Raw genomic sequence first — 72,089 nt, 5'->3', positions numbered from 1 at the left:
AGTGTCTGTGTAGTGACAATAGAGTTTTTCTCTGGCTTCCAATCATATGACCGCATTTATGCACCATCACAAATATACAAAAGCATATATTAACAAGACATTATATTATTGTACATGAGTTTTTTCTGAGTATTATCAGGTTGTATGAGGTGCAATCTGGCTGTCTCCTTGTGTGAAATAATTGATTTTCAGTATATTACTATCTTTTATCTGAGGTCGCTTAAATGATTAAAAGGAGCTTGCACAACAGAGGAGGTAGGTCAAGGGAGAAAGTCAAATCAATATCATAAAACTACATAAAAATACTAAGTCTTATAGAGAACTACTCTTTCTTAAGATTGATGAGTATCCTAAAACCGTAATAGGTATTAGAAGCAACTATCTCGGTGTCATCCCCAGTGCACAGAAAAGATTAATACTATATCTGACATCATTTCCGGTTCCTTGGAAAAGTTTGTTCATGAAGAACCTTTCAACATTTATGAACACAGTTTATTTGTTATTTGCAGCAAATGGTTTCTTCTGCTCATTTTAACAGCTTTACAACATTTTGCAAGTATCTTCAAAAATACCCTTGACAATTTCATATAGAAATGAGGTCTGGCAGTACAAAAAAGCTAGGATACACTCTATTTATAGAATGTGACACTGAAAAGGCATGGCAAGGGTAGCTGTGAGATTGCATGACTGTGCAGACTATTTAAATTTCTAAAAAGAGGAAGGAAACAAAGAATTGCTTATTGACTAATCCTATAAAAACCATATTCCCCAAGTTTCCTCAAGTATGGGCGGTAGAGTTTATGGGGCCAATAATCTCCTATTATTACTGCTGCTGTCATTAGGAATCCTCCATGCAACCTGTTTTTAAAAAAATTCTGAAAATGTGTCCAATTCTATCTATTCCAATGAAGAGCAAAGTATTGTATATAACCCATTCTGGTAAGAGATTACAGACCAAATTCCTTCTATTCACTCTTTCTTCAGATTAATCAGTAAGCATTTAAATATATATTAATGGCTTAAATTTACATATTTATATGAATAGAAACATATATGTCTGAGTGTATTTGTAAATACATACATAAATATGTCTTAAATATAATATATGCAGAGATATGACCTAACAATACATATATGCATACATGGAGGAACATGTGGGTCTAGAATATATGCACATATATGCATACTTATTTATTAATGTACAAGTATGTCTTAAATATAGATTTTAGATATCCATACATATACAGGTGTGTCTTTCATATAAATATAAATGTATATACACATATATAGGTATACTTAAAAGTGTATTCATGTATATGTGTATATATATAAATATATATACATATTTATCATTCATGCCTAATGATACACATGTGTGTTACATGAGCATATAGATATAAACATATATAAATAGAAATATGGAAAGTATATGTAGAGTTATAGATACTGTTTCATATTAAGTGTGTGTTTAATATGGGTGCATTCATATATATGTATATATATATCATAAGAATACATGTGTGTATGTGTATGTGTCTGTATCTTAAATGCATATGTATGTGAATAAATATATTCAATCCTGTCTTAAATGTATATATCCTATGTATATATTAATAAAGTGTTGTGAGAATACGAGAACCGTTATGTGCAAGTTTATTGATATATTATCATTGGAAAGTAAAAGGAGATTCCTAAATGTTTATAGCAACCATGTGTGAAGAACCAACTGAACCTCATTGGGGAAGATTTTTAGCATCAATATTCTTTTTTGAAAATTATTTAAAAGTATTTGTATTTTTAATAGTATTAGCATTGTAGAAAAATGAGAGAATATTGTTTTCTCATGCATCTACTGTCCTACGTATGCATAATCTTTATCCAAATAAGTACCCAACCAATGAGTGTTCCATCTACTTCAGTAAAAGAACTGATACAGTCATATACTTTGTTGCTTACAATACAGTTGACATGTGGCATTGCAATCTTAATGGATTTTGACACAATTTTCTGAGACTACTTTACAGTGGGTAGTGGTCCAATAGCATCCAAGAACACATATCCACCATTGGATACTGAGAATTTTCGCAGTCTAGAGACTCAACTTAGATACTTCTTCACCTTACTTTTCTTTCTTGGACCCATGAAAGCCACTGATAATCTACATAATTCTTATTTCCAATTCATGTAATTTTAATTATATAGTATTTAACCTCTTCAAAATGGATCCCTTCATGAAGGCATAGTATAGATTCTAAGAAAATATATTCAAGCTTCTCCTGTAGACTTTCATAATTCACACTTTAACTGGAGGTCCCAATTACATCTGCAAATACATTATCAGTACTTTTTGTATCAGAGAAAACTGTTATTAGCCATTAAATAACTCTCTAGGAATTAATAAGTTGACTTGGGAACTTAATTTAAACAATGTTGTTTAATTTTCTACAACAAACCATATATACTACATAGAATTTATTTTAATTGTCTTATAATCAGATCTTGCATTCTATACCAATTGAATTTTTAAATGGGATGGAATGTACATAAAAATTAATTAGTGTATTTTGGTCTTTATTACAGAATTCAGAAGGTGTCTAAGATGCAAAAATAAGTATGTGATGCTTTCAAGTATAAAACCCCTCATAATCTCATATATCTGAATTATTCTTTCCCAACAAGAGGCACTATTTGAAAGGATTATAAAGTATAAGACTATTGGAGGAAATGAGTCATTGGAGATGGGCCTTGAGTTCACAAAAGCCCAAATCAAGCCCAGAATCTTTCTTTTTCTGCTGTTTATATCCCTGAATATATAACTTGCCGCTCCTTTTACAGCACCATGTCTGCATGCATGCCACAGTGCTTCCCAACCTGATGATAATAGATTAAACTTCTGAAACTATACGGTAGCCCAAGTTAAATGTTTTTCATTACAAGAGTTGCCATGGTCATGATGTCTCTTGACAATAGTAGAACATTAAGACATAGTGAGAGTCAAATAGCTCTATATATTATAATTACCATGTCTATATAATTACATTATGTTTGAGAATTTAAACACCATCTGTACCTGGCTCCCAGCGTTAGATTATTCACAGCCCACAAAAAGTAAAAGGAGAGATTCAACTTCAGAAATTTGTCCTCTGATCTCCATGTGGATGATATAACATCCACTCTCAATAAACAAGTCCATGTATTCTCATATGCACATGTGGGCATGCAGGTATGTTCATATTCTCCTCTCTCTCTCTCTCTCTCTCTCTCTCTCTCTCTCTCTCTCTCTCTCCCAGATGAGTCATACTTTTTTATCCTAGTTCCAGAAAAAAAGAAACAGGAAGAAGCCAAGTCTCACTGACCAGCCAATCGATTGCTCCAGGCAATCAAGATAGACCCTGTCTCAACAAATAATGTAGCCAGCTCTTGTGCAACAACACTGAAGCTGGATTCTGTATGAAAAGATCTCTACACATATGCACAATACATCACCACACAAGCATGAAAGTACACCCAAATTCTATATTCATGAGCACCTGTGTGCACAGTGTTAAAACAGGTAAAGTATGCAACATATTATCACCAAGAATAATGAATTCTATAGTCTTCTAAAACCATAGCACTCTGTCCTCACATATCATACTTGCTGGAATAAAGTTATACCAATGATTCCACATTTGGATGTGGTTGGTTGAAAGTTATTCTGTATTTTAGGCATGGCCCTTTGCTAATGCATACATTTTACATATCCTAGTTCTAGGACATAGACAGCCATTGATAATGAGACCTATTTACAGAATCAGTTAGGTTTCTTTTATTCTTCCAGTTTCTGGGACTTCTAATTTCTGTCATTCAATGAGGCGGAAAAAATAGTGATGGTTTTCCCCATCGTACTTGACTTAGATATTGAATGTTTCCAAAGAAAATACAGCTAAAAAGAAACAAAACAACACAAAACAATAATAAACAATCCAAACAAAATGCCCACAAAAGGCAAATCCACAAAATTATGAAGCAGTTATCCATCAGACCTCAGTGAAATACAAGTTTATGGAAACATAAAAACATATAAAATTTAAAAAAGTGTGTAGGAAATACCAATCAAAGTGGAGCTAAAAGACACACTATATAATAGAAAAGTGGACAAACACATGAGCAAATAGTTGGTATGAAAATCATGAGTCAGCATTTCACTGGAGACAGAAGAGATTATGTCAGAGACTAAACCACATTTTATTCCAAAAAAAATCATAATTAAGTCTTTGGGAAATGAAAATTATCACAAAAGTGGGTATAACACTGATCAATCTGAAAAGAGGTAAGCACAAAATTGTCTCTACGACCTGCCACCAATCTCATCCTAAAATATACCAATGAGATATTTACATTATTCATAGACACAAATCTCTAACCCATTAAAAACATTTAACATAAAAATCCTGAGGTAAACTTGTATATATAAACACATACATCACCCTGACTTAATATGGTACTTCTTGTTTAAACATGCTGGAGCATATGATGCTTTCTTTTAGCATTTTGATATAATCCCTATGTCTTTCTGACCCTTTGGGTGACCTACAGCCAACATAAAAATTCTGAGTCCTTCTCTAATATTGTGGGCACAGCAGTAAATACTGAAGAAAAGAATGCCAAGCAGACCAGCAGTGAGGTGGGGTTCGCACTTGTGGAGCTGCCTCTATTTACTTCTGTGTGTCCCAAGACAACAGGTTTCCTGACTGGTCCTCCAACCCCTGGGACTTTCAGGTAAGGATTGTGAGGTATGATTTATTTTGTATATCCTGAACTCTTGGAAATAACCCCCAAAACCTCATGGGTTCACCAATTTAGACTTTGGTATAATTATTATTTAAACTGTTATATGTTGCCAGTATGTGTGTCCTGTTTCCTAAAATAAATTATCACAAAATGCTATAATGTCAGAATACAAAAATAGATTCTTTTGTGAACTGAAGATATGATTGATAATGAGAGGAAGTACCCTACAGAAGGATTACATTTAACCATAAAATTGATTTGTATTAGTGAAAATTGTCATGTAAATCCTACAATCCATTAAGAATACAATAAAATAAAGTGAAGATTTTAGAATTAGAGGAGGTTTAGCATGACACTCTGATGCATCTATATTAAAGAGAAAGAAGTAGTAAACTCATAAGGATTACTGTTTTTTACAAATAGGCACTTATTCCAAATAGTTGAACTTAACAAAGGGATGGAAAATGGTTGAGTGTGTGCTGTTCTTGAAAAGACCTGAGGTCCATGTTTCCTTCCCACTACCCACATTGAGTAGCTAATACAACCTCCTATAAATCTATCTCCAGGAATTTGACACCCTATATTGACTTCCAAGGATGAAGAGTGAGCATATGGTCACACAAACACACACATACACACCACACACACACACACACACACACACACACACACTACAAGTAAAATGATATTTTAAAAATTTATATTGCCATTAGATACAATGTTATTCTTCAAGCATATGTAAGAACATTAGTGAGAAAATGAATGAATAGAGCATATTAGGTCCTGGGATGGCAATTTTGATCTGTTTTCTGTTGTTGTAAGACAAGGTTGTCTACATGATGTTTGATTTGTATATTACCATTTTTTATCTAATTTGCACCTTCCAAGATGGATAAAAAAAATGGAGTTCAAGATGCATATGTCTGTAGCTGTTAAATGTACTTTTTTTTCTTATTTGTATTTATTGTATGAAAGCTGCATATATGTCCAAATGCCAGAAAAGGGCATCAGACCTGCTGATAGATGGTTGAGAGCCAACATGTGGTTGCTGGGAACTGAATTCAGCACCTCTGGAAGAGCAGCAGCCACTGCTTTAAACACTGAGTCATGTCTGCAGGCAATGTCTGTATTTCAAATAATGAATTTGTGTTTTTTAAATTCAAAAAACTAACATTCATTCACCATTTAAGTATGTAGACATCAACTATCGTAGTATATTCATAAGATTTTGCATACTGTAATGTATTCAGCCCCTGCAATGACTATTAGCTTAGTATTAATTCAAATGGGTTCAAAGTATGATAAGTACAGTTTGCTTTTTTTAATATATAAATCTGTCTGTTCTAGGTAACTGAAATAGGATAATCTATACACTTTGGACAGAAATACTTGTGAAATTGTTTCCCACTTCTTGGTTTTATTTTATTCTCTTTTAAATATAAGTTAATTGATTAGGTAATTAAATTATCTAGTTACCTATCGGTCTCTGTGTGAGCAGTAAACATGGGAGACCAATAGAGAGTGTATTAACCCCTGGAGCTTGTACTAAGACTAACTCTGAGCTACCTGACATGAGTACTGAAAACTGAACTTAGTTTCTAGTAATGTTAACACATTACTTTTAACGGTACAGCTGTGTGTGTGTGTGTATGTGTGTGTGTGTGTGTGTGTGAGAGAGAGAGAGAGAGAGAGAGAGAGAGAGAGAGAGAGAGAGGCACAGGCACAGACACAGACACAGACACTGACACAGAGAGAGCATATTGATTTAATAAATGCATGTGCATATACTGCTACAACTGTTAAGACACAATGCAGAATGCATGAGATCAGATTTTGGATTTCAGTTGTATGATGTTGTGATATAAATACAAACTTATTTAAGGGAGATGAGTAGACATCTGACCTGGGTTTGTTGTTGAAATATTCACATACAGGTAAAAAGGGAGGTACAGCAGTGGAGTATTAAGTTAAATAAATTCAAATATAAAGGGTAAAAGTGAAACATATATATATTCAGTATCCAACTAGAGTAGTCTTTTCTCTATCCCAAATTTTACTATAAATTGTATTATACTCAACTTTATATTTTTCTAGTCACGATTTGTCAACACTTTATGATATTCAGTTCTTCTGAGAAATTTTACCACAATATAACACTAAAGTGTATGACCAAGGGTGTCCAGGTGATCATTGGTCAGGGCTTTTGTTCTAACAATTCTAATATTTTTATTGATTATATGGGAATTTCAAATATTGTGCCAGATCATATCCAATTTTGAGTCCTCCTATTTTTACTTGCCTACCTTTGAAACCCCCTCCTCTGTTGAAGAAATCAGAGAAGAAGGAGGAGGAAGAGAGGGCTGACAGGGGGGGGGGGGAGTAAGGGAATGATGGAGGGGAAGGAAGAGGGAGAGAAAGAAGGAATTCCAGTTTGTGTCTTAAAGGTGATTTTGACATGAATTCTAAATATCTAATGTGTACAATTTAATAGAACATTCCATTTTGTACATCTAGTATGACCAGAAACTTCTATTCCATAATCTTTGTGGTGGTTATATATCATGGAAAGTAAATTTTAATGGTCCTTAATAAAACAAAAATGTCACACATACACTCTCTCTCTCACACACACACACACACACACACACACACACACACACAATAATCCAAGAACAAATGTTTAGATAAATTTTATTCCTAATAACAATCAACTCTTTATTCATGTCACAATTATCCAAATACACCTAGATAATATTAATATTATGCATATTATTTTTTATTGCAACTCGTCTTGAAATGCCCTGAAAAAGGAATTAATACTGTTTTGTTTATCATGGCTTTATCTGGTTAGTTAGTTTGTAATGTGAAGCCAGTGAACTGTATTGCTTGTGCTAAGGTTTGAAATGCTAGAAGATCAATAGAGCTTTTCCAAACTATGGATATATTGAGGGGCAGAAGAATATACAAGGATTCAAAAATATTCATGTAAAAAGAATATAAAATGGAAGTTTAAATAAAAATTAAAATCTGTACAATAAGAACTTCAAGACTCTGAAGAAAGAAATTGAAGAAGATCTCAGAAGAATGAAAGATCTCCCATGCACATGGATTGGCAGGATTAATAGAGTCAAAATGGCCATTTTACCAAAAGCGATCTACAGATTCAATGCAATCCCCATCAAAATAACAATCCATTTCATCAAAGAGTTAGACAGAACAATTTGAAAATTCATCTGGAATAACAAAAAACCCAGGATAGCTAAAACTATCCTCAACAATAAAAGGACTTCAGGGGAAATCACTATCCCTGAACTCAAGCAGTATTACAGAGCAATAGTGACAAAAACTGCATGGTATTGGTACAGAGACAGACAGATAGACCAGTGGAACAGAATTGAAGACCCATAAATGAACCCACACACCTATGGGCACTTGATTTTTGACAAAGGAGCCAAAACTATCAAAAGGAAAAAGATAGCATTTTCAGCAAATGGTGCTGATTCCACTGGAGGTCAAAATGTAGAAGAATGCAGATCGATCCATGCTTATCACCCTGTACAAAGCTTAAGTCCAAGTGGATCAAGCACCTCCACATCAAACCAGATACAGTCAAACTAATAGAAGAAAAACTAGGGCAGCATCTGGAACACATGGGCACTGGAAAAAATTTCCTGAACAAAACACCAATGGCTTATGCTCTAAGATCAAGAATCGACAAATGGGATCTCATAAAACTGCAAAGCTTCTGTAAGGCAAAGGACACTGTCGTTAGGACAAAACAGCAACCAACAGATTGGGAAAAGATCTTTACCAATCCTACAACAGATAGAGGCCTTATATCCAAAATATACAAAGAACTCAAGAAGTTAGACCGCAGGGAGACAAATAACCCTGTTAAAAAATGGGGTTCAGAGCTAAGCAAAGAATTCACAGCTGAGGAATGCAGAATGGCTGAGAAACACCTAAAGAAATGTTCAACATCTTTAGTCATGAGGGAAATGCAAATCAAAACAACCCTGAGATTTCACCTCACACCAGTGAGAATGGCTAAGATCAAAAACTCAGGTGACAGCAGATGCTGGCGAGGATGCGGAGAAAGACGAACACTCCTCCATTGTTGGTGGGATTGCAGACTGGTACAACCATTCTGGAAATCAGTCTGGAGGTTCCGCAAAAATTGGACATTGAACTGCCTGAGGATCCAGCTATACCTCTCTTGGGCATATACCCAAAAGATGCCCCAACATATAAATAAGTCACGTGCTCCACTATGTTCATCGCAGCCTTATTTATAATAGCCAGAAACTGGAAAGAACCCAGATGCCCTTCAACAGAGGAATGTATACAGAAATTTGGTACATCTACACAATGGAATATTACTGAGCTATCAAAAACAATGGCTTTATGAAATTCGTGGGCAAATGGTTAAACTGGAAAATATCATCCTTAGTGAGAAACACACATGGTATGCACTCATTGATAAGTGGCTATTAGCCCAAATGCTTGAATTACCCTATATGCCTAGAACATATGAAACTCAAGTCAGATGATCAAAATGTGAATGCTTCACTCCTTCTTTAAAAGGGGAACAAGAATACCCTTGGCAGGGAATAGAGAATCAAAGATTAAAACAGAAACAGAAGGAACACCCATTCAGAGCCTGCCCCACATGTGGCCCATACATATACAGCCACCCAATTAGACAAGATAGATGAAGCAAAGAAGTGCAGGCAGACAGGAGCCAGATGTAGATCTCTCCTGAGAGACACAGCAAGAATACAACAAATACAGAGGCGAATGCCAGGAGCAAACCACTGAACTGAGAACAGCACCCCTGTTGAAGGAATCAGAGAAAGAACCGGAAGAGCTTGAAGGGGCTTGAGACCCCATATGAACAACAATGCCAAGCAACCAGAGCTTCCAGGGACTAAGCCACTACCTAAAGACTATACATGGACTGACCCTGGACTCTGACCCCATAGGTAGCAATGAATATCCTAGTAAGAGCACCAGTGGAAGGGGAAGCCCTGAGTACTGCTAAGACTGAAAGTGATTGTTGGGTGGAGGGCGGCTATGGGGGGAGGATGGGAAGGGGAAGACACATAAAGAAGGGGACGGGGAGGGATTAGGGGGATGTTGGCCGGTAAACCTGGAAAGGGAATAACACTCGAAATGTAAATAAGAAATACTCAAGTTAAAGAAATAAAATAAATAAATAAAAATAAAATAAACAACTCAGGCTTTCTCTTTCTCATATGCCATTCTTTCCCATATTCAACCTTTCTTTTTGTGTTTCCTTACTTTCCAAGTTGAAATAAATTTTTTTTCAGAGAAAAAATACTTATTAAAACATGAGGACTTTACTATATGTCACTATCATTTTTAAGTATGATCATGTGTAGCCTATGTTGGAGCATGTATTCTCACAATGAGTGGAGCATATTACCATCACAAGAAATAGAGTTTAGTAATTTTCTGAGGTAAATGGACCATGCCAATATACAGAAGAACTTGCAAGGTTGAGCAGACTCAAACACCGGCGAATCTCAGAATTTAGAATAGCTGGCATGGAGCAGCATTCTGCCAAATTTCCTGATATAGAACATGCAACTATGTCACCCCATTTTAATGACCATGATGATTGGTCATGTAGCATAGAAACCCAGAGTTCACTATGCTAATAAAGTATGTGCATACTCCCTGTGTGTTCAGCTAATGAGCTTCCCTTTCAGGGCATACCTTCCTAAAAAGGTATTTAATCACTGGTTCACATTCTGAGAGGTGAGTTCATTCATGTTGGCTGTAAAATTAATTAGTTTGGACACTCAATTGCCTCTAGAATGGGGGAGGCTTTTGTCATCATAAAGAGCCTTGCCTAAATCTTCTGGAGAAGGCCTTTTCTATTCTAATGCCTCCTTGCACTCAGCACTCATTTGGAAGCAAACCAAGTCCTGCTCCTTCCCTGGGCTCAGCTATCCCTTTCCTGCCTGGCACATAGAAGTCCTAAGGGAATCAGATACTCGGACCACTTACCAACTGCCAACAGTACCTCAGCGGCATCTAAGTAAACAGGAGATGAGAAACCAAAGCATCCCTCTCACACTTTGTTGTTTCTGACCTGAAACATGAAGTGTTACTCCTATTATGGACTTCATTCTGTATCATCTGAGTGTCTTGTGGGCCATACTTGGGCACCCCAGTCGCAAGGTTAACACACAGCTGGCCAAAATTTCATGATTAAATAAGCATATTAACCCACAGTGAGTTATTTATTAGAGCTTATGATGAATGGGATATACGTTGCCCATACTGAATATAACATGTGAATTATATGACAAGAGATTGCACAGAAATGTCTTTTTTGGGGGGGGTTCTTTTTTTTTCCGGAGCTGGGGACCGAACCCAGGGCCTTGCGCTTCCTAGGCAAGCGCTCTACCACTGAGCTAAATCCCCAACCCCTGCACAAAAATTTCTTGACGAATGGATTATGTTTATCCATGAGGGATAAAACTTTCCAGCACTGCTATAAAGCTGAGTCCCTGTGCAAACAGAGGCTTCTACAGAGATTACAGAAATATGTCCTATGCTGTTTCATCAGATGTGGTTTATATGAAGAGGGTTAGTTTGCACAAGTCAACATTTTTATACAATTTTAATATGCAGTTTAGTGACTGCAGAAAAAAACAAGGCATCAGAGAAATCTTACCTAGAAGGAGCTAATGTATGGTACATACCTGACTATGTGGCTGCAGAAAAAAAAAAAGCATCAGAGAAATCTTGCCTAGAAGGAGCTAAATTGTGGTACATACCTGACTAATGTACTCTTTGTTTGAAGATAGACACAATCTTATTATTTGTTTTGTTCATTTGTTTTTCTTTGTTTTATGTACTGTTGATTGGACATAGAAACTTGCACATGATTGACATTTCACATGTCACTTGTTAAATTGATCAATCACATCTACATCCCCTTTTGTTTTTTTGTTTGTTTTTTTGGTTTTGTTTTTTACTTATTTTGAAACAGACATTCACAAACTTGCCTAGTGTATACTATTGAACTCATTTCATGACTGAACTTGAACCTCTTCTCTTCTCAAAATCCAGAGAAGCTGCTTCAGTATGCCCTGGCAAATCACTTGAGATTGAGTTGATATTAAGCATTCATGAAAACTTACTCTTCATCAAAGATTCTCTATCATTACACAATGTACAGGAACAAAATTAATTTAGTGAGAATTGTCATCAGAAATCAAACTAGCCCCAGACAAATTTAATCACTTTTTTTTAAATACAAAGCAATTCTAAACTTAAAAATAAGAATTATATATACATATATTCTTTATATAAATAAAATATATGTACAAATATCCTATATATGTTATATATGCATATATTTTAACTATCTAGATACCTAGATAATATGAAATATTACCTATCATTACATAATATAAAATGAAAACATACTATATGATCCATGAATGTGTTATGAAAAATATATAAAAATGTACAAAATATGCATATGTGTATGATTAGATATGATCATATATATTTATATGCTTAGCTACACACAGATATATGTATATCCATAAATGATCAAAAAATGATTGCAATGATTCATTGGAATGAGGATTGAATAATTCCTTCTAAACTATCTTTTCTGTCCTCTCTGTATGTCTGTTCTTATTACAAAATGATAATTATATAAATTATGTCTGATTAAAATAGTTCAACACTCACAGCACTCAAATTAATTAAAAAAGACCCAAAGACCACTTCAGTAACCATCAAATGCCCGGCCATTCAAAACAAAAGCAAAAACCCTTAAATTTTAAATGTCCATACACAGTGTCAGCTCTTTTCAATACATTGAATTTGGAAATAATCTATTTTGATGATGAGAGTAAGCTACAGGGTGGGTAAAAAGTGCAACTACGTGCTCCCAGACTGTGGAAATACTCAATGATTGTACAAGTTTCTTCTTTGAACACAAATTATTTGATGGTTCATTAAATTGCATAGAACAATTGACTATCAAGAAATTCAGAAAGTTATGTAATCACTTAGGAAAATGGTCTTTATGACCTTTCTCCATGATTGTTGTCACCCTAAAATTGAACAACATGAACTGGATGGGTCCTCTCAGACTCAAGTGCTTGTTCTATTACAATTAAGAAAATCAAGTACTTAGAGCTCATATCACCTAAAATACATATTCAGTAATAAATGTTTCATGCATTTGTTTTCTTGGTCTTCACAATTATTTCCCAAGCTTAATTATTTTGTATATTGCAGAGATCAGTGGCATTGTCTTTTGAGGTGTTTAGTAGCACACAGCACTTTTTTTTATTTCTAACAAGCACAATGCCTTTTTTCTCTACCAATATGACTTTTTTATCAGTTATATATTTATAGAAAGATAACCCCTGGCTTTAAATAGATATGTACATACAAATATGAACAAACTTAAAAAACTACAAACCCTCGGCTAACAAGGGGGCCTCTGGGAACCCCCTACCCAAGGGAATGGCATAAATCTGCTTTTTAAAAATTAATTTTGGCGATCGTTGCAAAAAGCCTGAAGTTAGGTGGCTTACCCACTCTTGAGTTCTGTATCTCCAAAATTAGGGCTACATGCTTTTTCTTTTAGCTAGTGTAACAGGATAAAGGGGGGTGGGAGGGTTGACCCTGCAATGGGTTAAGAAATAAGATACATTTCATAAAGTCATTGTTTTTGATAGCTCAGTAATATTCCATTGTGTAGATGTACCACATTTTCTGTATCCATTCCTCTGTTGAAGGGCATCTGGGTTCTTTCCAGCTTCTGGCTATTATAAATAAGGCTGCGATGAACATAGTGGAGCACGTGTCTTTTTTATATGTTGGGGCATCTTTTGGGTATATGCCCAAGAGAGGTATAGCTGGATCCTCAGGCAGTTCAATGTCCAATTTTTGCGGAACCTCCAGACTGATTTCCAGAATGGTTGTACCAGTCTGCAATCCCACCAACAATGGAGGAGTGTTCGTCTTTCTCCGCATCCTCACCAGCATCTGCTGTCACCTGAGTTTTTGATCTTAGCCATTCTTACTGGTGTGAGGTGAAATCTCAGGGTTGTTTTGATTTGCATTTCCCTTATGACTAAAGATGTTGAACATTTCTTTAGGTGTTTCTCAGCCATTCTGCATTCCTCAGCTGTGAATTCTTTGCTTAGCTCTGAACCCCATTTTTTAACAGGGTTATTTTTCTTCCTGTGGTCTAACTTCTTGAGTTCTTTTATATTTTTGATATAAGGCCTCTATCTGTTGTAGGATTGGTATAGATATTTTCCCAATTTGTTGGTTGCTGTTTTGTCCTAACCACAGTGTCCTTTGCCTTACAGAAGCTTTGCAGTTTTTTGAGATCCCATTTGTCGATTCTTGATCTTAGAGCATAAGCCATTGGTGTTTTGTTCAGGAAATTTTTTCCAGTGCCCATGTGTTCCAGATGCTGCCCTAGTTTTTCTTCTATTAGTTTGACTGTATCTGGTTTGATGTGGAGGTGCTTGATCCACTTGGACTTAAGCTTTGTACAGGGTGATAAGCATGGATCGATCTGCATTCTTCTGCATGTTGACCTCCAGTTGAACCAGCACCATTTGCTGAAAATGCTGTCTTTTTTCCATTTGATGGTTTTGGCTCCTTTGTCAAAAATCAAGTGCCCATAGGTGTGTGGGTTCATTTCTGGGTCTTCAATTCCGTTCCATTGGTCTATATGTCCGTCTCTGTACCAATACCGTGCAGTTTTTATCACTATTGCTCTGTAATACTGCTTGAGTTCAGGGATAGTGATTCCCCCTGAAGTCCTTTTATTGTTGAGGATAGTTTTAGCTATCCTGGGTTTTTTGTTATTCCAGATGAATTTGCAAATTGTTCTGTCTAACTCTTTGAAGAATTGGATTGGTATTTTGATGGGGATTGCATTGAATCTGTAGATCGCTTTTGGTAAAATGGCCATTTTTACTCTATTAATCCTGCCAATCCATGAGCATGGGAGATCTTTCCATCTTCTGAGGACTTCTTCAATTTCTTTTTTCAGAGTCTTGAAGTTCTTATTGTACAAACCTTTTACTTGCTTGGTTAAAGTCACACCGAGGTACTTTATATTATTCGGGCCTATTATGAAGGGTGTCGTTTCCCTAATTTCTTTCTCGGCTTGTTTCTCTTTTGTGTAGAGGAAGGCTACTGCTCTGAGAGCAGATGGTAAGATAAAGGCATACAGACCCCAGAGAAGTCCCCAGTTCCCACACCTCAGAAACACACTGTCTGGACAGAGTCTTTGCTCTAGCCAACTCCTATTTCTTTGGTATTATCAGAAAACAAGATTCCATTCCTGGATGTTGGGGAAGGGGGAGAAGAGGTCATGAGCTTCCTCTAAGTACTGAGTGAACAATTTAAAATGTTTCCCTTTTTAAAGTATTTTAACATAAATCAAACTCCATCCTGTGCTGTACACAGCCCTTTTGACTCCCTGATATTGACTGAAGAAGGAAGAGAAGTGGTTTCATCGTTGGAAGGGCCACCTCACTTTCTTCCAACGTTTAGGTTTGGCTTCTCCCTTGGATACTGAACTGTTGGGCCTGGAGGTTGAAGTAGTCCCAGGGCCAGGGTGAGGTGCGGCAAAGAAGTTCCCATTGGACATCGGCCCTGGAGGTACTTGAAAGATCCGGCTCAAGAAATCCTGCAGGTCAGCAGGAGGGGACTCTGGAGTGGCTGTTTGTCCGCCGCTGGTGCCTGGTAACCGAGAACCAAATGAGGTGTGGTAAGGAACTTGGTGGGTGTCTGGGGAGATGCCCACACGCTGGCATCCAGACCACTCTGTGATGTCATACACCTTCCCATCCATCAGTGCAAAGTAGGTGATCTTGAGGCCCAACATGCTTGACTCTGCCCAGAAGTCTCCTTCCTCAGCAGGATGCAACCTGTTACACTCAGCACAGTATCTGGCACTCTTGGGTTCCCGGTCCATTTCAAACCTCCTATGCTTCCCTTGGCACCGGCTGCACATCATCGTATTCATTGGCTCCTTGAAATCATCTTGTAGCTTCGAAAGAAACTCATTCACCGAGCGGCTGAGCTCATTCTCTGCCATCCGTTTCATCTCATATTCCTTCCGCCTCTCTGGATTGCTGACAATGTCCCAAGCTGCCCGCAAAACTTTAAAGGCCTCCTCAGCCCGGGGATGGTGATTTTTATCAGGATGGACCATCACCGCTAGCTGCCTATAGGCTTTCTTTAGTTCAATATCGGATGCTGTAGCTTCAACCCCCAGCACATGAAAAGGGTTTAGTTCATCTTCAGGAACCCCAGCCATGGTCAAGAGTCGGGCGACTTCCTCTTCAGGCTGGCAGTATCGCCCGCTATTTACATGGGCAGTGCCCTGTCTCTGAGTCCTCTGCTTGACCCAGGGCAGCTCTAGCCAGCCCCACTGAATTACTCTCACCAGCTGCTGCCATGGTCTGCTATCTTTCAACAGAGTCAAGAAATGATGCAAGGCTGGATAATCCAGCCACGAGAACAGCCAAGCGGCCTTATCCCTCCAGCCTAGCCGGTCGCCTAGTCCCACCAAAAACCTCCAGCCCAACTGCAGACACCCCAAAAAGAGGCTAGAGCCAGGAGGAGGAAAGCGCCCACTACCCTAAGCAAACGGATGAACAGCCCTGCCACACTGAAGAAGCTCTGACTTAGAAACTGGAACATCACTCGGGCCCAGCCCCCCAATCTCCTGGCCCAGACCCCCACCCAGATTCGGAAAAGGTCCAGGTCACTGCCTTTCAACTTCCTGCATGCGTAAATGAAATAGCCACATACTCTCCCACCAATACCAGCAGTTCAATCAGCCACCAGAAGCCTCCCTGTCCAAGCAGACATATTTCCTCTACTCCCTACAGTCCCAGGCCTCTGCGCTTATCTGTATGACTTCATTTTCGGGCCAGCCGATGACGGCCTGGGGCCTTGGGATCTCTGCTTCCACTGTCCGGAACATCCTCCTTGGTCAGAAAACGGTGCCTCTGCCTTCGGGACGGGGGTTTCTTTCCACTGGACACACGTGAAAAATCACTGGGAAATTTAAGAGGTTCCTCATCATCGTATTCTTCTTCTAACTCTTCATCTTCCCCCAAGGCTGGAGAGGTGCACTGGTGGCAAAAGCTGCTAGAAGAGCCGTCTCCTTTCTCAGAACAAGTCCCTTCAGGGACCCCAGGGCTTCCCTGGCAGTTACAAGCAGACGGAATGGGAAGAAAAGAAGGACTCCCATCCTCCTGGTACCCAGTCTCATTCTCTGTTGAGAGTTCCTGGTCCACTCCTGACTCTTCCGAACATGTCCCACTCTCATCAGGGTAGCCTCCTTCTCTAGATGGTCCTGGACCCCTTAGAGGACCATGGCTTGGATCCGACCAGTGGGCTGGGTTTGGAGGTTGTGTGTACTTAGGGTCGGAGTGCTCTTTGAGGCAGCGTGTACCAGTAGGAGCAGTCTCTTTCGAGTCCCTGAGTCCTGAGAATGAAAGTATTTCGGGGTCCACAGAGGATCCTGATGTAGTGAGGGAGGAACCACCACTCTGGTGGACTCCACACAACCCTCTTTCTCCCGGGTGCTTCTGGGCCATGACCCCGGGGCTTCCTGAGGATTTTAGATCACTGCCATCATTGCCGAAGAGCGGCGGTAACTCCTTCCCCCCCCTCAAGCAGCTGCGCCTGAGGCCAGGGGGAGCTACAAGAGCAGCTCCCCTGGCTCCCCCAATATGACTTTGTTATTCTACTTGTTGGTGTTGTTCATTTGCTTGTTTGCTCCTTTTACTTGTTTTGTATTTTTACACAATATAAAATAAAACATGATATAGGCATGTGTTACAAAAAAGTTAAAATGTACAAAATATGCATTTGTGTATGATTATATGTGATTATAAATATTTATATAGTTAGCTACACATATATGTTTATACACACAAACACACATATAATATCTATCTATATATCTACATCTATCTCTCTCTAATATATACGTATTTTGAGAAAAGTTAAAGAACCTTATGTACATAATAAAGAGAGAGAGAGAACAAAAGGAGGGAAAGGAGGGAAGGAAAGAGGGAGGGGAAGATATCAGTGGGGGCTATTTCATTTTCAATTTGACTATATTTGAATTTAGTTATACCTGTGAGGAATTTTTCTTAACTTAATCATTGGAAATGGAAAAACTTTCTTTTAATCTAGGTCTTTTGAACTGATTCTTCTGCCTCAAACTTGTGGTGATATTGCAAAAAAGAGCCAATGTGCTCAGCTCTATTCTGTTCTGTTTCTTGCCACATTTAATGAGTGTACAACATAAATAACAAAAATAACAGTAAAACAACAACAACAACAACAGCAACAAAACACAGGCAGTGAAAATTTTCATTTTGTTGGAGATGCAGTTGCTGAAAAATAGCAACCATTGCAGCATTCCTAACTTCTTCCTCAAAATAAAGTATGTCCATGAAACAAATAACAATTAAAATGGTAAGGACTATATCTTAGTATAAAATAAAAGCCTCAGCCATGATAATGAATAAAACAATTTGTCTACTAAAAAGATCCAAGCTGGATTTCATTATGAGATATGCAGCTTTGCATTTATTATGCTGAAAAAAATCACTCCAAAATTAGAGGGAGTACTTTCTCTTATAGTACTACAGAAATCTCAGATAGTCTCATTCAGATAAAAACTAGGCAACTGTAGGGCTGTGTTCGGACCTGTACAGGTAGTTCAGTAGCCTCATCATTTGCTGACGAATAACAACCATTGCAGAGTTCCTAACTTTTCTTCATCAAAATAATAAATGTACATGAAAGAAATAACAATTAACATGGCAGCGAGGAGGTATTAGTATAAGTCTTAGATGACTCTATTGGCTAGAAAGGCCAGCTTGGGTACATTGAGTTTTCCCCACATGACAGTACACTTGCTTCCTTTTCCATTTTTAGGTATTCATGCTTTAGAATGGACCAAGGTAGAAAATCCAAAATAATCAACTCTGGAATGGAACTTCATATACAATGACCCATTAAAACATTTAGAGATTAGTGTATGAATATGACTATCAAATGGCGATAGAGTACTCACCATATGAAGTCTAATAACTCTAATAAAGGCATTACTTAATAGGACATTTTCAAAGTGAGTTAATAATAATACCAATTATGCTTTCTACAAAAATTTCATTTCAAAACTTAATTTAAATAGTATACCATTGAATGAGGATTTCTAGGGAGGTTTTCCTGAGAGGAGGAAATGGGGAAAAAAATGGTTGGTTAGCTCGAAGTGCATAATATGGAAGAAGAAACAACTTCTAATGATCTCTAGCACAATTGTGAACTTAGAGGTGGCTAATTCAATTATGGATTTCAAAGTATCTTATACAGATGATATGAACTATTCTCAGCATAAGAGAATGATAGCTGGTTAAATTGATTTGTATACCAATAATCCACAGTATATGTCTGTATTGAATATTATATATAATTTTAAGTACAAATGATTATACATGATAATACATTCATCAGAAAGAAGTTAAAGAAAGTTGGATCCTTGCAGTCAGAAACTCCAAAAAAAAACAAAGCAAGATTTAGAAAAACAAATGTCATTCTGGAATACATAATAAAATGTTGTCTTGAAAAAGCTCCAATCTCTAAGGAGATTGTCGGTTAATGGATGCTATGGAGAAGAAAGTCGTTACTTCAGTTTTGTAGCCATTGATATAAAGCTCATGCTTTAGTAAATAATCTGATACCAGGGCTGAAGCAAAAATCATAATTCATCTCAGTAGGTCACAAAGTCAAACATAAATTAAGCTGGCACTTATTGGAAAACAAAAAAAGGTTCATCAGCAAGTATTAGGCAATAAAAAACAATAATGGGTGAATGTGGTCAATATATATTAAATAGGTATTTAATTTTCAAAATACAATTATTGTGTAGAGGGCCACAATACATTCGCCACCACTAGATGGCGCTGTCTTCCACCGCGCCCCACGTGGTAGGTCAGGATAGACTCCGCCATTGCAAGATGGCGCCAACCTTCGCCGCGCCAGCCGGCCCCCCCTTTCTGGAAGTTAACTGTGCGCATGTACAAGAGTGCCTTCGTGCCAGGTCTTTGCCCACTCAGGGGCGTGCCTTATGAGATCATGGGTAACAACCTATCAGGTGTGGGTGCGCCGCACGAGGGTTTTATAAGTGCCCCATGTTGGCGCGGCGTGGCTTTTCCTCTTCTAAGATTAATAAAGTGGTCACAGTAAGGATTTCTAATGTCCACGTGCTCCTTGCCAGCGGGAGGTCGCGTGCGGGACATTTGGTGCCGAAACCCGGGACACAGAAAGCTAATTTTAGAGAGCCCATAAAGTGATATCATTAAGAATGGCTAACAGCCTTATATTATATAATTTTGTTGCTTCTTCAGTGTAAGAAGTTAGAACTTAAATCTTTCAATGTATATAGAAAATTTTTACTACAAACTTTGCTCTCAATATGAGCTTTAATATTTGGGGAGTAGCTATTACACTACTCCAGATAAGAATATTTAAAGCTAATTTTAAGCTTCTAAAGATATGTTAATTGGCTAAGTACCTCACCTTACCAGAGGACTTAGGTCTTTGTTATGCACATTGGAGATAAAGCTTCAGCTGTGTTAGTACAGAGTTGTAGACTAGAGTCATGGAAGTATTTTAAATAGAAACCTGGTAAAATATATCTTATTCCAAACAACAGTTAATTGGTTACTACTAAATACTGATATTTGGCCTATTACATATACAAATTTTTCAGACAAAATTGATAATTTTACTCTTTACATGCTTTTGTACTTCCTACATATTTGTGCATACAACCCATAGGAAATGTGCATAGTAGATTTATAGGTGGTTCATCTAATGAAAAGGCTACATATATGATTAGATCACTTGTCTATTCTCTTGAGTTTCTATTGCTTCAACACAGATTATTAAATTCCATGCTTTAGCCGCTGTTTTTAATATGTTAAAAAATCAAGCTTTCAATTCATATACTGATAGCCAATGTGTGGCTTGTGGTTTACAATTGATTTCAATTACTTAATGCTTTATTAGAGACAAGATTTCTACATGAAATCAGTGAGTGATTTCAGTATAAATGTCTGACAACTCACTGTCCCTTCAGTGCTCTGGCTCAGACAACTAAACAAAACCATAGACCCAGCTCTTTAAAAATGGTAATAGAGTTGATAACACACCCTCATGAAAAGAGGAAGATTTCATTTGTTTACTTTCAACTCCCAGCTTCACCCTGCCAGCTCAGGGATTTCTAGTAAGACTGAATCTGGACAATATTTACAAGATTTGACATTTCTAATTAATGCTTATGTTTAGATAAATAAAGTTTGTGAGGTGCTAGAAAAATGGCTAAGTGGTTAAGAGCACTTATAGGACATTTAAGAACTCAAACTAGATTGCCTGGGCTCTTTAACAAGGGAGGACAAGATACCAGACAGATTATAGGCCTTACATAAGAACAATTAGTAAAAAAATCTCATTCTTTATATATCCAATACAATTATGCTGGAGACAATATTTTGGTATACAAGTTAATTTATAAATACAAGTGCTCAGTGTCCTCAACTTAATCCTCGAGGACTTACCTTAATAAATATTATCTTTACTATATCTTAATAAATAAAAAGGGGGAGTTATCCCTGTATGCTAAATAATGCTCCTTTTATTTCAATTTTAAAATTTGGATGCCAAAGTTTATGGCACCCTGCAACTAGGCATACTTCTGCCTAGGTGAAATAGAGAGATCCACTTATTGACATGTTCCTGTCCAGATATTTTATGTGGGGAAGAGAGAATGTTTGTGTTTTTTCTACAGGATGCTACAAGAGTGTGCCAGCTGCCTGGGTGGTTGCTGAGACTTGCTGATCCTGGTTATTCAGCTCTCCTGGTTAGGGTCCCTGGAGTCATTCCTCTGCCCTGAGAGGAAGATAGAAGATGCCCCTTCATCCTTTGTCATCACAGAGATTTTGCCGTTGCTCCAGTCAGTGTTACCGCTGCGTGTGTTCCCGTCCCACTGTGGCCTACGCTCAGACTCTGTACACTGCTGCTTCCTGGAGAAGACTGGACTCCAGCTGTTGCCCCTGTCCCTTCATTTCCCTGGTGACTCTTGCTGACTTAACTGGTAACTGGTGTTGTCATTTTACAGACTGTAGCTTCACAGAAAGCTACCTGTGTAAAGCTACAGTGACTGGAGACCTCTGTCCTGGTTATACAGATCTCAGAAATGGTTCCATTGTCTGCTGGTAGTTCCAGAGAAGAATGACTGATCCTAAACTGTCCTGGAAAAGACCTTGACACTTTTGCTGCTATTGTAGCAGCCATTACTGCTGCAGACATTGTGTCAGCAGTGTCTGGAGTTATCCTCCCCCAATCTATTGTTAGACAAGTACAGTGGGTGAACTTTCTGGAGTAGTTACTAACAATTGGGAATTCAAAATTTTATTATAAGAACAGCTTGACCACGGCCCTTGGTGGTAACAGCTGAGGAGGACCATATGAGGTGCTCACTACTTATCGGGAATGGCTCTGTTTGATACAGCCCTATGCTGTGGATCAGTATTCATACCATGGTTGGTTTACAAACTCAGATCTCAACAGTAACGTGACAAGGCCGTTATCACTCAAACACTTGTGGCCATTGTACAAAGGGCCTCACATGGAATTTGGTTATCTTGTTCAGGATTTACTCTGTATCTGAGTTCCCTGCTCCTGCACCCCATGGATCTGTGTGTCCATTACACTGGGAGGAGAGGGACTCTCTCTGTATCTGAGTTCTCTGCTCCTGCACCCCATGGATCTGTGGATCCATTACACTGGGATTGAGAGAGACTCAGTGTTCCTTTGATCAGCCCTTGCACATCGCTGAGGTTTCCTCATTACACGCGATAGGGTGATCATGTCTGCTATAAAATTATATAAATTATAAGGGTGAGATGTAGAGGGCCACAATACATTCGCCACCACTAGATGGCGATGTCTTCCACTGCGCCCCACGTGGTAGGTCAGGATAGACTCTGCCATTGCAAGATGGTGCCAACCTTCGCCGCGCCAGCCGGCCCCCCCTTTCTGGAAGTTAACTGTGCGCATGTGCAAGAGTGCCTTCGTGCCAGGTCTTTGCCCACTCAGGGGCGTGCCTTATGAGATCATGGGTAACAACCAATCAGGTGTGGGTGCGCCGCACGAGGGTTTTATAAGCGCCCCATGTTGGCGCGGCGTGGCTTTTCCTCTTCTAAGATTAATAAAGTGGTCACAGTAAGGATTTCTAATGTCCGCGTGCTCCTTACCGGCGGGAGGTCACGCGCGGGACATTATTGGATATTTTATTTATTTACATTTCTCTTTTTATTTTTTATTTATTTACATTTCAACCATTTTTCAGCTCTGTTTCTTTTTCTTAACCCACCCCCTTCCAATCTCTCTCCCCCTGCTTCTGTGAGGGTGCTCCCACACATATCCACTCACTCCCAACTCACTGGCCTAGCCTTCCCGTATACACCGGATCATTAAGCCTTCACAAGATCAATGCCCTTTGCTCCCATTGATTCCAGATGAGCCCATCTTTACTACATATGCTCCTGGAGCCATGGGTCTCCTCTGGATTGTGGTTTAGTACTTGAGAGATCTGGTGGATATGACTGGCTGTTGATTTGTTCTTCACATGTAGTCACAATCTCCTTCAGGTCCTTCAGTTCCTAACTGCTCCATTGGTGTCTCCATTATCAGTCTGATAGTTGTCTACAAGCTTCCATATATGTATTCAGGCTCTGGCAGAGCTTCTCAAGAGAGAGCTACATCAGGCTCCTGTCAGCAAGCACTTTTCTTTTTTTTTTATTAATGAGTATTTCTTATATACATTTCAAGTGTTATTCCCTTTCCAGGTTTCCGGGCAAACATTCCCCTAATCCCTCCCCCTCCCCTTCTTTATGGGTGTTCTCCTCCCCATCCTCCCCCCATTGCCACCCTCCCGCCAACAATCTAATTCACTGGGGGTTCAGTCTTAGCAAGCACTTCTTGACACTAGCCATAATGTCTGGGTTTGGTGACTGCAGATAGCATGGATCCTGAGGTGGGGCAGTCTCTGGATGACCTTTCCTTTAGTCTCTGCTCCAGTTTTTATCCCCATATTTCCTTTAGATGGAACAATTCTGGGTTAAAATTTTAGACATGAATGGATAGCCCGGGGGCCTTTTATAATTTCTGGACAAGGTCTCTATATGTTTTTGCTTCCCGTTGTTTAGTATTTCATCTAATTTCATGTCCATGGGGTCCTGGGACACTTTTGTTTTCCTAACATCTTGAACTTTCTGGTGGCTAACCTCAGTTCCCCATACCTTATTCCTACACATGTCTGTTCAATTTCCTGACCCTTTTTATATCAACCCTGTCTCCTCCCATGAAAAAGCCTTTCCACTTTTTTCTGCCCCTTCATCTCTTCCTCTCAATCCCTACCACCTTCTACCACTCAAAACTATTTTGTTTTCCCTACAAAAAGGCCTGAAGCATTCACACTTTAGTCTTCCTTTTTCTTGAACTTCATATTGTGTCTAAGTTGCTTCATAGGAATTCTGAGCTTCTTTTTTGCCTACTATACTCTCATCAGGGAATACATACCATGTGTGTTCTTTTGTTAATGGGTTACATCTCGCATCATAATATTTTCTAGTTCCATCCATATGCCTATGAATTTCATGATGTTATTATTTATGGTTGAGTAGTAGTTCATTGTGTACATGTATACCATTTTCTGTATCTATTCCTCTGTTGCAGGAAATCTAACTTGTGTCTAGCTTCTGGCTATTAAAATTAAGGAAGCTATGAACATAATGGAGAATGTGTCTTTGTTTTATCTTCGAGCATCTTTTAAGTTTTTGCTCAAGAGTGGTATAGCTGGGCCATCAGGTAGCACTATATCCAATTTTCTGAGGAACCACTAGACTGATTCCCACAGAGGTTGTACCAGCTTGCAATCCCATCAACAATGGAGAAATATTCATCTTTCCATATCCTCACCATCATCTGTTCTCACCTGAGTGTTGGATCTTAGCCATTCTGGCTGGTATGAATTGGAATCTCTGGGTCAATTGATTTGCATTTCCTTAAAGACAAGAGATGTAGAGTACTTCTTTAGGTGCTTCATTCATTTTTCCTCAGTTGAGATTTTATTGTTTTGGCCCCAAGGGGTAGCTTCTTGAGTTCTTTGGACATATTATATATTAGTCCATATTGGATGGAGGATGGGGGAAGATCTTTTCCCAATCTTGAGTTACTGTTTTATCCTACTAACAGTGTCCTTTACCTAAAAGAACTTTTTAATTTTTATGAGGTAATAATTGTCAGTTCTTGATCTTAGAGCACTAGCACTTAATGCTCTGTTCAGGAAATTATCCCCTGTGTTCAAGGGTCTTCCCCACTTTCACTTCTATTAGACTCAGTGTGGCTGGTTTTATTTGGAGATTTTGGTTCACTTAGACTTGAGCTTTGTAAAGGGAGACAAGAATGGATCAAACTGCATTCTTCTATAAGCTGACCACCGGTGGAACCAGATCATTTGTGGAAAATCCCGTCTACTTTTCTACTGGATGCTTTCAATAATTTTGTCAAGGGTCAAGTGAGCACAGGTGTGAGGGGTTCATTTATAGACCTTCAATGCTATTCTACTGATCTACCTCTATGTCTCTGTACCAATACCAGACATTTTTTTTTTATCTGTGTTATGCAGCATGAGGTCAGGGATGGTGATTCCCACCTGAAGTTCTTTTATTGTTGAGGATAGTTCCAACTATCCTGTTTTGTTTTTTTTGTTGTTGTTGTTATTCCAAATGAATTTGCAAATTGTTCTCTCTACCTCTGTGAAGAATTGAGTTGGAATTTTTATGGGGATTGTATTGAATCTGTAGATTGCTTTTGCTAAGATGTTCATTTTTTACTTTATTAATCCGGCCAATCCATGGACACGGGAGATCTTTCAATCTTCTGAGACATTCTTCAATTTCTTTCTTCTGAGACTTGAAGTTCTTGTCATACAGATCATTCATTTGCTTAGTTAGAATAAAACTTAATATTTTATATTATTTGTGACTATTGTTAAGGGTATTTTTTCTGTAATTTCTTTCTCAGTCCATTTATCCGTTCAGTAGAGAAAGGGTACTGGTTTGTTTGAGTTCATTTTATATCCAGGCACATCACTGAAGTTGTTTATCATGTGAAGTTCCCAGCTGGAATTTTTGGGGCTATGTAAGTATACTATCATATCTTCTGTACATAGTGATAGCTTTTATTTTGTGGATTAGTTTAGAGAGTATTGGCTTAGGTCTTCACTGAAGGTCTGATAGAATTCTGCACTAAACCCACCTGGTCCTCAGCTTTTTTTTCTTTTTTTTTTTTTTTTTTTGGTTAGGAGACGTAATGACTGAAGCTATATCTTTATGGGGCTGTTTACATGGTTTATATGAGCACAATTTAACTTTGGTACCTGGAATCAGTCTAGAAATTTGTCCATTTCATCCAGATTTTCAAGTGATGTTGGATCCTGTTTCTCTGACCTCTTAGTCTGGATAAGGTTTTATCTACCTTGTTGATTTTCTCAAAGAACCTGCTCTTCATTTTGTTGATTCTTTGTATAGTTCTCTTTGTTTCTACTTGGTTGATTCTAGCCCTGCGTTTGATTACCTCATACTGTGTACTCCTCTTGGGAATATTTGTTTCTTTATGTTCTAGAGTATTCAGATGTTATGCTAAGCTGCTAGTGTATATTCTCACAATTTTCTTTTTTTGAGGTACTCAGAGATATGAGTTTTCCTCTAATTTATGCTTTTTTTCCTCTTAAATATGCTTTTATTCTGTCCCATAATTTTGGGTATATTCTGCTTAATTTCTTTATGTCTTCCTTGTCCAAGTTATTATCGAGTAGTTTTTTTTTCCTCTTTCAGTTCCCATGTTTATGCAGATTTATATTGTTTTTGTTGTTATTGAAGACCAACCTTGTCCATGATGCTTTGATAGGATTCATGAGATTATTTCAATCTTCTTGAATTCATTGAGTCTTGTTTTGTGACTAATTATATGGGCAATTTTTAAGAAAATACCAGTAGATATTGAGAAGACAGTATATTTTGTCTGGAGAATGGCAGCTGCCAGGCCTGAGTTAGTAGGGGCTGAATTTTTGGACAGATTTTGTGTAAATTTTGTTTTGTCGTGGAATATCTTGGTTTCACCATATACGGCAATTGATGGTTTTGCGGGGTATAGTAGCCTTTCTTGGCATTTGTGTTCTCTTAGGGTCTTCATGATATCTATTTAGGATTTTCTGGCTTTTTGACTCTGTCCAGATATCTGATGTAATTCTAATTGGTCTGACTTTATATACTGCTTGGCCTATTTCCTTTCCTGCTTTTAATATTCTTTGCTTTTTGTATCTGTTTGCTTGATTATTATGAGAAGAAAAGAATGTTTTTCTGGTCCAATTTATTTGGGATTCTGTAGACTTGTGGTATTTTCATGTGCATATCTTTCTTTAGTCTTGATACATTTTCTTCTATAATTTTGTTGAAGTTATTTACTTTACATTTGAGTTGGAAATCTTTGCTTAACCATTATCCTTAGTTTTAGTATTCTCATTTTGTCTTGAGTTTTCTGAATGTTTTGTGTTAGAAGTTTTTTTTTTTGTATTTTGCATATTCTTTGACTCTTCTGTCAAGGTTTTCTACCAGTATCTTCTTCACCTGATATTCTTTCTTCTATTTCTTCTATTATGTAGGTGAACTATAACTCCTGCTCTCTTTCCTAGGTTTTCTAACTCCAGAGTTGTCTCCCTTTGTGATTTTGTTATTGTTTCTATTTCCATTTTAGATCCTGGATGCGTTTGTTCAATTCTTTCACCTGTTCAGTTTTGTTTTCCTGTATTTCTTTAAGGGACTTATGTGTTTCCTCTTTAATGACTTCTAACTGTTCACATGTATTCTCCTGCATTTCCTTAAGGGAGTTATTTATATCTCTTTCAATGTCCTCTATTCTGATCATGAGATGTGATTTTTTTTAATCAGAATCTTGGTTTTCTAGTATGTAAGGTTATTCAGGTCTTACTGTGTTGGGAGAACTGGGTTCTGATGATGCTAAGTTGCTTATTTTATTGGGCCTGCCTCTCTCCATATAGTTATCTCTAGTGTGAGCTGTTCTTGCTAACTCTGACTGTAGCTTGTCTTTCCTGTGAGCCTGTAATCATAAGTGCAACAGCACTTTTGGGAGACCAGCTCTCTCTGGGTTGTAATGTACTGCACTGTATTATAATCTTAGGTCTCTCTGCACTCCTGAGTGATCAGGTCTCTCTGTTGAGATTTGAGTATGGAGAGCTATGGCATACGGTAAACTCCGAGTCATTTGTAAGTACGAGAAAGACCCTGTCCCCAGATGCTCTTTAGTTCCTGTGTCCTATGGGTTCCTGGCAGGTCCTACTTGGGCCATTTATTAGAGAAATATTGGTGGTCTTTCCTGTGATCTTAGGTATGTCAGCACTCCTTGGAGACCAGCTCTCTAAGATTTGAGTGGGTATTTTCTTTTTTTTTTTTAAGATATTGCCTTCTCTCATTTAAAATATTATCTTCATGCCTCTTATTTTAATTTTGTGAACATCTACCATCTGTCAATCTATCTATCTATCTATCTATCTATCTATCTATCTATCTATCTATAATCTATCAAGCTATCTATCTATTACATTCAATCTGTAATTTTGTCTTTCTTTTTTTCTACATATCTCTCTGTCTGTAAAATGAAATCCACACATGCATTGGATAATAACTTTGGACTTTTACATTGAGAGTATATGGGCTGAGTTTATAGTTTAGCTGGATGAATGCTTGACAAACCTGTAAAAAAATGTTTTTTTTCTATTTCCAGTACTGTATGAACTGAATTTTGTAATATAGACTTCTAAGCCTAACACAAAGAAGTGGAAGCAGAAGAATTTTTGAATGTTAAAATTCTCAGTTATAAAATGAGTTTGAAGTCATCCTAGATTATTTGTGGCCCTGTATCTCATCTTGAAAAAAACATATGAGAGAATGTGTTTATGATCTATGACAGTATGTTTCAATTTATATAGAAGATATTTTGTCAAGGTCCAGCTTCAGTGTGAGGAGTATCCTGAGAAAGAGGGAATGGAAATGACACTTATTTAATAATGACTTGGTTTTAGTAATTGATGCAAGTGGTCAGCTCAAGTGCTTTCTCTTAACTTGAGAATTCTCATCACTCTTCCTTCTTTTATTTTCTGACCACAGCCAGTCTTTTATTTACTAAAGTTCATTATCAAGGCTTTAATTATTGTTAATATAATCCTTTTTTAAAAAAATTCCTAAATTTATGTAAATATTATGAGACCCAAACCAATAGTCCCAACTCCCACTTCCATAAAACAGAAACTAAATGCAAAGCCAAAGCACAGTTTCTCATAGGGTTTACATACTCTATTTTTCACAGGTAGCTGGGCAAAACCCTTGCACTTTCCTGATAAAAGCAGACAGCAGTCTTTAGTAACTATTTCTATGTAGAAACAGAGAGTTGAATGAGTAATAAAGGTAAGATTACTTTTTACAAAGTGGTCAAATGATTACAAGCAAAGCATCCAGCTCTCTCTAATGTCTGTCTAGGCATTGTTATCTACAATTTTTTTAAGTAGCTAGCGCAATGCAATACTAATTTTTTCATGCTTATACCTCATCTTCAAATTCTCTAATCTTTGTTTCTCTACCCTTGCAATTTTATAGCCTCAAATACTCTCCCAATACTGTTCATTTCTAAAACTTATGCAACCATTTCTCCTATAAAATAAACCCATCTATCATTTGCTTATACTTTACAGATTTCTTTTCCTACCCATGCCTTTTTTGCTTCAGACTACTTTAACTTTCTATCCTTCATGCCTTCAAATTCACCCTTTCTAATTAATGCAGCAATCATTGGACTGGATTGTGTGTATATCTTCTCATAATGTCAAATTCAAGGCCACAACTGGAAAAAAAATATTTCCACAAAGGAACATGAAGGCTTTTATGTCCTCTTTGGCTATATTGTCTACATCATTTCACATGGGTCCTAAAGAGCAATTGTAAGACCTGTTCCTTGTCCTCCATGGTCTCATGACTATATTCATTATTCATTCCTGAGAATGAATGAAAATATGTTTCATTTACTATGGCATGTTTAGTTTTGAGTAATAGGGGAAGTTTATTCCCCAAAATGAGAGGTTGGAAGCAAAATAGAAGAGACAGCAGATTAGTGTCAAACCATCAGCACAGTTTAGAATACATGGGGATTGTGAGGATCGATGTACTGGTGATACCCAGAGGCAGAGACTGTGTCATATCTTCCCTTATGCAGCCATGCTGAACCCAGGAATATTTGTATCTGAAAGTTTGACTTTCCACTGGGAGTTAGGGAGTCAAATCACAATGGATATTGACATATTATAACATGATATATTTTTCATATTCTATGGCCTTCATTACTGAAGATTAGTACAGAAATAAAATTGAGATATTAATGACTTTCATATAAGAATATTGTGGAATTTCTTTTGCTTAACATTCCCTCTTGAAGGAAGAAAGTGGTAGCCACGATCCATGAAGCAATCACAACTCACAATTTTGAGAAAAAACATTGAAATTTACCTGAGTTTTCAATGACCATCCAAGACTATACAAACATTAAGCCATTGTTAGTGAGAAAGTGCGTTGACCAGATATAAATCTTCCATGTAGTGCTGATAGGTTATAGCTCATGTAGCTTTCATTAGTTATTAATGATGCTGTTATGGGATTTTCAGTGATGTACCTGCCTTTAATTTATCCATAACCATGTATGTAACCTAAATAAACACACTGGTTCAATAGGCTAGATTTGGTGAAGTTATTCATTTGGTCTACCAGTGGTATAATCTGAAGTGAATAGATATTAGCTCAAATTTTCCTAAGTCACAAAAAAGCCCCTGTTGAATATAATCAGATTAAGGAATTAGCGGAATCAGTTAGAAAGTATGGAGTCACGGCCAACTTTACTCTAACACAACTCGACAGGTTGGCCATGACAGCATTGACACCAGCTGATTGGCAGATGATTGCTAAGGCAGCCCTTGCCAGCATGGGCCAATACATGGAATGGAAAGCACTCTGGTATGAGGCAGCCCAAACACAGGCCAGAGCGAATGCTACGGACTTAATACCTGAGCAACAAGAATGGACTTTCGAACTCTTAACAGGACAGGGCTGCTTTGCAGCTGATCAGTCTGCCTACCACTGGAGCGCCTATGCTCAGGTCTCCAGCACGGCTATTAGAGCCTGGAAGGCACTGTCCAGGAGAGGAGGGATTGATAATCAACTTACAAAAATCATTCAGGGACCCCAGGAAAATTTCTCAGATTTTGTAGCTAGAATGACAGAGGCTGCAGGACGAATCTTTGGTGATCCTGAACAAGCAGCACCACTAATAGAACAGCTCGTTTTCGAGCAAGCCACCCAGGAGTGCCGAACAGCCATAGCCCCCCAGAGAAATAAAGGGCTACAGGATTGGCTTAGAGTTTGCAGGGAACTCAATATTCTCCAGTTCCAGGGACGCCCCGTTAAAGGGACGGATAAAAGATCATGCTTTCAATGTGGGAAAACAGGCCATATAAAAAGAGACTGCAGGATGACAAAAAGAGACAGGGGGTCTGCAACCCTCTGTGTCCGATATGGCAAAGGCTACCATAGGGCTGACCAGTGCCGACCAGTGAGAGACATTAAAGGGAAATTACTCCCTCCTTTGGAGACTCGACCTAATGAGATGTCAAAAAACGGGCTGGTGGGCCCCCGGTCCCAGGGCCCTCAAAGATATGGGAACCGCTTTCACAGGGCCACGACCCCGGCAGAGGAGGTCCCCCAAGAGGCAACACAAAATTGGACCTGCGTGCCGCCTCAAACTTCTTTCTAATGCCCCAGATGGGCATTCAGCCAATTCCTGCTCAGACTGTGGGGCCTCTACCCCCGGGAACCATAGGCCTTGTCCTTGGGAGAGGATCTCTCACCCTACAAGGACTGCTAGTCCATCCAGGCCTTGTTGAAGCTCAGCGCTCTCTTGATATTCAGATTCTTTGTTCAAGTCCCCATGGGTTTTTTTTTCCATAAGTAAAGGAGATAGAATAGCACAGTTATTACTCCTTCTGTGCTCCCAGGCCATGATACAGGATACCAAGGGACCCATGGGGTCCACTGGTCATGATTCGGCATATTTGGTGGTTCACCTTAACAACCGCCCAAAATTGAGCTTAGAAATTAATGGAAAGAAATTCGAAGGCATACTGGATACTGGGGCTGATAAAAGTATAATTTCCTCAAAATGGTGGCCTCAATCATGGCCTACCACAAAATCTTCTCACTCACTACAAGGATTAGGCTACCAGTCATGCCCTATGATCAGCTCTGCCACTCTAACTTGGACAACTGCCGATGGCCGACAGGGACAATTTATTCCTTATGTACTTCCCCTGCCTGTTAATCTTTGGGGGAGGGATGTTATGCAGACCATGGGACTGACCTTATCTAATGAATACCCCCCACAAGTGGCCCACATGATGTCAAGGATGGGCTATAAGGAAGGGAAAGTCCTAGGGCGATTAGAACAGGGTTGTCTCACGCCCATTGAACCGATTGCCAACCCCCTTAAACAAGCCCTGGGTTTTTCCTAGGCGCCATTGGGGCAGCACGACCCATACCATGGAGGACTGAGGACACGGTGTGGGTTCCCCAATGGCCATTAACCTCTGAGAAATTACAGGCAGCTACAGGACTGGTGGATGAACAATTAAGATTGGGACATTTGGAGCCCTCCACCTCTCCTTGGAACACCCCAATTTTTGTAATAAGGAAAAAATCAGGAAAATGGCGACTACTCCATGACTTGAGGGCCATTAACGATCAGATGGAATCCCTTAGACCCATTCAGCGGGGCCTTCCTATACTCTCGGACCTACAAAAAGATTGGAATTTGGTAATAATAGATATCAAGGATTGTTTTTTCTCTATTCTGCTTTACCCCCTGATAGGCCCAGGTTTGCTTTTACTGTCCCATCAATTAATCATACTGAACCTGATAAAAGATACCAGTGGAAGGTCCTACCTCAGGGCATGGCCAACAGCCCTACGATGTGTCAGTTATATGTTCAGGAAGCCCTCAAACCAGTCAGGGAGACCTATCCAAATTTACTGTTAATCCATTACATGGATGATATATTGAAGTGTCATAAAGACTTAGAATTACTCAAACAAGCCTATTCCTTATTACAAAAAAACCCTTAAACAATGGGACTTACATATTGCTACAGAAAAGGTCCAAATTGCTGACACAGGTCATTTTCTAGGATCCATTATTTTCCCTGATAAGATTATACCCCAGAAATTGGAAATCCGTAGAGACCACCTCCATACTCTTAATGACTTTCAGAAGCTCTTGGGAGATATCGACTGGTTGAGACCATTTTTGAAAATCCCTTTTGCGGAATTAAAACCTTTGTTCGAAATATTGGAAGGGGACGGCCACATCACCTCCCCTCGTGTGCTAACTCCTGCTGCAACCAAGGCCTTACTAAAAGTAGAAGATGCCATAAAACAGGCCCAATTACAACGCATTGATTGGTCTCTACCTTTTTCACTCTGTGTACTAGATACCAAGGATTTACCCACTGCCGTTTTATGGCAACAAGGTCCACTGTTATGGATCCATCCACATGCTTCCCCTGTGAAGATTGTTGATTGGTATCCAGCCGCAGTAGCACATCTGGCTATTAAGGGCCTAAAAGCTGCCATCTGTCATTTTGGGACTCCACCCCAATCCTTGATTATCCCATATACACCCTACCAGGTCCAAACTCTAGCCGCTACCTCTGATGATTGGGCAGTGCTGCTCACATCCTTTACAGGGAAGATAGATAATCATTTTCCTAAACACCCCCTATTGTGTTTTGCAAGATCACAACCTATTGTTTTCCCTCGCGTCACATCCCACAGACCATTAAAGGAGGGGATAACGGTGTATACGGATGGGTCAAAAACAGGGGTGGGAGTATATGTGGCCAACTCCCAAGTATTCTCACGACAATATTTTGAAACCTCACCCCAAGTGGTAGAATGCCTAGTGGTCATGGGGGTCATTGAAAAATTCCAGGTTCCTCTAAATATTGTATCAGATTCGTCCTATGTGGTTAATGCTGTTAGTATTCTTGAAACCGCCGGTATAATTAAAACCACTAGTAAGGTGGCAGATATTTTCTGAAAAATCCAAATTATCCTATTAAATAGAAGATTCCCTGTATACATTACTCATATACGGGCCCATTCTGGACTCCCTGGCCCAATGAGTTCAGAGAATGATTTGGCTGACAAAGCCACAAAAATGATAGCTGTGGCCCTGGCCTCTCCTTTAGAGGCCGCTAAAGCCTTTCATGGCAATTTCCATGTCACCTCAGAAACTTTATGCCGCCGCTTCTCTATAACTAGAAAAGAGGCACGTGATATAGTCACCCAATGCCAACAGTGCTGCCAGTTCCTCCCAGTTCCTCACATCGGGGTCAATCCGAGAGGAATACAGCCATTGCAAATCTGGCAAATGGATGTTACTCATAATTCTACTTTTGGAAAATTACAGTATGTGCATGTATCTATAGACACATGTTCTGGCATTCTACATGCCACCCCAATTACAGGAGAAAAAACAACACATGTCATTCAGCACTGCCTTGAAGCATGGAGTGCTTGGGGAAAGCCAAAATGCATAAAAACTGACAATGGACCCGCCTACACATCTCAAAAATTCCGTCAGTTTTGTGCTCAGATGCAGGTTACCCACCTGACGGGCCTGCCCTACAACCCTCAAGGACAGGGAATCATAGACCGTGCTTATCGGACGCTCAAATCATATTTAATAAAACAAAGAAGGGGAATTATGATAGAACTCCCTCCAACACCCCGAGTGGCCACTGCTCTGGCCCTTTTTACCTTAAATTTTTTAAATCTTGATGAAGCTGGACAAACAGCGGCTGAGCGACATTGCTCAGAGCCCAAGAGGACAAAAGAATTAGTCAAATGGAAGGATGTATTAACAAATGAAAGGAAAGGCCCTGATCCTGTTTTAATAAGATCCAGGGGAGCTGTCTGTGTTTTTCCACAGGACAATGAAAATCCCATATGGATCCCAGGACAACTTACTTGGAGCATCACAGCAAGTGATCAAGACGGGACTGGGACTCCTGCACCTCCTCACTCTTCTTCCATGGATGCCAGCAACGGTGCAGGGCAAGCTACGATGGGGAATAATGTCAACCTTTCTACTCCCGATGCCGGTGAGGTACCACTAACAGGGATTTAGAGTTGGCCTATTTACCTAAGGATCCACAGGTTGAACGACTAAAAGAAAATAGGACTATTCCCCTTAAGGGCAGCCTTTGTTTTGGCATATTCAACAAAACATCTTTTGATCTCCCTTGCATTATGCTATATAATCAATCTTCTGCTTGGTTAAGGGAGGCCACATGGGGAACTGGTGAGGAGGACATTGTGGCTAATGCCACAGTTCTCTATGGTGGTGGCCTTACATTGCGTTAATGGTAGCTGCACTGATCTTATGCCCATGGCGATGCTACTTGGAGGAAAGGGCGAAAAGGGACGGTTGTCATTTTCCTGGATGGGGAACATCAAACCTGCTGCCTCTGTCTGGACAGCTACTCATATAAAATATCGCAGTAGTTACCCGCATGCCTCGCTTTATCCCGATACCTGTTGATGCCCTGGGGACCATGACCTTATTTAGAGAAAAAAGAGATTTTGGTATTTCTGCAATTATTGCTGGCATTATTGCTACGACAGCAGTCATTGCCTCGGTTACTGCCTCGGCATTGGCCTTGTCAAATTCAGTACAGACAACCCAAACTATCAATGATTTATCGGCCACCATCTCTGTGGCTCAGGACAGACAGACCTCGGCCAATACTCAGACATAGGGAGGCCTTATGCTTGTCAACCAACGTATAGATCTGGTCCGAGAGCAATTAGACATTCTATGGCAACTGGCCCGGCTTGGCTGTGAGCAAAAACTCCCAGGCCTTTGTGTCACCTCCATATAATATGACAAATTTACCCGAGCTGCTAATCTGTCTAAAAGTCTTTCACAGCATCTGTTACAGAATTGGACCTCGGAGTTTGAACAGACACTTCGAGAGCTGAGAGCGACCATCATTCAAGTAAATTCTACCCGACTGGACCTGTCTTTGACGGAGGGATTGTTGTCCTGGATCACCTCAGCAGTCTCTTATTTCAAGGAATGGGTGGGAGTGGGACTTTTTGGAGTGATCCTCTGCTGTGGATTAGTGTTACTCCTCTGGTTGCTTTGCAAATTGAGATCTCAAACAAGAAAGGACAAAGTAGTGATCGCCCAGGCGCTTGTAGCCCTTGAACAAGGAGCGTCAGCCGATATCTGGTTGACCATGCTCAAGCAACAGGTCACTGGCTGGACAGCTCTTGCACTCCTAGAACCTCAGTTCATTGCACAGGATTAGAGTGTCCGGCTTGAGCAGCCCATGAGGGGTGACGAGCTTAGCATCTCACAGGGAAGTTCTACCAAATACGCTCCCTGGAAGGCATGTCATATTACATGAGGGTTTCTGCCCCAGTTTTCCCTCCCTCGAAAAATGGCAGTGCGACGGGTCGGGAGTGCCCTGGGTCCCAACAACAGCCTAAGGGTATCTCTCATGTACAGGTTCACCAACTTTGTACGAGGATATGACCTCTGTCTTCGCCCTCCTATATCTGGGTGTCCTGTTTGCTTAAAAAAACAGAAAAGGGGGAGATGTGAGGAGCTGTCCGAGGAGCTGTCCTCACATATGTGAGGAGCTGTCCTCACAAACTCCATTACAAGATGGCACCGGCATCCGGCAGAACGCACCTAGTAAAAAGGGCAATACGCAGGCACCTGGTAACTTCCCTATTCAAAGGGACACGTACGTTTTGGTACGTCATCTGGCATAATTGGCAGCGACCAGTCAGAGAGTGACACGTCCTAGGCAAGGATAGTTTCCTATATAAGGGACGGTTATTGCTCACTCGGCGTCTCTGCACTGTAAGCTTATGCTCTCCCTCTCAAGACGCATTAAAGCTTTTCTGCAGTAGGATCCTGTGTGTGCCGCATCGTTCCTGCTGGCGAGACGTAGCGCGGGACAAGGCTAGATTTGGTGAAGTTATTCATTTGGTCTACCAGTGGTATAATCTGAAGTGAATAGATATTAGCTCAAATTTTCCTAAGTCACAAAAAAGGGATAAATATTATCCATGGCAGAGAGAACTTATCCCAGAGTCTCCTCTAACTTGGAGTCGTCTCTATTCTATCCCTGTTGAGGTCAAAGCTACCTTATGCTGAGATCAGTTGAGAAATCAGTTTGATTTGTTAAAAATCAAAGATATTTAACAAAAATTTATATGGTATAAATCTTCAATTTTGTACTTCTTTATAAAAAATACCTTCCAGTTTGGATAAGGCAAACATTGCCATTCCTAGAACAGTTTTTCTTTCAACTCTGCGATCCCATGATCCTTATTTTATTTTTGCCACAATGGGTTATTTCTCTGAGAGAATCTACAAAATTGCATTACTGCCATGGCTCATTAAACACATTTGTACAAATACCCATGGCATAATTCCACAAAAAATAAGTGTATACACTTTTGATCTGAAGATTTAATCATCCCCAAAGGCAAGGTATACTTCTTTCAAACTAATTTCATTAAACAATGGAGCAAGTTCTCTCCATGAACTCACTGAATTCAGAGATGATTTCTCTTATTTTCAAGTAATAGAAACAGAGATTAATGCATAACCATTTTTTTATGGACATTTTATTCCAAATGACTAATAATGTTGAATGCATACCACACCAAGTTGACACTAAAGCCATAAAGAATTAGTTTATGTCACTAAAATATTTGCAATTGTTTTATGTCTGGTAGACATTGTGTGTGTGTGTGTGTGTGTGTGTGTGTGTGTGTGTGTGTGTGTGTGAGAGAGAGAGAGAGAGAGAGAGAGAGAGAGAGAGAGAGAGAGAGAGAGAGAGAACAAGAGATAGTATCTGTGAGTATATGCACATATCATGTCAGGGATGTGTGCGAATACCAGAGGACAGCTTTTAAAGTTAGTCAGCACCTTCACATTGTTTGAGGCAGTATTTCTGATCTATGGTTTCAAAACCTACGCTTGCTGGCTTGTGCTTGTGAAGTTCATGATACCTCATGATTTCTTATTTCTCAATTTGCCTACTGGGGTTTACAAATATATGCAACACTGCAACTGGGTTTATGTGCTGCATTGGAATCCAAATGCTGGTACAACACTTTGTCAAAAATATAATATTCTTTGTGCCAAGTTATTTGGTTTCCATCTCTGCATGCATTAGTATCATCAACATTGCTAAGTTTAATTTTCTTTTATTTTTTGTTCTGTCTTTTTTTTTAATCTTCTTGTGTCTCAAACTGTAAATAATGACCATTGGGAAATAGACCAATTTGTGATCAGTCAGGGCTAATGAAATGAGTATGTTACAAATGGTACTCATTATATTGGTTTACATGATAAGAGCTAGGTAGCACAACAATGCTGACTTCAACATGAACACTGAACATCTAGTAGCTGACTTAATACCCACGTCTCCATGGGAGTTCAACATCCAACAATTTTTAAAATTACTCACTCTATTCATTTACATCTCAAATGATCTCCTACTTCCTAGTTATCCCTCCCCAAAACCAATATACTACATCTGCTCAATCTTTCCTCCCTGTTGCCTCTCTTAGCTTGATCCTCCATGGACACTCTCTTGCACCACTGCTCCAGCATCCCTCTACAATGAGACTTTAAAACTCCACACGACCAAGGGTCTTCCTTCTGATTGATGTCAGAAAAGCCATCCCATGATATATGTATCTATGGAGTCATGGATCTCTCCCTGTATATTCTTTGGTTAGTGCTCTTGTCAATGGGAGCACTGGGTGGTTTGGCCCAATGACAGTGCTCTTCCTATGAGGTTGCATCCTTAGTTATCAAGAATATGCAAATCAAAATGACACTGAGATTCCACCTCATAACAAGCAAAATGGCTAAGTTAAAAAACTCAGTTGACAATACATGCTGGTGAGGATGTGAAGAAAGAGGAAGACTCCTCCATTTTTATTGGAATTGAAAGCTGGTACAACCAGTCTAGAAGTTGATATGGTGATTGCTCAAAAAATTGGAAATAGTTCTATTTGAGGACCTAGTTGTCCCACTATTGAGCATATACCCAAAAGATGACCCAAAATATAACAAAACACATCCTCCACTGTGTTTATAGCAGCGTTATATTTTTTTTAGTACTCAAGTATGAAATTTTCTTTTTTGGGGTATTTTTATATTTACATTTCAAATATTATCCCCTTTTCCCCACTTGCATACTCCTTCCCCACTTCCACTGCTTCTAGGAGGACACTCCCACCAACCAAGTCCCATCACAATGCCCTGGTATTCCCCTACAGTAGGAAAACAAGCCTTCACAGAACCAAGGACTTTTCCCCTTTTCATGCTAGACAATGAAATCCTCTGCTACATATGTAGCTGGAGTCATGGGTACCTCCAGATGTACTCGTTGGTTTTTAGTTTAGGCCCTGGGAGCTCTGATAGGGTTTGGTTAGTTGATACTATTCTTCTCCCTATAATGTTGAAAACCCCATCAAGTCCTTCAGACTTTTCTTTTTATTCCACTGGGGTCTCCTTGTTCGCTCCAGTGGTTAGCTGCAAGCAGCCTCCTTTGTATATGTAGGGCTCTGGCATAGTCTCTCATGGGACACACATATCTTTTACCTGTCAGCAAACACTTCTAGGCATCAGCAATAGTGACTGGGTTTGGTGGCTGCATATGGAATCAATCCTCAGGTTCGGCAGTATCTGGATCACCTTTTCTTCAGGTCCTGATGCACACATTGTCCCTGTATTTTCTCCCATGAGTATTTTGTTCTCGCTTCTAAGAAGGAATGAAGCATCTACATTTTGTTCTTCTTTCTTTTTGAGGTTCATATAATCTGTGAATTTTTTCTTTGGTATTCCAAGCATTTGGGCTTATCAGTGAGTACCTACCACCTGTGAACTTTTGTGATTAGATAACCTTATTCAGGAGGATATTTTACAGTTCCATTCATTTGTCTAAGAATTTCATGTCATCATTGTTTGTAACAGCTGAGTATTACTCCAAAGTGTTAATGTACAAAAATTTCTGTATCCATTCCCCTATTGAAGGACATCTGGATTCTTTCCAGCTTCTAGCTATTATAAATAAGGCTGCTATGAACATAGGGGAGCATGTGTCCTTGTTATATGTTAGAGTATTTTGGGGTTTTTTTGGGTGTATTCCCAGGAGTGATATAGCTGGGTCCTCAGGTATTACTATGACCAATTATCTGAGAAGCCACCAGACTGATTTCCAGGTTATACTAGGTTGCAATCCAACCAAAAGTGGAGGGAATATTCTTTTTTCTTCTCATTCTTGCCAGCATCTACTGTCACATGAGTTTTTGATCTTTGTCATTCTGACTGGTGGGAGGTGGTATCTCAGGGTTGCTGATTTGTCTTCAACTGATGACTAACATGCTGAACATTTATTTAGATGTTTGTAAGGCATTCAGTTGATAATTCCTCACTTGTAAATTATTTGTTTATATCTGTGTCCAATTTTTAATAGAATTTTTTGATTCTCTGGAGATTGCATTCTTGAGTTCTTTGTATACATAAGATATTTGTCCTCTTTTGGATATAAGATTGGTAAAGAACTTTTCCCAATTTTTTGGTTGTCATTTTGTCCTATTGGCATGGTCTTTTGCTTACAGAAACTGTGCATTGTTGATTCTTGGCATAAGCCATTGGTGTTTTGTTCTGGAAATTTTCCTCTGTGCCATTTATCTTGAGGCTCTTCCCCAGTACCTCTTCTATTAGTTTTAGGGTATCTGCTTTTCAGTGGACGTTTCTTATCCACTTGTACTAGAGCCTTGTTCAAGGAGATAAGAATGGGTTAATTTGCATTCTTCTACATGCTGACCTCCAGTTGAACCACACTATTTGTTGAAAATGATGTCTGTTTTCTTTTTTTCCCCACTTTTATTAAAATGGGTGCTTCTTATTTACATTTCAAATGTTATTTCCTTTCCAGTTTCCAGTCCATCAGCCCCCTAGCCCTTCCCCCACCCCTTCTATATGGGTGTTCCCCTCCCAATCCACTCCCCCATTACTGACTCCCCAACAATCCCCAGCCTTGGCAAGACCAAAGACTTCCCCTTCCAATGGTGCCCTTACAAGGTTTTTCATTGCTACCTATGTAGTTGGAGTCCAGGGTCAGTCTTTGGGTAACGGTTTAGTCCTTGGAATCTCTGGTGGTTGACATTGTTGTTCTTATGGGGCATCAAGCCTCTTCAGCTCTTTCAGACCTTTCTCTAATTCCTCCAAAGCGTTCCATTCTCAGTTCAGTGGTTTGCTGCTGTCATTCACCTCTGTATTTGACATGTTCTGGCTATGACTCTCAGGAGAGATCTATGTCTGGTTCCTGTCAGTCTGAACCTCTTAGCTTCATTCATCTTATGTAGTTTTGGTGGCTGTATATGTATGAGCCATATTTGGGTCAGGCTCTGAATGGCCTTTACTTCAGTCTCTGTTCTAAACTTTGCCTCCTTACTCACTTCTATGGGTATTTTTGTTCCCCTTTTAAAGGATGAGTGAGGCACCCATATTTTGGTCATCCTTCTTGAGTTTAATGTGGCCAGTGAAGCTTGGGTAATTTGAGAATTTGGGCTAATACCTACTTATCAATGAGTGCATATGATGTGTGTTTTTCTACAACTGGATTACCTCACTCAGAATGATATTTTCTAGTTCATTTCCATTTGCCTATGAATTTCATGATGTCATTGTTTCTTATAGCTGAGTTGTACTCCATTGTATAGATGTAACACATTCTGTTGAAGGGCATCTGGGATCTATCCAGCTTCTGCTTATTATAAATAAGACTGCTATGAACATAGTGGAGCATGTGTCTTTGTTGTATGTTGGAGCATCTTTTGCATATATGCCCAAGAGAGGTATAGCTGGGTCCTCAGGTAGTGCAATGTCTAATTTTTCTGAGGAACTTCCAGACTGATTTCCAGAATGGTTGTACCAATCTGCAATCCCACCAACAATGGAGGAGTATTCTTCTTTCTCCACATCCTCACCAGCATCTACTGTCACTTGAGTTTTTGATCGTAGCCATTCTGACTAGTGTAAGGTGGAATTTGTTTTGATTTGCATTTCACTGATGACTAAACATGTTGAACATTTCTTTAGGTGGTTCTCAGCCATTTGACATTCCTCAACTGTGAATTCATTCTTTAGCTCTGAACCCCATTTTTAATATGGTTATTTGTCTCCCTGCAGTCTAATTTCATGAGTTCTTTGTATAGTTTGGATATTAGCCCTCAATCAGTTGTCAGATTGATAAAGATCTTTTCCCAATCTGTTGGTTGCTGTTTTGTCCTAACAACAGTGTCCTTTGCCTTACAGAAGCTTTGTAGCTTTAGGAAATTCCATTTGTCTATTCTTGATCTTAGAGCATAAGCTGTTGGTGTTCTGTTTAAGAAACTTTCCCAGTGCCCATGTTTTCAATATTCTTCCCCACTTTTTCTTCTGTTAGTTTCAGGTATCTGGTTTGATGTGGAAGTCCTTGATCCACTTGACCTCAAACTTTGTACAGCGTGATAAGAATGGATTGATTTGCATTCTTCTACATGCTGACCTCCAGTTGTATTAGCACCATTTGTTGAAAATGTTATCTTTTTTTTTCCATTGGATGGTTTTGGCTCCTTTGTCAAAAGTTAAGTGACCATTGATGAGTGGGTTCTTTTCTGGGTCTTCAATTCTATTTCACTGGTCTATCTCAGTGCCTCTGTAATAATACCATAGTTTTTTTTTTTTTTTTTTTTTTTTTTTTTTTTTTTTTTTTTTTTTTTTTAACTATTGCTCTCTAACAAGGCTTGCGGTCAGAGATGGTGATTTCCCCCAGAAGTCCTTTTATTGTTGAGGATAAAACTATCCTGAATTTTTTGTTATTCTAGATGAATTTGCAAATTGTCCTGTCTAACTCTATGAAGAATTGTATAGGAGTTTTGATGGGGATTGCATTGTATCTGTAGATCACTTTTGGTAAAATGGCCATTTTTACTATGTTAATCCTGATGTTTCTTTTCAATAAATAGCTTAAGCTCCATCGTCAAAGTCAAGTCACCATGTGTATGGATTAAATTCTACTAATGAACTGTCTCTGTACCAATACCATGCAATTTTTATCATGACTGCTACTATAATGCAACTTGAGGTCAGAAATGGTGATTCCCTCAGTTCTTTTATTATTGAGAATAGTCTTCACTATCCTTGGTATTTTGCTTCTCCAAATGAGTTTGCAAATTTCTCTTTCTAATTCTATGAAGAATTGAATTGAAAATTTGATGGAAATTGCATTGAATTTGCTTTTGTCAAGATGCTCATTTTTGCTATATTAATCCTGCCAGTCAATTAGCATGGTAGATCTTTCCATCTTCTGAAATATTCTTCAGTTTCTTTCTTCAGATACTTAAAGTTCTTGTCATACAGATATTTCACTTCAAGGGTTAGAGTCACACCAAAGTATTTTATGTTATTTGTGACTATTATGAAGGGTGTCATTTCACTAATTTCTTTTGCAGCCTGTTTATCCTTTGAGTAGAGGAAGGCTACTGATTTGTTTGAGTTAATTTTATATCTTGCAACTTAGCTGAAGTTTATCAGCTGTATAAATTCTCTGGAAAAAATTTTGTGAACACATAAGTGTACAATCATGTCATATGCATATGGTGATATTTTGAGTTCTTCCTTTCCAATTTGTGTTCCTTTGAGTTCTTTTCGTTATCTAATGACTCTGGCTAGGATTGCAAGTACTACATTGAAAAGATAGGGAGAAAATGAGCACCCTTTTGTAGTACATGATTTTGGTGGGATTGCTTCAAGTAATCTCTATTTAGTTTGATGCTGGCTACTGGAGTGTTGTATATTCCTTTTACTATATTTAGTCATGGGCCTTGAATTCCTGAGGTTTCTAAGACTTTTTTTCATGCAAGGGTATTTAAGTTTGTCAAATGTGTTTTCTTCATTTAATGAAATGATCATGTGATTTTTTTCCTTAAGATTATTTATGTAGTGGAATATGTTGTCTGGATTTCCATATATTGAACCACACTTGCATCCTTAGGATGAAGACTAGTTACTTAATCATGGTGAATTTTGTGAGAATTCGGCTTGGGAGAGTCTTATTGAGTATTTTGGCATCAATATTAATGAGAGAACTAGATCCGAAGTACTCATAATTTGTAGGGTCTTTGTGTAGTTTAGTTTTAAGCATAATTGTGGCTTCAAAAAATTAATTGTGTAGTGTTCCTTCTACTTCTTTATTATGGGATAGTTTGAAGTGTATCAGTATTAGGTCTTCTTTGAAAATCTAATACAATTTTGAATAAACCCATCTGGGGTTGCTGGTCCTGTAGGTTGTTTTTTGGTTGAGAGACTTTTCTTGACTGCCTCTATGTCTTTAGGTATTATGGGAGTGTTTAGATGATTTATCTGATACTGATTTTACATTTGCAACTGGTATCTGTAAAGAAAATTGTCCATTTCTTCCAGATATTTGGTTTTGTTGAGTATAGACTTTTGTAATAGGATCTGATGATTTTTGAATTTACTCTATTTCTGTTGTTATGTCGCCCTTTTCATTTCTGAATTTTGTTAATTTGGATCCTATCTCTCTGCCCCCTTGGAAAGTCTTTCCAAGGTTTATCTTGTTGATTTTCTCAAATAACTAGCTCCCAGTTTTGTCGATTCTTTGTATACTTTGTTACTACTTGGTTGATATCAGCTCAGAGTTTCGTTATTACCTGCTGTCTACTCCTCTTGGGTGTATTTGGTTCTTTTTGTTCTTGAGATTTTAGGTGTCCTGTCAAGATGTAAGTGTATGCTCTCTCCACTTTCTTTTTGGAGGCACTCAGAACTATGAGTTTTCCTCTTAGCACTGCTTTCATTGTGGCTCATAATTGTGGTATGTTGTGCCTTCTTTTTCATTAAATTCTAAAAAGTCTTTAATTTTTTTTTCTTATTTTTCCTTGTCTAAGTTGTCATTGAGTAGAGTGTTGTACGATTCACATTCCTGGGTTTTTTTTTTTTTTTTTTTTTTGGTATTGAAGACCACCCTTAGTCAATAGTGATTTGATAGAATACATGGTATTAGTCTAATGTCCTTGTATATTTTGAGGCCAATTTTGTGACCAATTATATGGTCAATTTTGGAGAAAGTACCATAAAGTGCTGAGAAAAAAAAACTATATTGTTTTGTTTTAGGATGGAATGTTCAATAGATGTCTGCTAAATCCATTTGTTTCAAAACTTCTCTTAGTTTCCCTGCATCACTCTTTAGTTTCCACGACCTGTCCATTGATGAGAGTAGGATATAAGTCTCCTTCTATTATTTTGTGTGGTACAATGTATACTTTGAACTTTAGTAAACTTTCACTTATGAATCTGAGTGCCCTTCCATTTAGAACATATGTGTTCAGAATTGAAAGTTCACCCTGGTAGATTTTTCCTTTGGTGTGTGTGAAGTGTACTACCTTATCTTTTTTCATATATTTTGGTTGAAAGTAGGTTTTATTCAATATTATAAAGGCTACTCCAGCTTGTATCTTGGGACCATTTGCTTGGAAAAAAATTTTTCCCAGTCTTTTTCTCTGAGGTAGTGTCTTTCTTTGTTCCTGAGGTATGTTTCCTGTGTGTGGCAAAATGCCAGGTCCTCTTTACATATCCAGCCTGTTAGTCTATATCTTTTTTGGGGGGATCAAGTCCATTGATGTAAAGAGATATTAAGGAATAGTGATTGTTTCTACTGATTTCTGTTGTTAGATATGGAATTATGTTTGTGTGGCTCTCTTCTTTGGAGTTTGTTGAAAGAAGATTACTTTCTTGCTACTTTAGTGTATCGTTTTGCTCCTTTTCTTGGAGTTTTCCATATATTATTTTTTTGTTGGACTGCATTTGTGAAAAGATATTGTGTAAAATTGGTTTTGTCATAGAATATGTTGATTTCTCCAATTATTTTAATTGAGATTTTTGTTGGATATACCTCTGGTGGCATTTGTGTTCTCTTAGGGTCTGTATGGTATCTGCCCAGCATCTTCTAGATTTCATAGATTTTCTTGAGAAGTCTGCTATATTATATAAGTCTTCCTTCTTATGTTACTTGACCTTTGTCCCTTGCTGCTTTTAATATTCTTTTGTTGTTGTTGTTGCTGTTTTTGTTTTTGTTGGTGGTGGTGGTGGTGGTGGGTGGTGGTGGTGGTGGTGGTGGTGGTATTTGGTCTTTTAACTATTATGTGATTGGAGGAATTACTTTTCTGTGTCCAATCTCTTTGTTGTTCTGTAGGACACTTATATGTTCATGGGCATCGTTATTTAGGTTAGTGAAGCGTTCTTCTATAATTTTGTCGAAGTTATCTATTGTCCTTTTAAGGTGGGAATCTTCATTCTTTTCTATATCTATTATTCTTGGGTTTGGCCTTCTCATTGTTTCCTGGTTTTTTCCTGAATGTTTCCAGTTAGGACATATACATATATACATACATACATATATATATATATATATATAGTTTTTATCACCCATATATATATATATATATATATATATATATATATATATATTCTATTTTTTCAATTCTTTTTCTGGTATCTTCTGCACCTGAGAGTCTCTCTTCAATCTCTTATATTCTGTTAGTGATGTTTACGTCTATGACTCCTGATCTATTTTCTAGGTTTTCTATCTCCATGGTTCTCTCCCTTTTAGATTTCTTTAATGTCTCTACTTCCATTTTCAGATCCAGGATGGTTTTGTTCAATTTCTTCACTTGTAATTTTTAAGGGAATTTTTTCATTTGTTTTCTTTTTAAGGGCTTCTATTTGTTTACCTGTGTTCTCCTGTATTGCTTAAGGGAATTATTTATGGCCTTCTTAATGTTCTTTATCATCACCAGGAGATGTGATTTTAAATCTAAATCTTGTTTTTCTAGTGTGTGGGCTATCCAATATTTGTTGTGGTAGTAGAACTTGGTTCTGAGAGTGCTAAATTGTCTTGGTTTCTGTTGCTTAGGTTCTTGTTCTCACCTTTCGTCATCTGATTATCTCTGATGTTAGTTGGTTTTGCTTTCTCTGACTAGACATTCTCCCTCTTATGGGCCTGTGAGTCTGTGATCATAGAAATGAGTAGGCTCCTGGGAGAAAAGCTCTCTCCAGGGCAAGTTTTATGTCTGAGAGCTGTGGGACAGCCTCTGCTCTGGATGCTGATGGTGACAGGAATGGTCCTGTCCTAGGTCGCCCTGAGGCTCATTGTCACACACACTTCTGGCGCAACTTTCTTTAGAAAGTCAATGGATAGAAAATAGGGTCCCAGCTGTCAGGTGTGGGCTTAGGTGGGAGAACACTTCTGGTAGAACAGCTCCCTGTGGGAAAGATTTTTGGCCAAGTACTCTGGCACTTCCCAAGCTCTGACTGCTGATTACAGCCTTATTTATAATAGCCATAAGCTGGAAACAATTCAGTTGTCCCTCAGCAGAAGAATGGATACAGAAAAATGGGGTACATTTTGTAAACAGAATACCACTCAGCTATAAAAACAATTACTTCATGAAATTCTTAGGCAAATAGATGGAACTAGAAGGTATCATCCTGAGTGTGAAAATCCAGACAAAAAAAAGATAAATGATATATGTTCAGTGATAAGCGTATAATAGGAAAAATCTAATAATTTCCAGAATACAACCCAAAGACCATATGGAGTTTAGAAGGAAGGAAGACCATTGTACAGAGGCTTCATTACTCCAATAAGCAAGGAACAGGATAGGTGTAGGAGGTAGATGGTGTTGGGGAGGGAGAGAGAGCGGTTGTAAATAAAGGAGCAATATTAGGTACTGAAGTGGATAGGAAAGAGGTACAGATGGTAATGAAATCAAATAAATATATGTAGCAGTGGGGGATGAGAAACTGGGGATAGACACTGTAAGATCTCAGAAGTCAGGGAAGTGTGAGACCCCCAGGATCTGACAAGAATGGCTTTAGGCAAAATGTTCAGGGAAGGAGTGACAGAACTTATAGAGACCACTTCCAGTAGATAGGCATGGTCCCTTTGGATGGATGGGGTACCCCCACTCATCTCAAAGTTTTTAACCCAGAAATGTTCCTGACCAAAGGAAAGAAAGGGACAAAAAATGAAGCAGAATCTGAAGGAAGAGCCATCTGGGCAATGCCCAACCTGGGGATTTATCCTTTCTTCAGACACCAAACCTTGACTCTATTGCTGTTGTCATGTGGAACTTGCTGCCAGGAACCTGGTGTTGCTGGTCTTGGGGAAGTTCTGTCAGCACCTAATGAACACAGATGTGGGTGCTTTGAGGAAACCATTTTTAAGTATCTGACAATGGAAGATTCTGTAATTTCCCTGGATTCAAGCTATATGTGGAAAGTATAACAAAAATCTGAAGTAGACAAATTTAGGGAACTACTGAGCAACCCACATCTCTACTTTGTTTGAGACATAAATGAAATTTTCTAAACAAAAAGTTAACAATTCTCATAGTTGGTGTTTCTTTTCAACTTAACACAGTCTAGAATCACATGGGAAGTAGATCTCAGAAAAGATCTAAGAGGAATTAATTTAATCAGGATAATTAATGTAAGAAAGTCTGCTTACTCATGTCACAGGCCTAGCTTTCACTCCTCCCTCCCTCTATCCCCCACTCTTTCTCTTTGTGTATGTGTTTCTTTTTATTTTTCTCTGTCTCTTCTTTTCTCTATGTGTTTGTATACATAGATGTATTTGTATATATTTGTGTGTGGGCACACACACACACAGTGAGAGAGAGAGAGGGAGAGAGAGAGAGAGAGAGAGAGAGAGAGATGTTTAGAAGGAGTGCACTTAATTCATTTATTCCTTACACTCCTTTTTTTTTTTAAACTCGAGGCTGTAATATTATCAGCTGCATAACGATCCTTCCACTGGGGGCTGGGGATTTAGCTCAGTGGTAGAGCGCTTACCTAGGAAGCGCAAGGCCCTGGGTTCGGTCCCCAGCTCCGAAAAAAAGAACCAAAAGAAAAAAAAAATCCTTCCACTGTCAATTCCCTGCAGGATGTGGGTAACTTGGGACTGAGTACCTAATAAGACCTTTTCTCTTAGTATGCTTCTGTTCAGAATATTCTATAAGAGTAACAATTAAAGAAACTGAGACAACAAACTAAGGCCCTCATCTGCATTTACCATGTACACATATTGCTCTCTAAATAATGTGCTTAGTAACTCAGAACTCTGTTTCAAGATGTAAAAATATATATATATCTTAGCCTCTAATAATCAACAACTTCCAAGAAGTATTCTGTTTTAGGTGGTTTTTATTCAAATATAGTCCTTGTTTTATCGAGGTATGGAAATGAGGAGGATGATCAACCTAAGAATTGTTTTGAACACATTCACAGTAAAGCTTACTCTGTTGACTGAGTGAAATTTAAGCGTGATGTCCCCATTCATCATGTTGTGTCTGTGAATCATATGGATTCCATGATTCTTTAATTAAATGAATCATGGAAATGTATGTGCAAAATGAACAAATATTTATTAAATTCAAACCTATTAATCAAAGCGAAAATCTACATGCAGAGTTCTCCTTAGTAAGCAGCCCATCCTCTTCGTTTCCTTGAAATGGGGAGCCAAACAGGAAATGGATCTTTGATAAAACTTTTGCCCAACCAGCCTGCAGACTTGCTCAAACATATACCCAAAACTTTTAGTTTTGTTTTATTTTTAATAAGTTTGTGGGGACAAGAAAGGTGGCGTCTTATTTAAAAATATTCGCTGCTCTTACCTACAACATGAGTTTGGTTCCCAGCCTCTAGATAGTGGCTCACAAACATTTCCAATAGACCTAATATCTTCTTCTAAACAGCACATGCACTTAGTCTGTGGGTTGTCCATATATGTAAATGCAAGTATTATGCCCAGTCACATAAAATATATAAATAAGTTCAATCTTTCTCTAGCTGCTTGCTTCCCTGTGTGTGTGTGTGTGTGTGTGTGTGTGTGTGTGTGTGTGTGTGTGTGTGTGTCTATTTGTGCCTTATCTCACCTGGTCTACCTGACACCCCCTAAGCACAAACCATAGTCTCCCCTTCCACACACAGTCACACTTTTACATAGATAGGTGAAAGAAGTGATCATGAAACAGAAATAACTGACCAAAGTGAAGGCATAAAAGTGCACTGGAGGGATAGGAACTAACCGATCGTAGAAAGAGGAAAGTGATTCACAGAACAGCCACAGTAGATGATAAACACTGCAGTTCTCCTTAAATAAGTTAGGGATAAATTATAGGTCTGGTATTGAAGAGGTAAACATGTTTACACACCATGGAACAGTGATTCATTTTAATAACCCTAAAGTTCAGGCTTCTCTGACAGCAAACACTTTCACCAGTACAGACCATGCTGAGACAAATTAGCTGACAGAAACTTTTCCCAGCATCCTAAACCAGCTTTGTGCAGATAGTGTGACTAGTTTAAGGAGACTGGCTGAGGCTCTGCCTAAACAATTTGTGTAAGACAAAGCCACACTTGCTACTGGAGAGGATGGTGATGAGAAAGTTCCAAATCATGATGAAATTTCTAAGAATGAGGCAAAATGAATGGAAGCAACTTGCCAAAGTTACAGGAGATTCTATTTTTATATCATGACTGCTTTTTTTTTATGGATCTGATAAAATCTAGATCTTTAATATCTTTAAGCACAAGACCCCTGGGATACTGCAGCACTTTTCAGTTTTTGCTCATTCCTAATTTATAATTACAGCAAATTAAGCTAAGGAAGCCTGGGGATAAAGTTAGGAAAAGTTTAATATTTTTAAAAAAAAATTAAAAAAACAAGTTACTTTGGTATTTTCATGACTTATACATCTCTTCTGTTTCTTGAGGGGCGACAATTTATTATCTTGGCAACAGACTGGAATTGGGAGGGGGATATCCATAGCACCACTTTGGCAACACTTCAATTTGATGTAACCAAATTATGACACTAGAACCTAGATCAGAGATGGTATATTCAGCTTCCATCATCTCCAAGTTTAGAAACTTCAATTGTGTCACCTTCATATATTTTAGGAACAGTCCACTGAACTAGATTTCTGCTCCATTACTCAAATAGCCCTGCATTCTGTCTCTCCTTACATTCCCTCTCTCAACTCCCTCTCTCCTCCCCTCCCGTACTTGATCATACCTTACCTATTGTCCCACCCTATAGTCTCTTTCTTCCCAGAAGACTGTATTTTCCTCTTCAGGGACATCCATGTGTCACTCTAGTTCCAAATCTAACCCCTCTGTATCTACAGATTATACCTTGGTTTTCATAAAATTAAGAGTTAACATCATATATAATGCAATCATACTATATTCATCTTACTGGTCTATGTTAGCTTATTCAGGATAATCACTTGTAGTTATTTGTTTTTCCTTTCAATTTTCATGATATCATTTTTTTAAACATCAGAATACTTTATTGTGTAAACAAACAACATTTTATCTCTTCTGTTGAGAAATAGCTATATTGTTTTTAATTTCTGTTTGTTAAAAAAACATAAATTAACACACTTGAATAGACCTTTTATTGGGATGAAACATCCTTTAGGTATATGATTACAGTAGTATAGCTGTATTTTGAGGTAAATCAAGTCCCATTTTTTTGACAAACTGCCAAGCAGATTTTCATACTGTCTGTTAAAGTTTGCACAACTACCAGCATTACTGTAGTATTTCTCTAATTCCACTTCCTTACCAGCATGAGCTGTCATTTGTGTTACTGATCTTAGCTATTCTCACAGGTGTAAGATTAAATCACAAAGCAGTTTTTATTCATACTTTCCTGATGGCTAAGGATATTGAGTTTCAAATAAATCACTTGAGTCAATTGACTTTTCTATATTAAGAGCTCAGTTTGGATCTCAACCATATTTTTATTGGAATATTTATTGATATTTTGACCTCTACTCTTGAATTCTTTACATATTTTGGACATTAAACCTCTATCAGATGGGGAATTGGGTAAAATTATTTTCTCTTACATCTGTGGGATGCTGCTTTGTACAAATGATACATTTGCCTTACCAGAGCTTTTCAGTGTCATGATTTAAAATGCATTAATTACTGATCTTAGTGCAAGTGCAAATAGTGTTCTGTTCAGGAAGTCTTCTACTGTGCCAATGAGTTCAGTGATATACCCCACATTCTTTTTATATGATTCCATGTATCAAGTTTTATGTTAAGATATTTTATAAATTTGGAGCTAAATTTTATGCGGAATATTATATATTTATCTACTTGGATTTTTTCCATATATCTGTTTGCTTAGACCTGCACCATTTTTTGGAGATTCTTATTTCTAGTGTGTTTTTTTTTCAAAACTCATGTAGTCATAGGTGTTTGGACTTATGTTTAGGTATTCAATTCAATTCCATTAACCAACTCTTCAGTTTATATACCAATACAATATTTTTTAATAGTTATAGCCTTGTAGTAAAACTTAAAATTAAGATTAGTGATACCTCCAGCAGTTCTTTTATTGTTGAACATAATTTTTCCAATCCTGGATTTATATATATTTGAGAATTTCCCTTTCAAGATCTCAAGAGAATTTTCTTGGAAGTTTGATGGGCAGTGAATCTGTAGGTAACTTTTGGTAAGATATACATTTTTACTATGTTATCCTACCAATATATGAGCATGTCATTCTTTCTCCCTTCTTGTATCTTGTTTAACTTGCTTCTCCCAACACAAGGCTTTCACATGCTTAGAGTTATGTCAAGATATGTTTGAATTATTTGAGAATATTGTGAAAATTGTTTTTCCCCAGAATACTTTCTTAGTTTTCTGAGTTGCATATAGATATGGTACTATTTTTTGAGAGTTTGTTTAGCATCATATATTGCTTTGTGAAATGTGTTTCTGACTTGTAAGTGTTTAATGTTGGAACTTTTATGACCACTTATATAAAGCATCATACCTCCTGCACATTAAGATACTTTGATATATCTCTTTCTATTTTCTATCTCCTTGTTTTTCTTAGTTCATCTTATTGCTCTACCTATTCTTTAAATACAATACTGAAGGTGTGGAGAGAGTGAAAACCTTGCTTTCTTCCTGATTTTAGTGGAACTGGTTTGAGGTTTTTGTTCTTGTTTTTTTTTTTTTTTCCTGTTTAACTGGATGTTGGCTATAGGTTTGTTGCAATTGCTTTGTTATGTTGGGGTATTATCTTTATATACATAATTTCTCCAGAAGTTCTACAAAGAAAGGGTGTTGGCCTGTATCAATGTCTTTGATGAATCTAAAGACATGATCATGTGGCATGGGTCTGTACATTTTTTTATATAATAAATTACATTTCACTGCTAAAATCAAGTGTCATTGGCACAGGAAGATACTCTGCAAACTACCAAAAGAGAATCAAAAACTCCAAGCTAGGCACTAAATGGGATGTTGCCATCAAATGCCTCCCTTCAGGTGTTGAGGTTTCCACTTTTGCTATGTATTTAATGCTAAATATTAGCTTCCAAAGCCTGGCTGCCACAAGGAGAAGAGAATCTGCAGCTACAATGTGACCTTGCTCCCTAATTTAAAACTCTTGGTTAAATAAAATGCCAGTGGACAATGAGTAGGGAAAATAAACATGGAAATAGTTCAGAATTTCTGGGATTGGAGTCTGAGGAGAACCAGGTGGGGAGAGGGAGAGAGAGAGAGAGAGAGAGAGAGAGAGAGAGAGAGAGAGAGAGAGAGAGAGAGAAGGAAAAATAGCCGGAGACACAATGGCATAAGAAATGGTGTAAGGGCTCCTGAATAACCGAAGAAAGATACCCTCTACTCAAATATTGTGTAAAATGCAAAAAGCGTTTTATTCTGCAGAAGTCCAGCATGATAGGTTCTCTCATTACCAAGACCAAGAGACAAGCAACTGACCTTGGTGATAACTTTAAAGCACACTATGGGATTCTGGGGGGGCATTTTACTACTGGGATCTGGTGACTGAGAAATTTGCTAGGGATGTATGGAAACTGCTGCTGAGGAAGTCAGGAGAAGGTGGACTTTATTTTACTTCATCATTGAGGATATTCCATTACTGGGGCATGGGGGCTATAAATTATTGTTGACCCATTGCCCTTGCTTCAGGACAATGGGCTGGCCAGCTTCTGATGACATGACAGTTTCATTTACCTAATGCCTGGTATTTTGTTTTTGTTTTGTTTTGTTTTGTTTTGTTTTGTCTCCTAGTAACTGCCCGTGCCTGGTCTTGCTCAGGCTTCCCTGAACTTTCCTTGACTTGCTATAGGACTTGATCAGCCCTATGTCCAGGAGGTCCCACTCATGAAAACAGGGAGAATGATAAGGATGTAATCAAGCAAGAGGTTTAATGATCCAGCATGCTGGGGTGGCCCTGTAATAAGAACAAAGGAGACCTGAGTAACAAAAGCACACACTTTTTAGACACTTGTGAAGGACAGCCTTTGGTAACAGAATGGATTGGTCCTTGATGGTGCACATTGAGTTTGACATTCCTCAGTGGTAAGATATCCTTGGCACGTGTATGAGCGACTTAAAAGGACAGTGCCCTCTTCATGTTTAGCTAATTTCCTGGAGCAGGGTGTTATTCTAAATTCTTTGGACAGAGTGTAAACTGGTGAAAGCCCTTAGGGTCCTCATAATCTACCCATTTTCTATTAGGTGAGTCTCCTAATAGATCTTATGCTCCAGTAAGAACTAGGGTCCTTCAATACCTAGGACCTAGGCTGAATCTCCTAGACTGCAAGTTTGATTCCTGTCACAGAGTCAACCTGTCTTATAGCAAACCAAATGGAACACATAATATATCTTGGTGTTTTTGATAGGAAAATGTACACAATATCATTAATCTGTCCAACTCTAGTGCTGAATAAGACTTAAGTCCTTGATTGAGATAAAATATTTTCTACAACATTCAGGGCTTAGAGACATCCCCCAAAACATAACCCAGAGAAGAGGAAGTAGCAAGAGTATGTGAGCCATAGAGGATGGAGGGCATCAAGAAAATAAGACCCTGTAAATCAGCTGGTTAAACCTCATGAATGCACAGAGATTGAAGAACTGCAGAGTTTTTGCCAGGTCCCATGAATATGTAATATGGCTTTCAGGCTTTGGTTTTGTTTTGTTTTGTTTTGTTTTGCTTTGCTTTGTTTTGTTTGGAGACCTTGAATATGTGAAAGAGTAGATCTTGGATTACTGTTGTTAGCATTCTGTTTAAGTTCCACCCTTCAGTTACCTGGCAAGAGCCAGGTATGCCTGACACTAAAAAGGGCCGGCTTACCACCTCCTCTCTCTTTTGGTCTTGCTCTAGCTCTCTTATTCTTCCCTTCTTCCTCTTTGTCTTTTCTCTCCTGATACTCCTCTGCCCTTTCCTTCACATGCTCAAGGCAGGTCTTTAGTCCTCTCCTCTTCTACTTCTCTCTCTCTCTCTCTCTCTCTCTCTCTCTCTCTCTTCCCTCTCCTTTGTCTCATCCTCTCATTAAATCTTTCCACATGGAACCATGTTGGCCTGGTGTGCTTTGTCTGAACTTGAGCTGAGATTTCTACCCAAACAGTTGTATATTTTCATGGGTTCTTTTTTTATGTTGGTTTATGTTGTTAAACTTATATGTGATTGTTTTTGTTTTACTCTATCATATCTTTAGGTATGTTTTTTTTATCTCTTAGAAGCTTGTTCTTTTCTAATAAGAGACAGAAAGGGGTTAAATCTAGTCACTGGAAGAAGTAGAGGGAAAGAAAACTACAATCTGGTTATATTATATGAGAAAGGAATATATATTTTTAACAAAAAGGACAATTTATAAATAAATGAATACAACTGAAACATTTTTTAAAATATTTTTTTTCTGCTGATTCAAGTTTCCTTCAAAGCTTTCTTCATTCTCTAGTGACTGCTGCTGACCAGCAGAATCACTTTTACTGGTGACCTCACTAGACTTGGAGTGATTGATCCTTCTTTCTCTTTCTATTTATTCTAGTTTCTTCAAACTTATTTTTAGGAGTGCTATAGCCTGTCTACAGGATCCTTTTCTACCTTCTCAAATCCATCTTGAAGGGCACCTCCCTCTTGATGCATAATTAGGATGATGCTTCATCTCACTGTATGATCATCTTGGTTTCTATAAAAAATCAAGCTGAGTATGTTTTCTCGAGAAATCAAGTTATTATCACCCCTCTATGATGTCTGCTTTAGCCCCTGACTCCAGGCTCATTCTGCTTTGTGTTCCTGTCTTACCTTCATTCAGTAATGAAAATTGATATGGAAGACTTAGACAAATGCAACTTTTTCTCCCCAAATTTCTTTAGATCATGATGATTCATGACAAAAATAGTAAAACTAACTAGAACAGTGGGCAACATCAACCCAAGAACAGAGCTCTCACCCAACAACAATAAGACCACAATCGGGGTCCGGGATTTTGCTCAGTGGTAGAGCGCTTGCCTAGCAAGCGCAAGGCCCTGGGTTCGGTCCCCAGCTCTGAAAAAAAAAAAAAAAAAGACTACAATCTATGCCAAAAACACTTCAAAGGTCGAAAGTTCAGATGTCTCAATCTCAGTGTAAAACCACAAGTATGAATAATCAGAAGTCAGTAACCTTATTACCATAGGACCTGTGAAAAGTAGTTTACTTGAAGAAGACAATGAACTTAAAATAGAACTTACACATATATTATAGTATCGTATAAAGCTTATGAACAAATACTTTAACAAAGACCACAAAAACACAAAATTAAATGAAATAATAGAAAAAAAACATTTAAAAAATGAAAGTAGAATTGAACAAGAAAACAATCTCATTTTTAAAAAATGGAAAGAAAATTATCCATAAAATTATAATAGTCATGCACCAAAAAAAGGGACAATAATAATACTTCCTACAACATGATAATCTAAACAATTTAAGATGTTTAAAGCAACAAGGAAAATGTCCAAGTATAATGTAAAGTTAGGATTATTAGAATGGATTCTGATTTTCAATGGAGACTCTGAAAACCAGAAAGGCCTGAATAATTTACTCTATATACTCTTAGAGATCTCAGATGTCAGCATAGATCCCTACAATCGATCTAAACTATAAAATGAAAACACCATACAATGAAAAAATTCCACAATAAAAAAAAATAACCAACCAAATTCTGTGACTAAATCTAGCTCTAAGAAAGCCCCCTAAGGAGAGCTAGTGTGAATAAAAACTAAAATGATTCACAGAGGAATATAAGAACTAACTAATCCAAAAAAAGGAAATCAAAAGTGGCTACAGGGAATTCACACCAAAACAACAAAGGATAGGAGCCTGCTCACTAATAACTCTCTATATCAATAGTTTCAAAAAATGCAAGTAAATGGATGAAGATTTAAGAATCCATATCTATTTTAAAGGTTAAAATAGACTTAAAACTAAAAACAATCAAAAAAGATATGGAAAGTTACTACATATACATTGAAAGAAAAATCTACCATGAAATTATTATAGTTCTAAATATTTGTCCACTGAAAACTTATGTCCAAATTCATAAATGGAGTTTTACTATAGCAAATATCTCATGCAGACCCTTACACAGTGAACATGTATAACCTTAGTTTCCACTCCCAAAAATAAGCATGTCATCCTGACCAAAACTAAACAGAAAAAAAAATGTTGTAGTTAAATATCTTAATCAAATTGGACTAATAAAGTGAAAGAATGATCCTCCCTAACACTTTAGAATATATTTTCTTCATTAAAGCTTTCTCTAAAAGTGAACCATATACAAAGAGACCAAGAAAGTCTGTTATCAACTCTGTATAAATTAATACAGATAATAAAATTTAAATAACACACTGCATTGCAGCTGATTACTATGTGATAAAGGTGGACAATAAAACAACAGAAACAGGAGAATGTATACGAACTCATAGAAATCAAACAATGCATTACAGAATGAAAATTGAGTTAAGACAAAAGAGAAAGAAAATAAGTCTTTTTTAAATGAATTGAACAAGAATGAAAGCATAACATACCTGCAATTATTAGACAAGAAACAATATTAATTGTCAAGAGAGACCTCTATTAATGAATTAATGTCATAGTAGAAAGTTCAGGAAAGCTAGAAGAAATTAAAATCAAGAATACTATATGAAAAGAAATAATCAAATTCATGGGTGAAATCAATGAATAAGAAAAAAATAACATTAGTTTATGGAATCAATAAAATGGAAAGTTGAGAAACAGGACTGATAAATTCTCAAATTATTCAAAAGACAAAAACAGAGAGGTAGGGAGGGGAATCCAAATTAACAATATTACTGAAGGGATCTTCCACATCATCTGCAAGACTCAGCAGGGGGCTTATATTGAGGGAGCCCAGGAGGGTCCAACACTGCCGTATGAATTTTCCATGTCTGAACTTGCTGAATTGGGGCAAAGAATTCCTTTCTTAGGTGATTGGGATGGGCAAGAAAAAAAATAGACTTAAGAAAGCTAGCTTGATCATTTATAATCTACTTTCTATATGGTTCAAGCTTTAATTGAAGTGCTTACTGGGACCTTCTGAAACCCTGGATGAACTGATATCATTGCAAATCAGCAGTCACTCATAAAGGTGTCCTGGAAACAAATCTCTCAAAACATCAACAGGGGACAAATGATTTTTCAGGGGGATGGAACAGCGGGTCATCTCAACATCCTGTGGTCGGGGTGGTGGGGATGTTGTCAGATCCGAAATATTGGAGTTTCATTCTCTTAATATGAATTTGCTAACCAAATTATTAGTTCTGTAAAGATATTTGTCCGGATTGAGCAAGGTGTTCAGATCCACTAGGAATGAATTTTTGCTCCTTAGTTGAGCAGGTAGACTTGTCTTTATATGAATTAGTTTGATCAAAATTAAATGTTAATAAATTCTTGTTCATGTCATATGAAATGTGGCATGATGAATATTACAGATTCTGTAAGGAAGAAGATTTACTGCCTGTTTAGGTGAAATTTTGACTAGAGAAATTATGATGTCTAAGCCAGTTCTCTTTTATAGGGATTAGCAAATCCTGCTATCTATCCTCTTTGTTCTTTTTAAAATTTTCTTTCCTATCTTTAACCAATATCTTCAAGGTGTCTTCCTTTATCATATTTGATCCATATTAGCTTGGAAGGGGTACAAAGCCTTTTATTCCTTTCCTATTAACACAAATATAGACCCCTTCTCCCAAAATAGTATGTCCTCAGTCTAGCAACCCATAATTGATTTATTCAATTTAGCAGCCTCCTTTTTCTTTAGACCTGCTCTACAGTGACCTCTTTCCCAGAGGATTAGTCATTAATACCACCAGACTTATAAACACCTTCATTTTAATAATTAAGAACTCAAAACAATTAACACCAGTTTTTAAAATTAAAAATTTTTGTTGAGATAGATTTTCTTTCTATCTCTGAATTATTGTGTACTGCATTTGAGATCAACAGCATGAATTTACTTATTGTTTCATGTATATTTAAACATACTTAAACAATTACCATGATTTCTCCCTTTTCTCCCTAATACAATTAAAGCAGTTTTCCCTTCTACAGAAATTAATGTGTGTTTAAAACCATTTAAAGCTAATTTTACTTAAAAACATTTAAATCAATTGCCATTATTTCTCACTCCATTCTCAAAAATAAAGCAATTTTTATTTAGTCTTTCCTTCTAACAGGAATTATTGTCTGTAGATATAAAACAATATCCCTTTTCTTTTGTATGACTTGAACTAACATCCTTCCCTATGTATTTAACTTTAATTAAACTCCCTTTGGTTTTCTGCATGAGCCTGTTTTTAGGATAAATACTGATCAATATCTGCTAGCAATTAAAGAATTTCCCCCAAACCCCATATTTGATGAACCCTGACATGTACATACCACTGATTTCTTAAATTTTCATTAATTTTACTTTTCCCATTTTATATAGGCCTCTCTTTGAATAAATTGCTTCATTTTCTATCAGGGGCTGTGAGCAACTATGGAGTAACCTTTCTGCCTCAGTATAGAAGTATTGTGTATTCATGTGCAGGTGTATATGTGTGCTGGTGTATGTGTTTTCAGTTGGAAGCAGAAGGACAACCTCAGGTGTTATATTTTAGGCATGTTCCCTCCCGCTTTCTCCTCCCCTTCCCTTTTCCTTTCCCTCTCCACACCCAAGCCTGTCCTTAAAACAGTTTTTTCTAACAGGCCTGGAACTCATTAAGGAATGGATGATGACAGGGCAACAACTCTCAGGTATTGCATCTTCCTTCCTCTGCTTCCCTGGAACTGGGATTACAAGTACCACAGAACAAATAGCTTTTTTAATGTGGGTTTTGGAGACCATATTGCTCCTGAGCCATCATCTTTGGTCCATCATTTTCAGATACCAGAGTATTCTTCAGCAGTACACAATTCCAAATTTAATTTCTACAAGATATATCTGCAAAGAAGAAATGTTCCTGCCTGTAAGTTTTGGAAAAGGGACAAAAATCTACTCTCCAGGGTCACTGATAGGACAGGGATGAATATGATTCAATTACACATTAAATTATCCTAATGTTTTTCTATGCTTTATTCAAAGTGAATTCTTACTTTTCAGTATATTAAATTTTTTCAAGCCCAGTGTAAAAGTGGCATTTAATGTAAAACCTTATTTCTAGTCAATTCTGTTCTTATGCTTCCAATAGACTCCACGTAAAAATTAAAAGACAGTATTTATGATAGTAGAAAATAACTTATCTCAAAGCCGAACACTTGGGGACTAGAGGCAGAAGCTTCTGAATTTAAAGTCATGTTCAGTTATAGAGAATATTCAAAGCTAGTTTCAGCAAAATGAATACGTGGGTAGAAAAACAAAAGAATCAGCTAATAGAAGGTAAAAAGGAAGCTGAAATGGTGGTAGGGAGGAATTGGGTCCCTGAAAATGTGAATGAGAATTCCCAGAAAGAAGCTATATCTGCAGAAATTAATTTACGGAGTTTGAGTACTGTGGAGAGGTTGGAATGTTACTAGTCTATCAAATACGTTACTTCCCTTCTCCTGATCTAATTATAGCTCTGCAACACAGCTACTCCACTCCCATCTGTTTGTCAGAAATAACAACTTGCAACTGATAGATAAAACTTCTTTTATTTGCTTTCTCCATTTCATTCTTTATTCACTTTTCATCCTTATCACGGCCTCCCCTTCCCCTGATGATCCCTCACACAATCCCTCTCCCACCTTTGTTCCTCTTTCGAGAAGGTGACTTTCCTCACTGGTTATTTCCCCAAAGTACATTAAAAAATGGTCAACTTTGTTAGTCATCAGGAAAATGCAGATAAAATCGACACTGAGATTTCATATTACACCTATCAGAATGCATAAAAGCCTTTTAAATACATTAACCAAGCAGACCACTAGCATTCACTAACCCAAAATTTAAGGATATCAGTATATAAAATTTGAAGCCTCTAGAAAACCTGCCCCAATCTTGCTGAACTTACCACTCTTATGTGCCTACCTTTGTGTTTTTTACTTCACTGATTTTGCATTCTTTGTTCTGTAAAGTTATAAACCTTCATGAAACTGCTTCCATATTGGAACATCAAATTTGAGGTTAACCTACATCTGTATTCCAGGGTCATAGACACTCAAAATTGCTCTGAAATCAGATAGTTCTCATTTGAATTTTTAGGAGAACTATGGGATGGTTTGTTTGTTTTGCATCAGTAGGAGGAAGAAAGTTTTCCAGGACAATTTTTCTGCTAATGAACGTCCTGCCAAGTGTATTTAGTGGCAAAGCATCTGTATGAAAGTTCAGGGATTTTCCATGTCTGGAAAACTTCATGAATTTCTCTGGCATAGTTATATCTTGGAGAAGAATGAAAAAACAATTTCATAAAACCTGCACTTTCTTCTCCAAAATAAAACACTCCTCAAACCTTGAAAACCATGAGCCCTCCCCTTGTAGAGTCATTTTTTTTTATGGTCTGTTAGACAGATTCCCCAATTTTTGTAGGTAAGGAAAGCTCTTTGAATGAGTCTGAAATCAGGATCTGAGTATTAATGTTAAAGACACAAAAACAATTATTGAAGTGCACAATACTCAAAAATCCTAAAGTCTAAATCCTGAATATCAAATCTGTTAGATTATTATTGGTAGATTAAGAAGATTTAAATGATAGAAAGATACATGATTCTGATCTTTAAGCATGACCTTTTGAATGATAGAAACTAGGTAAGTGGTTCAGATCAGACTTAAGCCACATGGATGGATGAGCCATATGTTCCATATAAAGTAGGTGAATGAATAAATGCCCACACCATGAATGTGAATGAGGAAAAAATATTTGCAGGAACAAGGTGGCTATAACCTTTATGAGTGGAAATTACTACCATAGTTTGCAAGGGCTGCTGGGAAGTATATATTTTACACCTGGAAACTCTCAAAAATAGCAAACATCTTAATATGAAAAGAATAGCTACAAAAATTATTTAAAAGGTAGTTGGCAGCTTTCATAAATAGAGCTTGTCTGAGAAAATTTTTAATTATTGTTGAAAATGTTAAGGCTGTAATAAAGCTGGAAATAATATATATGCATATAGTATATTACATTTGTACTTTGTAATAATGTATAAGGTCTTGAAACATTTTAAGGGCCATGCAACTATTATATTTATGATATAATGAAAAGCATATAAATGTAATACATAAACATATAAAGTAACTAGATTCTCAACACTTGAACTTGCAGTAGAACAGCAACTATCTAAAGTATAGTGCAATATAATATAAAATATTATATTGCCTGTGTAGATGCATAAATACAGAATTTGTTTATGTTTTTAAAATACTAATTGTACTTTTATTTATTTACTTATGTCTATATGTATAGGTCAATGAGGAATTGCTGTAGCACTAGTGTGGTGACAGCACAACTTGCTGATGTCTGTTTTCTCCTTCTACCATGTGATTCTTAGAGACCAAGCTTAGCTTAACACCTTTGATCATAAGTGCCTTTATGCTCAGTACCTTCCCAATGGTTTCTAAAGAGAAATTTTTAAAGTACCTTTCATAAATTTAGAGATGAAAAAGATGACATCTTTTCATTTACTGAAGAATATTTAGAAGTTCTAAAAATGCATTTTAAAAAAAATTAATGAAAGAAAAACACATCATTTGTCTGTGAGGGAGATTGAGATGGGTGATGAAGAGGAGTGCAGAGCAAGAGGGAGAAAGAAATAATTTGCCACAGAATTTTTTTATAGAGGAAACCTTAAGTATCAGTCCTCATTTTGCACCCCGGTATCATGATCCATCTAGGAGAAGCTAAAGACTAGCTGGTCATCTTCCTGAGATGATTCTGCCTTGCATTTAAATTTATGATAAATGTGTTCCTTCATTAAAAACCCTGAAGAATTTAATTTTAGGAATGATTTTTGCTATTAATATGCTTTTCTAGTACTATTTAATATGTATAACAATCACTAGGTGTTACTCTATTCTTTTGAGATTTCTGTAGAACAACCTAGGTGTACTATCTTGTAGTGATTATATATAGACAAACAGATGATCCCTAATTCTTTATGATGATCCTATAGGAATTCCTATAATTATATTAGTAATTATGAAGCTTTTATAATAAAACTTCTATAAAATATTTTCTGATATCAAAGCTGCAATGAGAATTTTGAAAATCTTCAAGTGACACTAGTTAATTGCTTCTGAGCAATTAACATACAGGCATCTACTAAGCAAAAAAACATTCTAAGAGGCTGTAAAACCATGAACTAAAGGTCATAGAAAGGGGACTGACATTTTATTAAAGGTACAAAGACAAAGATAAAATATTAACTGGGTATATCTTTACAAAATTTCAATAATAACTTAGTCAAAATTGTTATTTTTAACTCTCCATGAACCTGTAGAGCTGATGACATATGAATGTTCCATCAGATAATTACTCCTAATATATTGGAATGTAAATAATCTCTTTTGTAAACTTGAATTTATGTGTAAACTTGTGAAAAACTTTTTACTATATGATCATAGTAAATGAATAAAAAGTGCTGAGCACACAAAGAAGAGACAACACTTTTTCCCTTTTTCCTTACATACCCTTTTCACCCTTTTGTCTTGGAGATCTTTCATAGAAAATTTTTTAGAACTTAGAAATAAATGCTAAAATCTATCTTAAAAATATCCTCATTGGCAGAAGAAACACCCATTCAGAGGCCTGCCCCAAATGTGACCCATACATATACAGCCACCAAACTAGATAAGATGGATGAAGCCAAGAAATGCAGGGCGACAGAAACCGGATGTCGATCTCTCTGAGAGACACATCCAGAATACAGCAAATACATAGGCAAATGCCAGCAGCAAACAACTGAACTGAGAACGGGACCCCCGTTGAAGGAATCAGAGAAAGGACTGGAAGAGCTTGAAGGGACTTGGGACCCCATATGAACAACAATGTCAACCAACCAGAGCTTCCAGGGACTAAGCCACTACCCAAAGAGTATACGTGGACTGACTCTGGACTCCAACTGCACAGGTAGCAATGAAGCAATGAATAGCCTAGTAAGAGCACCAGTAGAAGGGGAAGCCCTTGGTCCTGCCAAGACTGAACCCCCAGCGATCGTGATTGTTGGGGGAAGGGTGGTAATGGGGGGGATGGGGAGGGGAAGCCCACATAGAAGGGGAAGGGTCGGGGTCGGGGGATGTTGGCCAGGGAACCGGGAAGGGGAATTACAATATAATGTAAATAAGAAATACTCAAGTTAATAAAGATTTTAAAAAAAAAGGCCTCATTTCTTCCTACAGTTTCAACTAGCAAGTTAGAATATAGATCCATCCTGTCTTGCAGAGATAGAACAAAGACAATTCTACTTAATCCCCTGCTGTTTTATGATGAGGTGATTAACGGTTTATCTTATAAGAGGAACACAGAAGGTATATCAGTTTACTTAGTCAAAATGATTTAGACTTAAGATAGGTAAATGTTATACTGTAAAAGAGCAACCCTAAATATCTTGTAGAACCAATCCCCTTCCCCCATGGCTCTTCCCCCTCTGTTGTCCAAAGAACTAAAGAAGAAATAAGAACTACCAAGGACAGCCCCTAACTCTTTTTCATCCAATAAGATCTCTTGTTTACTGAATATAGGCTTTTGTAGTAAGATCTGATGATTTTTTGAATTTCCTCTGAATCTGTAGTTATGTCTCCCTTTTCATTTCTGATTTTGTTAATTTAGATACACTCTCTGTGTCCTCTCGTTAGTCTGGCTAAGGGTTTATCTATCTTGTTGATTTTCTCAAAGAACCAAGTTTTGGTTCTCTTGATTCTTTCTATGGTCCTTTTTGTTTCTACTTGGTTGATTTCAACTCTGAGTTTGATTATTTCCTGCCTTCTACACCTCCTGGGTGTGTTTGCTTCTTTTTGTTCTAGAGATTTTAGGTGTGCTGTCAATCTGCTGACATATGCTCTTTCCTGTTTCTTTCTGCAGGCACTCAGCGCTGTGAGTTTTCCTCTTAGCACAGCTTTCATTGTGTACCATAAGTTTGGGTATGTTGTACCTTCATTTTCATTAAATTCTAAAAAAGTCTATAATTTCTTTCTTTATTTCTTTCTTGACCAGGTTATCATTGAGTAGAGCATTGTTCAATTTCCACGTATATTTGGGCATTCTTCCCTTATTGTTAGTGAAGACCAGCTTTAGGCCGTGGTGGTCCGATAGCAAGCATGGGATTATTTCTATCTTTCTGTACCTGTTGAGGCCCGTTTTTTGACCAATTATATGGTCAGTTTTGGAGAAAGTACCATGAGGAGCTGAGAAGAAGGTATATCCTTTTGCTTTAGGGTAGAATGTTCTATAAATATCTGTTAAGTCCATTTGGCTCATGACTTCTCTTAGTCTGTCTATGTCTCTGTTTAATTTCTGTTTCCATGATCTGTCCATTGATGAGAGTGGGGTGTTGAAATCTCCCACTATTATTGTGTGAGGTACAATGTGTGTTTTGAGCTTTAGTAAGGTTTCTTTTACATATGTTGGTGCCCTTGTATTTGGGGAATAGATATTTAGGATTGAGAGTTTATCTTGGTGGATTTTTCCTTTGATGAATATGAAGTGTCCTTCCTTATCTTTATTGATGAATTTTAGTTGAAAATTTATTTTATTTGATATTAGAATGGATACTCCAGCTTGCTTCTTCTGACCATTTGCTTGGAGAGTTGTTTTCCAGCCTTTCACTCTGAGGTAGTGTCTGTCTTTGTCTCTGAAGTGTGTTTCCTGTAGGCAGCAGAATTTAGGGTCCTCATTGCATATCCAGTTTGTTAATCTCTGTCTTTTTATTGGGGAGTTGAGGCCATTGATGTTGAGAGATATTAAGGAATGGTGATTATTGCTTCCTGTTTTATTCATATTTGGATGTGAGGTTATGTTAGTGTGCTTTTCTTCTCTTTGTTTTGTTGCCAAGATGATTTCTTGCTTCTTCTAGGGTATAGCTATCCTCCTTATGTTGGGTTTTACCATTTATTATCCTTTGTAGTGCTGGATTTGTAGAAAGATATCATGTAAATTTGGTTTTGTCATGGAATATCTTGGATTCTCCATCTATTTTAATTGAGAGTTTTGCAGGATACAGTAACCTGGGCTGGCATTTGTGTTCTCTTAGGGTCTGTATGACATCTGTCCAGGATCTTCTGGCTTTCATAGTTTCTGGCGAAAATCTGGTGTAATTCTGATAGGTCTGCCTTTATATGTTACTTGACCTTTTCCCTTTACTGCTTTTAATATTCTTTCTTTAGTTTGTGCGTTTGGTGTTTTGACTATTATGTGACGGGAGATGTTTCTTTTCTGGTTCAATCTATTTAGAGTTCTGTAGGCTTCTTGTATGCCTATGGGTTTCTCTTTTTTTTAGGTTAGGGAAGTTTTATTCTATGATTTTGTTGAAGATATTTACTGGTCCTTTGAGCTGGGAGTCTTCACTCTCTTCTATACCTATTATCCTTAGGTTTGATCTTCTCATTGAGTCCTGGATTTCCTGTATGTTTTGGACCAGTAGCTTTTTCTGCTTTACATTATCTTTGACAGTTGAGTCAATGATTTCTATGGAATCTTCTGCTCCAGAGATTCTCTCTTCCATCTCTTGTATTCTGTTGGTGAAGCTCATATCTACAGCTACTTGTCTTTTCTTTCGGTTTTCTATATCCAGGATTGTTTCCATGTGTTCTTTCTTGATTGCTTCTATTTCCATTTTTAATTCCTTCAACTGTTTGATTGTGTTTTCCTGGAATACTTTCAGGGATTTTTTTGACTATTCTCTATGGGCTTCTACTTGTTTATTTATGATTTCCTGTAATTCTTTCAGGGATTTTTGCGATTCCTCTCTGTAGGCTTCTATTTGTTCTCTAAGGGAGTTATTCACGTCTTTTTTGAAGTCCTCCAGCATCTTGATCAAATATGATTTTGAAACTAGATCTTGCTTTTCTGGTGTGTTTGGATATTCTGTGTTTGCTTTGGTGGGAGAATGGGCTCCTATGATGCCATGTAGTCTTGGTTTCCATTGCTTAGGTTCCTGCGCTTGCCTCTCGTCATCGGATTATCTCTAGTGTTACTTTGTTCTGCTATTTCTGACAGTGGCTAGACTTTCCGATAAGCCTGTATTCAACAGAACTTGAAAATAAGTGTCCTTCCATATTTTTTTTCATAAATTTTGGTTGAGATTTGATTTTAATTATATTAAAATGGCTACTTCAGCTTGTTCTTTGGGATCATTTGCTCGGATAATTTTTTTCCAATGTTTTACTCTGAGGTAGTGTCTTTCTTTGTCACTGAGGTAAGTTTCCTATATGTAACAAAATGCTAGATCCTCTTAATGTATCCAGTGTGTTACTTTACCTTTTTATTGGAGAATTGTGTCCATCGATGTTAAGGGATATTAAGGAATAGTGACTGTGGTTTCCTGTTATTTTTGTTGTTAGGAGGTGGAATTATGTTTTTGTGACTATCTTCTTTTGGCTTAGTTGTATTTAGATTTTTGTCTTGCTTTTTCTAGGGTGTAGTTTCCCTCCCTGTGCTGGAGTTTTCCATCTATTTTCCTTTGCAGGGCTGGGGCTGTGGAAAGATATTGTGTAAAATTTATGTATTCATGGAACACCTTGATTTCACCATCTATGTTAATTTGAGTTTTGCTGGATATAGTAGCCTGTGCTAGCATTTGTGTTCTCCTGAGGTCTATATGACATCTGCCCAGGATCTTCTAGCTTTCATTTTCTCTGTTGAGAAATCAAGTGTGATTCTGATAGTTCTTCCCTTATATATTACTTCATTGTTCCCCTTACTGCTTTTAGTATTCTTTCTTTGTTTTATGCATTGGTGTTTTGACTATTATATGATAGAAAGGATTTCTTTTCTGGTCCAATCTTTTTGGATTTCAATAGGATTCCTTTATGTTTATGTGCATCTCTTTTTTCAGGTTAGGGAACTTTTCTTCTATAATTTTCTTGTAGCTATTTACTAGTCTTTTAAGTTGGGAATCTTCACTCTCTTCTATACCTATTATCCTGAGGTTTGATCTCATTTGTCTTGGATTTCCTGGATATTTTGGACGAGCAGCTTTTTTTTGTTAAGGATTTTCTTTGATGGTTCTGTCAAAGTTTTCTATAGTATCTTCTGCCCCTGAGATTCCCTCTTCTACCTTTTGTATTCTGATGGTAATGCTTACACCTATTACGCCTAATCTTATTCCTAAGATTTCTATCTTTAGGTTTGTCTCCTTTTAGGATTTCTTTATTTTTTATATTTCCATTTTTAAATTGTGGATGGTTTTTCCAATTTCTTCACCTGTGTGGATGATTTTTGTGTTTTCTTCTTAAGGTTTTTCTACCTGTTTACCTGTATTGCCCTGTATTTCTTTAGGTGAGTTATTTATAACTTCTTTAAAAATCCTCTATCATCTTTCTGAGTTGTGATTTTAAATCAAAACCTTGCTTTTTCAGTATATTGGGAGTACCCAGTACTTACAGGAGTGGGAGAATTGGGTTCTGATGATGCAAAATGGCCTTGGTTTATGTTGGTAAGGTTTTTACCTTTGCCTCTTGCCATCTGCTTATCTCCATTGTTAGCTAGTCTTGCTGTCTCTGACAGTGCCTTGACATCCTGTAAGCCTCAGTGTCAGCATTACTGAGAGACCAGATCTGTCCCTGTGGGATCTGGGTGCTAAGAGCTGTCATGCAGGGTCAGTTCAGGGCACAGGCAGAAACTGTGAGTATCCTGTGCCAGCTTGCTCCTAGGTTCCTTTGTCCTGAGCGCCTCCAGATGGATTTCTCTTGGTCCAGTAGTGTAAGCAGAAATGGTTATCTCAACTATGCTCTCATGTGTGTCAGTACTTCTAAGAAACCAGCTTTTTCCCAATGAGATCCGTGTACAGAGAGCTGTGGCACAGCATCAGCTCCCAGCACAGGCTAAAACCCTAATCTCTAGTTTTCAGTATTAATGTAGCTGCTGTAAGTGACTTATTTTAAAACCGGTGGCTGAATTAGGCTTTTTGAAGCACATACTGTTACCAAAATTTGGTAATATGTTTATACACTGTTGTCACAAAACACAGAGTTCATATTTTCATGAAAGAAAATGAGTTTACTCTGATATCTAACCCACCAAGAAGTAGTTCATCCCATTGTATATCTTCTCATGTGGAAGCAGTTTCATGGAGATTTTATAGTAACAGAACAAAGAAAATTATAAAGTAATGCATGCTGAAAATAAACAAGTTGAAAGACAAATTAGGCAGCTAGATCAGGCATATATATCTTAGCTAGAGTCCTCTGGGGACACCTGATAGGATTTCTTGAACTTCACTTGGTGGAGAAATATATTTAAGTTAATGATGATTGACATCATCATTTGTAATTTTACTTACTTTTTCATTTTCTTTTCCTTTTCTTTTCTTTTTCTTTCTTTTTATTTTTATTTTTTAATCTGATGATCAGCATGCCAGCACTGACACACAGATGGTTCTTAAATAACTCAGAAGAAATTTTAATGAGGCTATAAGTCAGCAATTATATAATAAAGGCAGCTGAGTAAGACTGGATAAACAAGATAATAAGAGACCATATTCAGTAGTTTCTGCTTACATTCTTTCTTTGAATTCCTTTCTTGGCTTTGCTCCATGATAAACTGTGACTTGTAAGTCACATAAAACCTTCCCTCCTCCATGTTCTCTGGGGTAAATATGTTTTTCTTTTCTTTTAATGGTGACTATTTTGGAGGAAGAAATGAGATAATCCTGCAAAGTGAGTATTCACACAATCTCTGTAGATGGCTGATGAATGGATATACATCAAACACTTGCTTACTGGAGATGGTGACAAATAGATATCTCCTAATCACTTAAACAGAGTTTTCAGGTGATTTTATGTTAGCATGTGGGCTCTCTCTCTCTCTCTCTCTCTCTCTCTCTCTCTCTCTCTCTCTCTCTCTCTGTGAGTGTGGTGTGTGTGTGTGTGTGTTGTGTGTATCTGTGTGTGTGTTTGTAGGGAATATGTGCCATGCAGTTATTGTATAGTGGACAGTGTTTGGCATTGAAATGTCTTCTATTCACCTTTTTTTTTCCAGGCAGAAATACTCAGCATATATTAAGTTACCTATTTCCTCTAGAGTGACTGTTAATTGAGCACTTGGGAAATCTTTATTTTCACTCTATTATATTGGAAACTGTCATGTACAACCATGCCTGAATCTTACATGAGCTCTACCTTGACTCAGATCTTTATGCTTACATAAGCTCTACCTAAAACTTAGATCTTCATGGTTATAGAAGAGGCATTTTTCCTACAAATCCAAGTTTGTATTGTATATGCACCTTTGGTATGAGATTAGAAATGAGAAAGTGCTATCACAGTGCTGAGTGACTGAAAGTGAGGTTGTCATTTGTGGCAGAATATCTTCTTGAGTCCTAATTTTTTTTTATTTATGTCAGGTACAGAATGGGGTTTTCTTTTTAGAATATTATATTAATCTAGTAAGATAGCAAGACACATTAAAAGAGGATTCTAATGAAAATAAATATCTACATAAAACCTGTGACTTACTCTGAGCTGATAGGAAAGACCTGAGGAACAGAATGACATGGAAAACCTATGGATTCACACTACTCCACACAATATATTTTTAACTTTTTCCTATTTGAAAATAATTCTTCTTCTTCATCTGTTAATGGAAGTAAGCTAATGAAAACCCACTATGTGCATTCCAAGTAAGAATGAAGCTATCTTCTTGAATTCCATATATTTTATTCTTTTGGTAAATTGATACCTGGTCAAATAGAGGCCCCTGAAATACCTTGAAAGCAGAGAATATCTGCATATTCCCCCTGAGTTAGTTATATTAGATAAACTGTGTTATAAGCTACAGTTTTCATCTGTTCAAAAAAACACCTTGAGTTAAGCATAGTTTCTTTCAAACATTAATTTCACTGTGATGGTAAAGATTGATTCTCAGTTGTGAAATTCAGAAACAAACTGCTGGGCATGCCTAGGAAATGGGTGGTTGGATAAGGATTCAGTCAGATGCTTTCTCATATTCAGGGCAGAGAGTTTGAGCTTTGTGTAAAAATAAAGGCTGCTGAAAATGCAGATAGAGACAACTCACAGAGAGCATTTGCCTCCTGCATTCGCATGAATAAAAGTCAGAAATAAAAGTATAAGAACTGATTTAATTGTTTTTAAGGACTGAAGGAATATATAGTAGTAATTGTTTAACTTTTTATACATGGAATCAAGAACCCATGGCCTTTGTTCTCACATGTAAGAAAAAAAGGTGTAGAGATAGAGAGAAACCATATCTTACCAAATAATAATGAGATATTAATCTCCTTAAAAAGGAGAAAAATGCCTTAAAAGAAATTTGAAAAGTGCTATGACAGGGCATGTACCTTGATTCTTACAATGTGGGCTGCATAGGAATTATGGGACTACTTA

General features: G+C 37.6%; 3 pseudogenes; 2 read left to right on the top strand and 1 right to left on the bottom strand.

Annotated features, from left to right (window-relative positions):
* Positions 1-15,310: 15,310 nt before the first annotated feature.
* Dnajc14-ps1 (DnaJ heat shock protein family (Hsp40) member C14, pseudogene 1) lies at positions 15,311-17,466 on the bottom strand (annotated as a pseudogene).
* Positions 17,467-30,942: 13,476 nt separating this feature from the next.
* Positions 30,943-31,827, top strand: LOC148001538 (igE-binding protein pseudogene; annotated as a pseudogene).
* Positions 31,828-50,249: 18,422 nt separating this feature from the next.
* Positions 50,250-50,723, top strand: Btf3-ps3 (basic transcription factor 3, pseudogene 3; annotated as a pseudogene).
* Positions 50,724-72,089: the final 21,366 nt, after the last annotated feature.

This window comes from Rattus norvegicus, chromosome 13, assembly GCF_021556685.1.
Source record: "Rattus norvegicus strain SHRSP/BbbUtx chromosome 13, alternate assembly SHRSP_T2T, whole genome shotgun sequence".
NCBI lineage: Eukaryota > Metazoa > Chordata > Mammalia > Rodentia > Muridae > Rattus > Rattus norvegicus.
The sequence above is the reverse complement of the archived record's forward strand: the minus strand, read 5'-3'. Positions and strand labels throughout refer to the sequence as shown.